The following is a 50,718-nucleotide window of genomic DNA, read 5'->3' on the forward strand; positions in this document are numbered from 1 at the left end:
AAAATATACAAAAATGATGCACATTTTCTGAGATCTTACTGAGTATTGCAGTTCTGAGGTCCATTCTTAAAGTCATTTTTCATTCCCAACCATATTCTGAAGGATATTACAGAAGGATTTCCACATATGTTGCTCATAGCTGGAATTCTGCTAGATTTTGCTTTACAAAATGAGTTGAAAACATTATAAAATTACAAAACTAATTAAATAGCATTTTTTAAATCTAAAAATGTAATGTACTCAAATTGCATAATATATGTGAAAACAATTCTAAGGATTAGTGTATATATAGTTAAATGCAAAAGTTTGGGCACCCCTGGTCAAATGATGTTTTTTTGGTCTTCTAAGTGAAAAGAAGTGAACACATCCTCTACAGAGAACACGCTTCTGCACATTTTAATGCACGGTTGCTGTTTATTTGCTGAATTTAACATGTTGAGAGGAATTGTGCATAATGTTCTCTTGATTAAACAATAAAACTATTAGATATTCAATTATAATTCTGTAAAATTATTTCTCTGGAGTGGGTCTTCATAATAAAATAAACATTTTCATTCTAACATTGTTCATAAGCATGCAAATAAGTTCTACATCTAATTTGCACCTCCAATTTTTTTTTTTTTGCAAAATTTCCATAACAATACACAATACAAAATATTTGTAAATATATCAGTAATCAACTGTCAAATATTTATTGTGATATTTATTTTTTTAATTTGCTTATTGACCTGTAGTGTCTCCATACACAACGGCATTAAGTAACTCAAGGCTTATGGCAGAGTAACTTAGTTGCTCTACAGTCATGAAGCATCTACAAGAAACTGCCTTGAAGGATAATTGCACATATATTCATATTCTAAGTAAACAAGTCAGCCTTAAGATAATCACAGCATGTGGTTTTAAACCCTGCTAGCAGGACTAAAATCTACACGTCAGAGTTGTCCGACATGGCACCATGAAAGCACTTACTGTCAGTTCTGCGAGACTTGGGAGTGAGGACAAACAATTGTGTAGGCTTTTGAGCGCAGGAGCCTCACTGAAGGGTACTGTTGTGTTTTTTTTTTCCGAGAGTGGCAAGTGTCAGCCCTTACGAGTGTTCAGAAAACAAAGAGGAAAATGGCCACCCTCTTGCGTCTGTGGGTTTATTTTGGAATAGGACTTCCTTCTGCCCAGAGGTCTTGGGGGTCACGCTTCAAGACACAGAGAGTGATTGATGATCTCCAGGTCCTGAGGTGCACTGTCACCTTCTGGCTGGGTGGTCTCTCCTAGGAGCAGTGTCAAGGGGCACTTGTGGGACATAATGTAAAAGGTCACGAACAGTCCTTTCTCCTACCTGTGATGTATTTGTCATCGGTGTTTATTCAAGTTGCTGTGCAAGTGGTGCAATTGACGCTAAACTGATGCCAACACTTACAAAATAGCGTCAGTTTAGAGTGTGAACCCGAAATTGGTGACATAGAACGCATACACTGCTACTGATTGCTCTAGCATAAGTCTCTGGGCCATTTGGCTCAGTAATGTGTCAATGGATAAGTCATATGTTGCGGCTAAGAATCTTACTGTGTGGTAAATGGGAGATCCACATGCTTACGGTGATTGCATTCCTGAGCATTCACTCTACAAAAAGAGACCTATAATATATATTAGTAAATTATAAACAGGCTAGTTTACATTTGTCTAATTAAGTTGTCTTGAAAAAATTGTTCTTTTTCTTATTTCTTATTTTTATTATTATCCTATGGACTGAAATGTGTGAAACTAGTCTTCCTGCAGCTTTCGAACTGGAACCACAAAACTTTTCATGATCATAGAGTCTATACCCGAATAGGTTGTGCTTCTGCTTGCTTGTGTTTTCTAACCAGTTCGACTTAGGATGTCCATACAGCATTCGTTCAAGCACTGTTTTTTTTTTTCCATAGCGATGAATAGGAGAGTGCTCATCAGCTTGAAACTTGAGTCATTGTACTCATATAATATATATGTGTTGCTTATACTGTTGTCATTTATTACACCACAGTCAGTATACACTCTGTAGCCAAATGTTTTTGTCAACATCATACAAGTATGCTAGCAAAACCTTAGTAATCATCATGGATAGCTTAGAAAAAACCTTGCAACACCTTGCAATTACCTGGGATGCCATTAGCAATGGCTTAACAACACTTTAGCAACCTCTAGGGAGACTAACGGCCCCCCAAAACCTTAGCAACCACCTGGGATACCATAGCAACAGCCTAAAAAAACTTTTGCAACCACCTTGGCTGCAATAGCAAAGACCTAGCAACGGCTTAGCAATCACCTGGGATACCATAGCATCTGCCTAACAAAACCTTTGTGACCACTTTGGCCACCGTGGCCAACGCCTAGCAACATCTTATCAATCACATGGGATACCATAGCAACAGCCTAGCAACCCCTTAGCAACCACCTAGAATACCATAGCAATGGCCAAACCATTACTATATAAACCCAATTAAGTCATCAAAAACATTCTACAGCTGCTTTAACTTTGAGGCTTTATTAGTTGGCTTTGTTAAGCCGACTTAAAGATTGTTCTCAAACATTCTCTCTCTAGTTCTTAGTAACATGTATTTAGTATTTAGTCTTAGTAAATATATGGCAAGTTTTAAATTTCTGTTTGTCCAAATTTGTGCATTAAACTGAATTGCTGAGCAGGTGTGAACCTTTCTCTGGTTAAGGACACCACAGTAATGCACATTGTCTCTGACAGAACTTTGGTTGTTTGACCTCCTGACTTCCTTTTGTACGCTTTTAATTGTTCTGGCCGACACAGTTTTGTTTCCCAAGACTTCCCTGGCACGACCACATACAGCAGCAAATGAGATCTAAGGGTCCAGGTTGCAGCAGTTGAAAGGGGGGTGGCTCTGCTTTGTAGCGCCTGACAGGTGACCACTATGCCTGGACAAAGGCTGGGCCATTGCCGGAGCCAGATCCCTTTTCTTTCGCTCATGTTCCCCTCTCTCCGCAATCTGTCAAAATTTAACATGCCATTGAAGGTCTCGGCAGCAGAAAACGGCTTTATAGGGACCAACCCAAGCAGAAGTAAGAGCGAACATACAGACCAGTACCAAGTCATGCAGCGCACCACAATCACTCAACGTTTCTGTGCGAAAAAGAGACAGAAAAGGTAAAAAAGGAGGAAAGACGATTATAATAAGATCTGAAATTAATCTGTACAAGAAGTTAAAATGTCTAAACAGCCCATGTGCATCACTAAGCTCTTTATGTAAATGCAAGATTTGGACAACACATATGAAACTGATATATTTTGATAATTTGTTGTTGCATTTATTGTTTTTCTCTCGCAGATGTTGGCGTTTCTGATGAGGACACACCTTCTGCAAAAGGCATGAGACCATTCTGTAACCATCTCCTTCAAAACTGCTGATTTAACAATGAACGTTTACTACTAATAATAATTGCTTGTTCAGTGAGTCAGTGAATGCAGGGTCAGAGCCAGGCAGTGGGGTGACAAGTACCCCCTAATGTGAAACATGACCTCTTACTTTTTTTTTGAATGCTCATTTTCATTGTTATTTGTTTAGAATCATATGCAAAAGTTTGGGCACTCCTGGTAAAATAACATTTTGCTGATTGAATGAAGTGAAAAATAAAAACACTTCTGCAATTTGAATAAACAGTTACTGTTTACATGCGGATATTAACATATTGGGGGGAAAATAAACAGAAAATGTGGACTGTGCAAATGTATTTGTTCAATTAAATAAATAGAAATTGTGCATTAATGAGCAAAAAATGCCAGTTTGTGTTTAGGTTTATTCTCTGTAGAAGATGTGTTAAGTTATTTTTACCTAGAGAACCAACAAAATTTCATCGGGTATTTGAGCATTAACACGACTGTAGGTGTTAATCTGGACATATTTTATATAGTGTAAATTTAATATTCACATTCACAAGAGAAAAAAAATAAATTCTACTCTTCACAGTTTCGTTCACACAGTCAAGGTTGTTGTTCCCAGCCATATTAATTAATTATTTTGTTGCTTTTTTAATTAAACATCCAATCAAATTCATAGCAAAGTCTAATGAAGCTGCCCTTCAAATATGCTAATTGAAAGGACCAGTAACACCTATCAGTCAAGCTTATAGACTGACTTGTCTGTGTTATATATGAGTGTGGTCAACATTTTCTAAGTTGTATTGACTCCACACACCCTGTTTCATCTGCAGGCTTTTATTTTATTGTTCTATTTTAAAATATTAGGTTATGAAAAGATACAAATATGTACTTTTCACCTGGAAAAACTTAAGGTAAGTAAAAGTGGAAAAACTATGTTTCAGTAAAACTAAAAATGTAGATTCAGAAACAAACAACTTGAAATGCAGCCGCTATAAACTATTTTTGTGTGAAAATGAGATATAAACACAGTGTACATGTGAGATGTGCATACTACCAATTACTATTGTTTGATTACAGACTGATCAAAAAAGAAAAAAGAAGATATTCAGAAAAGAAGATGTTCAGCATTAGTCACTGAGCAGTGCCACAGGCCTATTCCGAATGAAGAAACAAAAGAGCTGCTTTAGGCCTGTCTCCTGATATTTTCCAACTCAGCGAAAAGCCATTGTGCGAGTGAAAAAAAAGTTAAGTTAAAAGCTTAGCATGGTATGTGAAAACAACCGTTCACCAGTCGCGTAATACCAGCAAATACTTTTCACTGAACCCAACTGGAGCCACTATGGGCTTCGTGCATTCAGTACAAAGCCCTTCTCAACTGTACCAAGTTCAGGTCCTCATCGCTGTCCTCTTAACTAGAAACACATCACAAAACACCCCATACTTCAGACGAAATTTACATACAAATATAATTTGGTGGGACAAATATCAACTTTGTACTGAGACTCATGATCTGCGCATATTAACATAGGAAATTAACCCTACATATTTAAAGCTTGGTTATACAAACTGTGTTAATCACTGGCTGCACATTTATTTTAAGCAGTGCTCACATTAAATATGATTAAGACATGATCTTATCTTTAGTCACATTCAGTTGACACCTATAGTTTCAGAGTTTTAGAACAGAGCCAAACAAGGTACAGCCGAGTTGTAACCACACCATTAAGTCCACTGCTACATGGTTTAAGCTCAAGGATGTCTTCAAATTCTGAAATCGTTCAATTTTGCCCACAACAGGAATTGTACATTTCAAAAAAGCACTACGTTTTTTAGGCTTATTATACTGAGAAATGAAAACTGTGTTCAGTAATAATCTAGAATAACTCAGAATTACCCCAGCTTCTTTTTTGATTTCTCAAATTTTCAGTGTTATTTGACTACTAAGATATAAACAAAGTCATTCAGGGTGGTTTGATATGAAATGCTTCATTCTAGAGGAAGTTCATGAGTCAGATTTGTTTACATTGGTGGTGAACAAATCTGGTAGAACCAGATATCCAAGGTGTTTAACACCTCTAAAACTACTTCAAAGAAAACTGATATGAAATGGTTATGAATATGCTGCCTGATGTCTGAGGCATTTCTGTATAATAGTTTTGCTTTTGGCCTAAAACTTTTTATAACACACTCATGGTGAAGTGGTGCATGCAGGGTGTCGTAAAGGCAAAATAGTCTCCAAAGCTACTTGTTTTTCAGATTTACCACTATTTTCCCCATTACAAACATTACATTTAAAAACTCAGAAGGTAGGTTTAAGTTCACTGGTGGTTTTGGATAGCAAATAAAATAGTTATAGTATATAGTTATAGTAGGCATTACGACCCCTGGTTCCTATCACCACCACTGTAAAGAAATGTGAGTCAGCAAGTTTCTCTGCAATAAACCACTCTGAATCACTTTGTTTACATCTCAACAAGTGAAATTCCCTTTTAACATCTGCAGTAAAGTGACTTTCTAGTAGAGGTGCCTTAATTTATAGAACCATGGTTGACTCATGCAAGCCTGTTAATAGTCTGTGACTGTATCACCAGAAAATAAACATCTATACAGTTATGGATCATTTCTCAGCACTAGAATGCATCACTCATTTGGTAATATTTCATACAGGATTTATTTGGAAAAATATTAAGGTGATTTTCTTCATGAGGAACACGTATAAAACAATTCCCATAACACATTTAAATACATTACTGTAGGAAAACAGTCACAAAGACCCGAAGTGCCTTATATACAATATACAAATTTGCGAAAATGAGGAAAAGATTAAATTATATCAAACATAACTTCACAAAATAAAAAACACAAACAACTGAATCACAAATAACATTTAAATAAAAAAAAAAGAATACAGCTTTTCAAATATCTATCAGGATGTGATGGCGGCGTTTTTCCTCTGCCTACACAATGGATCAGAGAATTTAAACATAGACACTGCAGTCAGTGCATACTCATACACAGTAATCACTTAATGTGAATGTTAAATACATTATTTAAAAAGCAACCCTCCGTAGTGCAATGAGGTAAAAGAATAACTCTCCCTACAGGAAGTGCAACAAGTCCGTTTGGCACGTTCCTGGGAAACAAACTTTGAGAGCGCGAGCCAGTATGGCCCAACATCCTTTTTCTGCAGTCACTGTGCTTACTTCAGTTGAGAACCAGCTCATTCTGAATATCACCATCAACATAAGTCCCCACAGCAGCAGTCACATGAAGGAAACCTTCCCTCTGGTTTGAGCAGCATTTACTGGAGTAAAACCTCCCGTAGAGCAAGACGAGCACTGGTGGCGTTACACCTGCGAGAGAGAGAGAGAGAGATTCAGTTCTCTGATTTTTGGAAAGATGTGATCGGAATGCAAGAGGCTGACAGGTTACATAGAGATGAACTCACCTCAGTTGCGATAATACATTCATCCTTTTCTTCTGATATTACGAAGACAGACTGGTACTTTGTGTCTTTGCACACAGACTCTGAACAGTTCTCTGAAGTCTCACTGTAATTCAAAGATAAAACAACGTTAGGCACAGAATCAACAGCATAATGAACTCTAATAGGTTTCAGTGCATTTTTCTTCAACAAATCTCCAGCACTATTCACCTTTTTAAATGTTTCCTGTGCTTTTCTTCTGACTCCGGGTCAAGAGCTTCACATTTCGTTTCGCTTTTCTCAGAGTCTTCTTTCCCCAAGTCCTCCTGCTTTAGTTCGTGAACAAGATTATAATCCACTAATGAATAGCGAGACTTGTAGCCGTTCTTTTCCACAGCGGCTGCCTCGCTCTGGAAGTCCACTTTCTTGTTGGTGTTCTTCACCTGCGTGGTGCCTATAATGCTGACGGACAAGTCCTTCTCCCGGCTGCAGTTGGTGGTCAGGTTGTTCATGGTCTCGCTTTCATTATGGCTTTCCATTTGCTGGCTCCTCTGCTGCACTTTTAAGCGGATGTACACGACCAGGACAGCGCAGCCGAGGAGGAGCAAAAGCACCAGAATAATCCCAGCACAGACCGCCATCCAAGGAAACTCGTTATCATCCTCGTCATCGGAGTACCTTTTGTCGGGTCCTTCCACAGCGGGCTGTCCGTGAGGATGTTCGGGGAGCAGGAACTGGCAGTTACGTCCTCCGTATCCAGGAATACATGCACACACATAGCGGTGGTCCCTTTCGTGACAGGTGCCACCATTGTGGCATGGGTTATGCACGCACTTGTTGACTGGTGAGCTGCAGTTCTTGCCGGTGTATCCAGGTGGGCAGGTGCAGGTGTAGTCATTGAGACCATCCTGGCAAGTACCTCCATTCTGACATGGGTAGCTAGCGCACTCGTTGATATTGTCATCACAGTGTGTTCCTGTGAAACCCTCTGGACATTGGCAGAGATAGGAATCCACAAGATCTAGACACTGGGCACCTGGAGAAGAAGCGAAAGACATTGAGAAGATATTGAATAAACTGATTCAAACTTAAACTGGGAAAAATCACTTTGAATCCAAATGAGTTTCAATTTACCATTTGAGCAGGGGTTGGAGCTACAGTGGTCAATCTTCTTCTCACAGTTGAAGCCAGCATATCCCGTGGGACACTGACAGAAATATCCTCCGTCAGGATTGTCGGCACAGCGTCCACCATTGAAACAGGGCCCATCAGCACAAGTCATGGCACTTAGCTCGCAGTTTCTTCCATAGAAGCCAGGAGGACATGCACAGTTATATGTGTTCTCAAGATCCTGCAAGGCCAAAGGAATGATTAGAAAAAACCCTTTTGGAGAAATACGAACACCTTCCCATCCTCTCAGTATCCCACCACAGCTAAGTAACTTACAGTGCAGCTTCCTCCATTCCTGCAGGGGTTGTCGGAGCACTCATTGACCTCAATCTCACAGCTTGCTCCCGTGAAGCCAGGCCTGCAGGCGCAGGTGTAGCTGCCTTGGCCAGTGTTGGTGCAAGTGGCCCCATTAGCACATGGTTTGTGATGTGTGCAGTAATTCAGGTCTGAAACATGGAAACAAAATGTTAGTCCTTCCTCCTAAGTCCATGCTCTGCTAAAGATTTTTGAAAAAAGATACAGATGTCTGCAAACATTTGAACACTCACGGTGTTACATGATTACATGATTTGTTTATTGTGAAAACTAAATTAACGCACATCGTCTACAGAGTATTTGTCTGCAGAGCTCAGTGTTCAGTTTTAATTTAACATACTGGAAATACATACAACACAAAGAGGGCTATGATTTTAGCACAAACCACATTTTATGTTGCATTTTCTTCCCCAATATGTCAAACTCAGCAAGTAAACAGTATTAAAATGTGCAGATGTGTGTTCTCTTTTCACTTAGAAAATCAACAAAAGCATATCATTTGACCAGTGGTGCCCAAACTTTTGCACAAAGCTACTAGTGCATTAACCCACTAAAATCCCAGGCCTATACACACACAAGGCTTATTATACAGTAACTACATGGACTTCAATTTCAAAATGGTTGAGCTATTCTTAGGTTATATAAGTGCGCAATAAAACGTTGGGCCTGCTGGTGGGCCTTGGTCATTTAAGGGGTTAAAGCAACGCTGGAGATATTAGCAAACATTCACCTTGGTTGCAGAACAGACCACCCCAGCCCTCTTGGCAGTTGCACTGCCACGGTTGCTGGCAGGTTCCATGTAAACAGCCGGGATAGCGAATACAATCATCACAGTACTTTCCAGTGAAGCCAACTCTGCATCTGAAGCAAAGCACGAGATGGATTAGATTGCATCCTTGTGTGTGATGCAACAGGTTTGTGAAAGCACTTGAAATTCTACTTACTTGCATTCGCCAGGCTTGTCGCAAAAGCCATGCTCCTCATCACAGCCCGGGAGACAGATTGCTAAAGAGAGAGAGATCGATCTGGTTAATTATGACAACATTATTATTGTTCAGGCACAGTTGAGATTGAGTAATGTGGGCTAGCTGCTAGAAAGAATATGCCTCTGTCAGAACCCTGGGAAAGAGACCCCGCTTAACACAGTTGCACTCATACAAAAGATTGACAAACAAAAGCCTCTTTTCTCCTAACTGTGGGTCAGAAGTCCCTCTTTTTTTTCACTCTGTTCATACAGACCCCTCCCCATAATGTCCCAGAGTCGGTGGAGATAAGGGTGGACAGCTGGTGTACATGGTGCCAGTGCAGGACAGCTGCTCTATTGTCTTCCCTCACTCAGCAGCTGCCCGCTTCCAACAATACCTCAGCGCGCTAAGCCAATCAACGCCGAGCGCCTTGCCAAGTAGCCAATCAGGCATTACATTTAATCTATGGCACGCGTGCCATTATATGGCCCTTCCATTATTATCATTCTTACTACTCGAAAGCGTGTTCCAGCAAGCATTTCCCCACAGAGGTGAGTCAATCCCCCTGAGATGCCATCAGGATAAGATAAAAGGCACAAGGTCGTAGAAACTTCGGCTTACGTTCAGTGCAGTACTGCCCCTTCCAGCCCGAGTTGCAGATGATCTCCCCGCGCTCTCCGCAGGTGAAGTGGCCGAAGGCGTCGTCACGTGGGCGGCAGAAGACGGAGCAGCCCTCGCCGTAGTAATGCTCATCGCACACAAATCTGTACGAGTACTTCAGCTCCGTTCTCCCAGCCACTTGGAGGTCTTGGGACCACTCCTCTCCAACCGTGAGGTGCCGCTGGGTGGTCATGCGGCTGATCAAACGCTCTGGGTTTTCTTGAAAAAGTGAAAATAGCCTAGTTAGTTCACGAATTCACAAGTTATAGAGTTACAGTGAGGAGGGGGGTCTGTTTTCAGTGGTCTTCGAGTCTTACCGGTTGACAGATCCTCAGCGGAATCGGTGTGCAGGGCTTCAACAATGAGCGAGAACGTGCCCTGTAGGAACACACAGAAAAGGGGAAACCAATGAATAACCACTCTAAGCATTGCACTGTAACGTCAGTGGGGTCAGCACTGCAGCTCGACCCACCACTGCTTTGCATTGGACGGAAGCTAAGGCTGGGCTGAGGTGTGATGGCATTAGGATTCACGCTCTAGTTCCCCAGGTTCACACGTCCTCCCCGCAGTAAAATGAAAGCGTTCGGAATTTCACGCTGAGCTGACAATTATATACCGTCCCTGGGGATGTGAAGTTTCCCACCCAGCCAACATTTGTCAGAGGGGCCCAAATGAGTTTACCTTGCATGGGCGAATGAGCATAATGATGCTTAGCGAGTGGGTTTCAGCGTGTCAGCCATGCAGACTAAATAACCCGCGCACAGGATCGCGTTATTATGTCTAGTGTATTGCTGAGTTACTCACCGGCCACGTGAATCCGAAAGGGAAACGGATTGGGTTGGTGAAAGAGTCCGAGGCGCTCTCGGGAACTTGGAAGGAGTTGGATCCGAGCACGGGAGTAACAGCTCCGCCGTACGTGCACGGAGGCTCCGGGGATACGTTGGCTTGGTAATGTTTCAGGCAGACCCTGAAAAACGTTTTGCACTCGCACTGCTGGATCCCAGACGCCGCCGCTCCTTTGCAGCAGTTCGTGTTGCCTGTTATTCCTTTCTTGTTGAGAAACTCCTGCAGCTTTAACTCAAAGACTCCAGAACAAAAACCCTGCAAAAGGGGGACATCAAGGGTTACTAGTGATACTAAGAGCAATAAGCGTTATTTCAAGTAATCTATGAACATAATGAGCATTAGTTCAACTAATATTTAAACAACAAAGCGGCACGAGACACTTTCTTTACCTGGCTGAGCATGACACAAAGGATGGCAGCTATCATAAGTCGCCCCATGGTGGTGAAGATCTTCAGCACTGCGCTCGGGCTGCTCAAAAAGTCATGTAGACTCCAAAGAACCCCTTCGCTGCGTTCTCACTATCTTAGTTGCTGTTGTTGCTTTATCTTCTTCCTCGGGCCATGTAAGTCCTCTCTGGCTTGTAAAAACAATTAAACCGGAGATAAATCCCAAAATTCAGGCGATTACTTCCAACAAGTGGTCAATGCGTCCAGTTCGCTCGCGCTTTCCACGAGAAGGTAAGAGGGGGAAAAAAGAGAGGGCGACCCCGGCCAACAGGGTCGCTCCGGTGCTGTGTACTTTCCGTTGCGCAGGAGTTTGTAGGGATCCACAACTCTCTCTCTCTCTCTTTCTCGTTACAAACTCTGTTCCTCCAGCGATCCTGATTCCATGTGGACTGTGCGGGTGTCTAATGTCCCGGTCCGCCTGCTGCCCCGTTATATACAGAGTGCGCCTGCTAGGGTAATGAGATGCAAATGAGCTACTCCCCCAATCTGGCTCGAGTTGTCACAAAGGGACACTTTTTCACCACCACCACTCCCCCCCCCACCTTCCACCATCACCCCCTTCCACTCCACCCCCCCTCACCCTAAAAGATCGCCAAATGGTCACTGAGCTGTAAAATGTGCAACCCTTCCCCATTGCTAAAAAGGAGAGAGAGAGTGAGGGGGAGAAAAAAATGTCTCATTTACATATAAGAAAAAAAAAAAACAGGAGAATCCTACACATCCAGGGGTAAAGCCTGAACATTACATCACATGTCGTGCGCGCGGTGCTCGCACCTTTAGTTCAGAGATACCCACAGCTTAATTATTATCGCTTACTATAGTATCACATCTATAATGCTTTATTACTGGCGTGGAAACGTCACAGTGACTAACACATTCATTAACATACTTCATGTACGGTTTGTTTACATTTGGAGAGCTTCATATGCGTCATCTTTGAGGATCATTACGCATGTAAAATGCATCCAAAGGCTTCTCCACCTGTTGCTCTCTCCAGAGCGCAAACGAGTTAGAGTAAAAGTTTAAGAGTTTTAGCTGAAGAGAATATCTCCGAATCAGGTCCTAACTTTTTTTCATTCGCCCCAGATAAGATCTCAGGCGTTTCAGTGACGCGCACTTTCTGAAAGTTGATGTTTTCCTCGTTTCCCTGCCTGAGCTGGGCTGTAAAACCGAGCTGGTGTGTGTCGTTCGCGTGGCTGTCATTAAGGCACTTTGTTATTGTGTGAGGGAAGAATAAGTTTGTTCTTTGTGCTCTCAGCTGTATGGTAATTCGGGCAGCACCTGCTCCCCCTGCACAATGTAACGGGGAGAAAGAGCTCCCCTCGGCGCACGCTGCTGTCTCTACAGCACCGCCTCCGCCTCCGCCTCCGCCTCGCCCGCAGCACATCGCCCTTAGCTTCCCTGCTCAGTGCAGTCCTGAGTGCGTCACCCAGGCGCTCGGAGTGCGTCCTCAGAAGAGTCGACAAAAAAAAAAAGAAAACGCACACACACACACACACACACGCTTGTGGTTATGAAATGAATTGACATAGTAGGTTTCAGCCGGTGGGCTGTGTGCGCATGCCCAAGCCCGCGCGCGTGTGCTCATGTGTGAGGGTGGTCTTCGTTAGGGCGTTAATTGAAACGACTGGCCGGTTTAATTCCAGAGGAATGCGGCTACGTTTGAGCTGTTTTTTTTTTTTAACCGACCGCTCTGCTGGAGGGGCTCTGTTGTTTTCCTGAGCAGCACAGTTGGGTTTACATGGAGGTCAACATCACAGATACACACACACACACACACACACACACATATATATATATATATATATATATATATATATATATATATATATATATATATACATAGACATGAAAGAGAGAGAGTGAGTGAGAGAATGTTTTTAGATACAAACATACAAGAAGTGCACAAAGTATATATATATATATATATATATATATATATATATATATATATATATTATATATATATGTGTGTGTGTGTATACATAGATAGATAGATAGATAGATAGATAGATAGATAGATAGATAGTAAAGCGTTGCAGAATGTAGAACCAAAGTTTTTGAACCGTGCTATAAGAGGAATACCATCACCCATAACCTACATCAAACTACATTAATTCTGTACTTGAACAGATAAATAACTCCGCCCCCCGCCCAAAACTGCCTATAACTCCTCTAAAATGATAGCACACCACAGGTGTCAATCCGGAACAGCCCTCCACTGACCAAGCCTCCTCATCCTTCTTTCAAAATGACCATGCCTTTCATTCAGTGCGTGGCCGTACCTTCCAGCTGACCACTGCACCGCCCCGAGCCCTCTATCATCACACTCCACCGGACAATCCTTTATACTGACGTAGCACACATTTCGCGATTACTGCAGCAAAGCGGAGCTGAAAGGCAGAGTGAAATCTCCTGGATTTATGCCCACTCCGTTTATTCTTTTCAAACGTAATTTATGCCACGCGATTCTGTCTTGGTGAAATCAAGCAGAAAGCTCCCCTTTCTCGTCCTCCTCCTCCTTTCTGGAGGTGGACTATGGAGAGACTGTTTAACTTAAGTGTTTCTATAGGGGGCTGTTGTACTTTAACTCCTGCCCACCAGTAGCTGCGGCGAACAAAGACCGGGACTCGAGGTCTGACTATTCATCTTTTCTTCGCGCTTTAATTTTCATTGATTTTGAATACAAGGGGAGGGTGGGGGGTGGTGGTGGTGGTGGAGGGGGGGGGGTAGCCCTTGGGGATTCTCACTGAAGGGCACGACACGCCTTTAGACGCGGACGGCCCCCAAGCCAGCCATCTGCTCCCAACCAAATGGCGTTTTTTCACATCTCAACTGCATGTCTCCACTGCTTCTCTCCGCGGCGCGCTCTTCCTCCAAATTAGACTGGAAGCATGTTAAAGAATGGCCGGCCACTAGCCATATGGTTGGGGAAGCTGGAACCTAGATTGCTCGAGCCAGTGGCCCGTGGGAACACCAGCACTGTACAATAACGACAGTGTTGGGGCTTCGAGCTTGCGGCACTGTTGCTGGACCTGTTGCCTGTTGCCCGCACCTCAGTCCGGCCAAACGGAGCACAAAGCAGGCTGGAAAGCCGTTGCACTTGTCTGCTTAAATTAATGACATGCATCACAATGCGATCACACATTTATGTGCTGATAGGCTTCTGCTGTGCACTCTAAAAAAACATGGTGTGTGTTTATATTATATATATATATATATATATATATATATATATATATATATATATATATATATATTTATATATATAATATTCATAACACTCAAAGAACACCATTTGCATGTGTTGTACATGGTTCCTTGGTTGGTTCTGTAGAGTACCAACAAGTGGAACCATAAACAACACTAAAACTATGTACAACACATTCTGCGTCAATCTGCGTCAAAGAGCCATTTAAGCATGCAAATGGTTCTTTAAGTGTTCATGGTTCTATATGGAACCCTTCAAGAACCATCTTTTTTAAGAGTGCATGTTTACTTCCTCTCTCTCCAGATCGCCTGAGGCGCAGACAAATGGGGGTTTTCGTGGTTTTGGTCACTTTTTTTTACAATAAAACCAAAAGTCACAGCGCTGTGCACTTTACAGTTCAGCCCTCCGCGCTGATGTTTTGTGTGCGAGAGCGGACTTAAAAACAACGTGACGCAGCGGAGTCGCGCGCCATTACAATGACAAAAGCGCAGGCGCGTGGCTCAGGATCGTATGATTGATAAGAAGCAGCTCAGCATCACGGCTCATGGAAACATCTAAGACCAACTGAGAGCGAACTGCCATCTGTTTTTCTCCGTGCCGATTTTCTTTCCCCCTCCTCGCTCTGTATGAAAGCCTGGCTGCGAGATTAACACAGCCTCTAAGACTGAGTGAGCAGGTCTTTGTATCTCAAGTCAGATTACTCCGGCCAGCTGCTATGAGTGGGCATGAACTCTTCACAGTAGCCCGGCTATTGTAACGGAGAAAAGGTTTTGGGGGTCCCGTGCGTGCGTGAGGGGTTGAATTCTTCGGCTGAAGACAGTCGCGTGCCGATGTCCCTCAGAGAACATCTGCCCCTTTCCCCGGGGTGGTTTTGTTCATTTGAGAAAGTTCAGTTCAAAGAGAGGCAGGGAAAAAAAATCAATAGATCAGCAGAGCACGGGAGCGCGCAACGGCTCTCTAGGCTCTGACAGGCTCCGAAACACGGCTGTTACATGACGATTGCGCAGCGTATTCGGGCTACTTTCCTTAATTGAAGTGAAAAATGGTGTGAAAGCGCTGTTGAAAGACTTTTGTAAGCCTGAACAGACATTAAAAACCATGTACATTCATCAGGCTAGTGGTTTTGAGTCTGATTATGCAACAAATATATTGTAAATGAGTCTTAAAAACAAGCCAAACAAGTCTAATTCATGCTAAAAAAAAAAAAGCACCTTACAGATTCTGTGGCCAAGTGGCAAAAGGTGCTGTGGTCATCACTAAAAGTCAAGCACATATAGTAAAAAACAAATACATCTTTACACCAACATTCCGTGAATCCCATTCGGAGGGTATTTCCCAGCTATGACTGGTAGTTATCATAAGGGAGGATGCTGCAAAGTACTTGAAACCCTGCCAAAGCAACAGCCAGGAAGGTGCTTGAAATGTCATTAGGTGGCTGGATCAGTTCTGTAAGAAACAGTGGGGAAATAAGCCATGTTTTCATTGTTGGTCATCAGTTGCAACTCTAAAAATGAAGTGGAGAGTGAATATTAAAAGAATTAACATTAAGAATAATAAAAATTTCCAGGTCACACTTTATTTGGATGGTCTTCTATAGATTCTCTACAGAGACTTAAATCATTAACAAACTTTCTGGTGATGTTCAGTTGATTATCAACATTATGGTTAGGGTTAGGGTTAGGAGTAGATGTAGGTTTTACCTTGAGGTTAAGGTTAGGGTTAAGTTTAGGGTTAGGGTTAGATTTAATCAATTCTTTCACACTAATCTTGAAATTCAGTTGCATTTAATGGATATTTAGTTGAATGTTACTTAAAGGCCAACTGAGCACTTACAAAGCACCTACCGTGGACCATCCAAGTAACACTTAACTTCACAACCAGTTGAATTTAATGGCTATTTAGTTGAATGTTACTTAAAGATGTACTGAACATTTACAAAGAAGCTACAGTGGACCATCCAAATAACGTGTTACCGATTCCCTACATTTTTGGTCTAAAAAGGTGAGTAATAAGTAAAAGAGAACATATAAAGCTTTTGTATAGCTAAAACTTATAACATATAGAACTTATTAAATGTGATAATTTTAGTTTTAAGTTTCAAAATGGTCTGCTATTTGTAATTATTTGCAGAGCAGGCGTTTTTGGCAGTTTAATTAGCTTTTGGAATGTCTTGTTATTATGATGTTATATTATAGGTGTTATTTTATAAGGTAAACGTTTATTCCTGCTTCTCCATCTCTGGATGCCAGACTGATAAAAAAAGGGCATTCTCAGACTGGCTTCAGTCATGATGAGCAATTCCAGCATCAATGATAAACATAAATGATAACTTGTTGATCTGAACTGTCTCTGTCTGGCTGAGCGGCTCCTTTAACGCAGTTCTGACTGCTGATTGGTTTGGTTTCTCCGGAAGAAGGAAGCAGCTCTGTGAAGTGTGTGGCGTTGTAAACAGAGCGGTGTCCTGGCTGTGGGCTGTGTGAGCTGGTTAGTAGGCTGACTGGGCTTATTTTTACAGTTATACCCCCTTTCAAAGAACACTAAACCGTTGTTTGCTCTTTTGGACTCCGTGTTCGCGTTAGCATCAGCTTAGTACAAGTTACGGAGCTGAATTCAGCTTTTATTCCCCAGCTTCTTTTTGAATTTTCCCGTCCCACCTTAAATAGTGCAGCAGCTACATTCTGGCGAACTGCTGCACCATTTAAGGTGGGACGGGAAAATTCAAACAAGAATCCAACTTCAGCCTTGTGTAGAAGTTCCACCTGAAGTCTGGCATGTTCTCTACACTCCTAAAAACATGGTTCTTCAACGGTTGTTTAGTAAAGGGAATGATTCTGTTTAGAACCATAGTTCTTTTGTTCTATATAGCACCAAAAAGGGTTCTGCTGCTATTAGAAACTTAAAAAGATGGTTCTTCAAAGGTTCTTTAGCAAAGACAATAGTTTTATTTAGAACTATGGTACTATGGATCTGTAAAGCACCAAAAAGGGTTCTGCTATTCTTACAAGCTTAAAAAAATGCTTCTTCAAGGGTTCTTTAGCATTAAAAAAGGGTTCTGGTATTGTTACAAGCTTTGTAATAATGGAAGAACCCTTTTTAGTGCTGTATAGGACCATTTTCGTAAAGGAACCATGTAGAACTATATACAACACATTCTCTACCAATCTCAACAACCATTTCACTGTGCAAAAAAACATTTAAGCATGAAATAGTTCTGTATAGAACTCAAGGTTCTAAAAAAGAATCATTACCTTTACTAAAATACCCTTAAAACAACTCTTTTTTAAGTGTCTAGACAGACTGTTGTCATTACTGACAAAAACCTTCATCCAACCATTTGCTAATCCACCCAGTAGCTTTGATGAAGGCGTTCTAAGTAGTATGTTTTTCTGGGGTCTTGTCCAAAACTTCACTTCAGTTGAAGTTGTGTGTTCAGCTCAGTATACAAAAGTGGAAAACAGTTTCAGAAGTGAATCAATTAAAAAATTCACAATTTGGTTTGAATTTGTATGGATTTGTCTGATTTTGACACATTTTTCAATACAGCAAATAGTGCCTGAAAATCTGCTTTGTGTTAATATGTCAGTATATCCATTTTGAGTTTATTAGAGCATTCGACATTATAAAAGTACAATATTTTAAAAAATGCGCTAGCAACTAACAACTACACTCCTCAGCAAAAGGGGTTCTATGACTCATAATAGTGGAACGCTTTTTAGAGCTATATAGAACCATGTACAGCTGGCTTTCTATCATAGAGAAGAACCATTTATGCATTCAAATCTTTCACTGGGTGTTCATGATTCTGCATAGAACCATTTCCTATACCTAAGAACCTTTGAAGAACCATTTTTAAAGAGTGTAGGAGTGTTCCTTTTCTCCCTGCTTTTGTGTTTGAGGTACTAAAGATGCAGGGTTTTCAGAGAAGGGAGCGTCTGCCTTCATTGTGGGCATGCTTGTCTAATTTTATTTATACTTCATTCAGTATGATTAGTATTAGACTGGGCACGTCATTGGGTCCAGTCTGTTGAATGAGAGGCTCATATTGAATGATGCGATTCAATAGGCTGTGGTGTTACAACCCTAGAAGAACATAGAGTTTTATTCCGAAATGTTGCATATCCATTTGTAATGATTTTTGATAGAACAAGTTTTGAAAAGAGCAGCAGATATAGTGAGATATAGTGGAAAACATACTTTATTTCTCTAATAAATGTGGTATTAATTATAATATACCATTGATATTTCCTGTATGTGTTAAGCCTGCTCGTAACAACTTATTTCCAAAAAATAACATTCTTAAAAGTGGTCTATAATGCGTAATGGGACAAAACCCTTCATATATTAAAAAATATTTTTTTGATTTGCACACACTATGGAGTCATAATAAATCTGGAATTTTCTTTCTTCTTTCCATTCTAAAGAGCAAACAAGGAGCATCTCAGTCCAAGGAACTTCTCAAAGATTCCTTACGTACATAGACATGGGTGTGAAAGGCTTACAGTACTTCATGGAGGCTTGTTGTCCAGAGATCTGCTTACCTGTGGACTTTCGACAGATGGCTGCAGCTCATGCTAAAGCCCATCCTGACTCCACTGCTACAGTGGTAGTAGACGCAATGGCCTGTCTGAGGTACTGGTATCGATGCCATGCTTGGGTCCATGGAGGTCAGTGGAAGGAGTACATGCATTTTCTGGAGGAATTCGTGGGTGCATTCACAGCAGCCGGCTTAAGATTAGTATTTTTCTTCGATGGAACCATAGAGGAACAGAAGCGGGCAGAATGGGTGAAGAGACGTCTGAGAGTTAACCAGGACATAGCTAGAGTGTTTCGCTTCATTAAGAATCACCACCAGCAACCAGACAGGGAAATGTTTTGTCTCCCCTCAGGACTTGCCACCTTCTCCAGATTTGCCATCAAGTCCCTTGGTCAAGAAACATGGTGCTCTGTTCGTGAAGTGGACTATGAGATTGCGCAATATGCTCTTTCTAACAACTGTATGTGTATTCTTGGCCAAGATACAGATTTTGTTATCTATGACACTGTTCCATACCTGTCTATCGCAAAACTTAGATTAGACAACATGACCACAGTGCAGTTCTCTAGAGAAAAGCTGTGTCACATCCTAAAGCTTCAGAAGTCTGATCTTCCTCTCTTGGCCTGCATTCTTGGTAATGATGTCGTGCCAGAGCAGCGGCTGCAGTATGTCCGTAAAAATGCCCTGACCGCGTATGGGAGGAAACATCAGGGTGATAAAGTCCATGCTGTGGCGGATTTCATTAGTAAACTTCATCCTAATGGTGATGGAATACTTGGCCTCTCCTCGATGCATTTATCCAAAGCAGACTATGAGGTCGTGGAGAAAGGAATGCAGTCATATCTACTCCCAGGACAAATGTCCCCTTGGTTAGATTGCAGCCTTCCTCCTCCAGAGCCAGTATGTGTGATGGAGAACTATATGAGTGCAGACATATTACAGGTACTAAACAGTACATTGGCACTGTTTTATTTTAAAGTCATTGTTAAAACAGCACCGAGTTTGAATGATATGAATTTCTGTTGTTGCAGGCAGCAAAGGAGAGGCATGTGCGAGCCGAGTGCTTTATGATCTATAACGTGCTGCATGATGGAGTGGTGGACTGCAGCAATACGCTGGAAGATGAGGAAGAAGTAGAGCTACCACCACAGGCCATTTTATACCAACCTATTAGAGAGCATATCTACAGTATTATTCTGCCAGCACTGCCAGGTGGGGTCCCACTCATTTTAAATTAATCGTATTTAAAGGGGAATTCCACTGATTACTCATGTCCTGCATAGTTGAACTGTTAAGATGCAAACAAAGTCATTCAGAGTTGTTGGATGTCAGTGGCTCCGTTCTAGATGAACTTACAGTCTGAATTGTTCACAGTGGTGGTAATAGGAACCAGATGTCTGAAGAGTTTAACGTTTCACAAAATGGTTATGAATATGCTGCCTGATGCCTGGTTTACAGTAGTTTTTCTAATAAGATTTTGGCATAGTTTTTAATCTATTCATGGTGGACACAGCATTCTGTAACATTATCAACATTACATATAAAAACTCAGAAAACACGTGTAGGTTTCACGAATTGGAGTTAGAAAGTTTCTCAACAGTTGAGCATTTTCAATTGACCACTCTGGATGACTTTGTTTACATCTCATTGAATTATGCAGACATTTTGAAAATTTGGTCAAGCTGTGTTTTCAGTGTTAGTCATCTTTTACAGTTTCATACTCAAAATGTAGAGACTGTTCACATTTATACAGACATTTCTGAGAAATATAATAATAATAATAATAATAATAATAATAATAATGAATAAATAACGGTATTAGATTTAAGATCAATAAAATGGCAATCAGTAAAAGAGAACATTGGGACTCATTCACTAATATATATATAAGTTTTTTCTTAAATTTGTTCTTGAGAAAAGTCCTAAGAAAACGTCTACGTCAGATTCATGACGTGTTCTTAAACCACAGAATTCTTTGCACCTTTGTGCTCTGATTGTGTGTAGATTCTGTTTTTATCTAAGCACAAATACCAAATAAGAAAACACTGGTAAATGTCAGAATCTTCGTGAAAATGGCATAAGTGGGTTTTAAGAGGAATTTTTGATGAATGTGGTCCATTCTTCCTTTAGAAACAGAGAGGGTTTATGCCAACAGAGCTCATAAAATTAAATGAATCTATAGCTACTTTCTGAATCCAGTGTGATTTGCCATTTATTATATTTTAAAGACAAGACATTCCACAGATAATCAGTTCCTATTTCTTCTTAGGGGTGTTGTTTTTACTTTTGGAATTTCATATTATTTATGCTGTTATTTTCAAGAATCATTTCTCAATACTTGTTCTTTTCTTCTCTAGATTCTTATGATCATACTTTGTCTGTCAAGGAGTGGTTTGTTTTTCCAGGGAATCCACTAAAGGAGCCAATAAAACTGGCTCCCAAGCCCCTAAATCTACCAGGTATACAATTTAAGCACAACACTTTCATTCTGAAAAATCTAAATCAAAATTAAGTGAGATTGACCTTTGGGTTTCAGGTTGAATTAAATGTGATAACCGTTTAGTCTTTAAGTGTAAAATAAATTTTCAAAATTTAGAAGAAAAAAATGTGCAGAACTGTTAGGAGTGTTTGCAGATTTCATGGCTGCTCCACAGGCTGGCAGGCTGACTGTGGTGAGGGTTTCGCTACTCAGTGACATTTTTGTGGCAACGTATTACCTTTTTGTTTTTGAGGCGCTCTGCTGTTGCTTTTTCTTTGCAATTAAAAGTCAATACTGGACGGTTAACTATGTTCCCAGTAACAGTGCCATAAGAGATAGTGGGGTTTTATTTTTTATTCTTTTGGGGGTATTAGTTTGTTTTTCTGTCCTCAGTAATGCTCTGTTGACATGACTTGATCTTGTTTTTTTTTTCTTTTACATACATTACCTTTCAAAAGTTTAAAATCACTTGTCTCATTAATAATTGGTTTTATTAAAACATAACTTATACAGCAGTCTGAAATATTATAAACTAGACACCAGAAGCTACTTTTAAAATCATATATTTTGTTTAATATAAGAGGTAATAGAAATATTACACGATGGATACTATATATACTTTAATTATATATTTACAATAATTTATTGTCAATATTCTCATTATTATGTAGGTTTCATAGCAGTGGCTTTCCTCTTATCAGCTTTCTGTTGGCTTTAGTGTTTCACTTGAATGTTGTTAGTCAGCATGTGTAAAAGTAAACAATCTGATGGACTGTGTTGTAATAGGCAGTAGCGCAGATAAAAATGAAAAAAAAAGTCATTACGTTTAAGAGGTCAGTTTTCAAATCACTATATATACTTTCATCAGCAGAAAACAGCTGACCAGACATAATGCATCATAGTCATCTAAAGAATCTCATAACCTTTTAGGAATAATGTTGTTAAAACAAAAGTGTACAATACTTTGTAGTAAGATCATCAACTCTTAGATTAACACATATTTACATGTACATGCTTTTTTGATGTCTCAAATTTTAAAATGGGGGTGAGTGTGGTAAGCTAAAGACGTATTTTTAGCTAAAAAAAATTATAAGCAAATCTGAGCAAGATTAATCATTTAATTCAGCTTTGTTTTGCCTACCATTTGTGAACAATTCAGCTGTATGAGTGCAAATGTTACAACTTCGCCATAATAATTATTAAAAAGCAGAACAGCAAATATCAGCACAATAAAATAAAATATATATTTTATTTACAAAAAGTAAAAAAAATGGTTTTGATTGAGATAGTGAGTAATATGGATTGCGCTCATTGTTTAACTGTACTGTTAAAATGCTGTTAATACTGTTAAAGTACTGTTAAAACTAACCCCGCCATATGGAGGCTGTACTTTAGCTGGGCTGGATCTCACTGTGAGTTATTTATATGCTCTAAAGCAGTGCTTTATTACAGCCACTAATAGGGTGATTAAAATAATATGTATGAATTCTGTGACTTTTACACACAACTGAAAAACATTTACAAAAGAACACTCAATATAGAACTTTTATTCATGCTATGAAAACAGTCTGCATGGTCAGTCTTAAGGAATATCTGTCCAATTACAGTGAAAGTTTGCAGATGATGATGATGCTATGGGAATACAAGTAGGTGACCAGAAGCACATTCTACCTGAATGCATTTTCATACCAGCCAGGTCTCCCCTGCAGTAATTCCGTTATTCTGTTATGGTATTGGTCAATTAACAGAGAGAACTCCTGACCTGACGACTCTGTGGTTTGGGAATGACTCTGAGGTGAAAAGTGTTCGTGTGTCCACTTTCCTGGCTGTCTTTGACCTACAGGACTTCACTCAGGACTTGAGTCACTTAGACAGCCCTTTGGTAGCTGTGATTTGTCTTGTAACATACATTGCTGCTCAGGTGAGTTTAACATACAGCTCTTAGCTTTTCATGTTGGTCATTTGTTTATTGGTGTTTTTGTTATTTCTCAGTTGGGATTCCAATGTTGTAGCCTGTGGTAACTTTGCATGCACTGTTTAATGTCTGCAGCTTGAGTGGTTCTACAGCCTTGCTTGTTGTGTGTAGTTCTTATCAGGCACTGGGTGTGACCTATGCCTCAACTGAAATGTCTTTCTTTATGTATGGGTTTCTAATGATGGTTTTCAAACTGTTTGTTATGTACACCTTGATTTTTTTCACTTTTCACTGCTTGCAAACTGTAAAGGACTACTTGTTCTTATTTTAGGCTAAACACCTTTCCCTGGAAGACATAGATGCATATCTAAGTCAAGCTGTCTGTATCAGATATAAATCCTACTCAGAACTGCAGCAAACCAGGGTAAGTGGCACGAACATCTCTTTTGGAGCCACCCAGAGACATTACAACTTTCAGTTGTTCAGAAAATTGATCTGCATTTCTGTCGTCATCAGAAGCTTACAAATGTAATCCATAATCCATTTCAAAGGTGCCCTCCAGCTATGTTTACTTCCTGGTTTTTAACCAGAAATCTCCCCATAAACAGAAACTCAGCAGTTGTTTGAGTGTTGGTGAATGATTAAAGCACATTTATACCGTGTATTCTCAAGGACACTGCAGGCTGTTTTGCTCAGAGCTGCAACTCATGGTAAATACCTCGCTCCCCCTGCCAAACCAACGCTTCATGAAGTTGCAAAAAATTAAGGCCACCATTTTTTTTTTCTCCAGAAGAGCAAGTCGCCTTGAGCGATGGATTTGATTCTCTCACTGTTGAGAAAATAAGGCAAAAGAGAGACTTGGGGGGATAATTTTTGGTCGCCTTGCGACATTCCTCCTAAAAACTGCTCTAATTGTGGTCTGAACCTGAGAGCAATGCTCTGGTGACGGGCTCCGAGACGTCCCTGCCGGTGACCACAGGGCTATTTCAGCTCCCACCCTAATTTAAACCTACTATGCACGCTATTTCAGACGCAGCCTCCGAGGCAGCCCATGGTTTTGGAGTGCCCGGATTGAACGCTCTCCCCACAGCAGAGATAATGGACGATAGAGTGACAAATTAGAGCCTCATGGGAGATATGCAGGAAGCCACCTCTTGATTTACGTGTCACGTTTGCTTGGGCGCATGAACCAACTCCCCTTGGCCCACCTCTCCTTCCCTAACTCAAACGTCACCACTGTTTCTGAGCCTGGAGAAAAAAATTGTGTCCTTAACATAGAGAAATGTAGTTGAAGAACATACTTCTTGAATGTAATATTTCAATATATAAGGTTGTTTTTGTTTGTTGTTTTTTACATTTGTCCCAGGCGTTATGACATATCATATCGTTATTGTGACAAGCTTTTCTGAGCATGTTGTGAATATTGTCACTGATCATTCATGAATAGTCTTAAAACAGACTTTGCAAAGGCTCACAAGTGACATTGCTGTTTAGACTTTTGCTCTTTTATCTGGAGACTGTGAATTTGAATCCAAATGACGCTGGCAGTACAAGAGAGCATAAGTGGCTCTACTTAATTTGATGTATTATTCAAAAGCATAATGTTGAATCATAAAAACATAGAATTCATTAAATAGAATTTAAAATATATATGGCACTGTTGTGTTGCTCGCACCTTGTGTCCGTTCCAACTTATCAAACCCTAAAAAATTAATTTTTTTGACAAGTAATGTCAAAATGTCTTCAAATATTGTGATAAATTTGCCATATTTCTACCTCTAGTTTACATTCTGTAAGAATTTTAAGCTTGTATCTGCATGCATCTTGGAAATTAGAGGTAATCTTCCTTTTGCTCATGTAGAGGTGGGCGATATAGCAGAAATATGCGATACACAATATGTGTCGCAATATTTAGTTTTTCTGAGATTTATTACGTTGAAACAAACATAAAAGCCTCACTACAGCTATGTTTTACAAATGTTATCAATACCTATGATTTTTTTTTATTTTCAGTGTTTCACAAACTGCGCTACAGTAGATTCAGTTAATCAGGCCTAATGATGCTCTTTCTAATATTTCTAATAAAACATGCATTTATTCAATGTTCTTTAAAGAGAAGCCTAAATATTCCTCACTTTTTGAAACATAAGAATTTGATATACTATATAAATGTTGTTAAAGTTTTAAAACGTATCATTTATTTCCTAGTCCATGCAGTCTGTATACGGAAAAGAAGTTGCAAAAACAGCCCCACCCCCTGTGTCTACACCAGTTTAGCTCCGCCCACTGATGCTGAAGTTATAAGGAGCTTTTCAGTTCAGAATGCATAATAATAATGATATTCATCATTCATATATATATATATATATATATATATATATATATATATCTTAAAAGAGTCTTAAAAAGGCATGGTAATACAAACAGCCTGTATAGTTCTAAGAGATGATGAAAAGTTGGAAAATGGTCATTAAAAATGAATTATGACTGTTTTTGGTAAGCAAACCCACACAAACTCTTAACTATATCTCACTGAAAAAAATACAATACTAGGAAAATTAAGTACTCACTTAAATACTTAAGTACTGACAATATCCGCAGGATTCCCAGAGAAGCATATTGTGTCACAGTTTATCATAATTACAATAAAATATCATCATGCTGCCCATCCCTACATGTCAGCATTTGCACATGCTTGTATGATTGTGTCAGCAGGGCCCCCAAGTGAGATGGGGGAGTTTATATGGGTAGCAATCAGCAATAATTTGGCTGGTGAATGATTCTGTTCAGGGACTGTGTGTTTAGTGACCGCGGAGCAGCAGGTGTTGAATTGCCGAGCGGCTCAGGGAAGCGCGTGTACGCGCACAAGTGTGTATTTAAGGCGCGGTGGTGACAGCCTGCCGCTGGCCAGATGAAAGTGTGCGAAGCTCTCCTGCCTCCCATGTGCCGGAGGGAGGCAGGAGCACCTGTTGCACGCGCCATTGTTGTTGCTCCATCAGAAGCGGCACTGTCACATCTGCCTGAAAAGTGAAAAAGGGATCGCAGGGGAGGGGGTTTGAGGCTAGCTTTAAGAGCTGGACAGATGGCAGGAGAGTCTCCAGGGGCTGCTTCATACCCCCCTCTAATCTCTCTCCTCCTGTGCTGCTTTGTGACACTGAGGGAATGTGAATGCAAGCTAGCGCTAAAGATGCCTCTGCGTGGACACATGCACCAGTAACTACACAGTCTTAACAAGGCTGGAATCAAATGAGGCACTCCAGGAAATCTTTTATGTTTTTAGAGAACGCGAAATGAAGGTTCACAGGGTTTCAAGTTCTTCATACTTACGCGGTTCCACTTACATTTCACCTCTAGATTTTTACAGAGGTGAAATGGCACAGATGTGAGATAGAGGTGTCATCACACAGGTGGCCAGCACACAACTTTTAACTGTTGCCATTCATGTTAAACTGTGCCCCCAGGGCCTGCTGGACTCTTCCAGGCATCTGGCTGGGGCAGCTCTCATTGTTTATGGAGTCGAACGCTAGATGAACAGCTGCTGCTCTTGCTTGAAGAGGGAAGCACTGCTCTCTATCTCTTCGTCAAACAGCAGGCTACTGTTGGTAATCATTGCCTAGAAATTTGCTGGCGGTATTCCAAGCATTGAATGCGTCGGATTTGCTTCAGTCAAACTTGAATCAAAAGTAGCCAAACAGAGCACAAGTTCCGAAAAGTAAATAAATGATCACCACAAAGCTGTCTTGCTCTTTGAAAGAGAAAACGTAGCTCCCAGGTGCAAAGAGCTTAATATTTCAAACGATGACTCAGAGGCACGGGCCCTCGACTGCCTCTGCCGCTTTGGCTTTATCTCTGGGCCGCTTTTTGTTTGCTTTAGTTTAAGCTGTGTTTGAGAGCGGAGCAGGTGGTAGGCAAGTCTTTCGTTTTGGTGTCACAGAAGCTAATCAGTCCTTCTCTTATCTTCCCTGGCTGGGGGGGGAGGAAGCCAGGTGAGCAGCGGACGGTTGAGCGAGAACATCTGCCCCCTCCCCCTCCCCACACATCCCGTTATCTTGACTGGTATTTCAGATTATCTCCCAAGGGTTCTTCCTCTAGCCGTAATGGAGTTAAATAGAGAATAGATATTAGCAGTGTTATCAGGTGGTCACCGTGACTGTCTGGTTTGAAATTGTCGATGATTAAGGTTAAGTATCACATCATTTTCATGCATTGACACTTGTGTGCAAAAGTTTGTCACACTGCATGTTTTGTTGGTGAAAATACACAAGCACATCTTTACAGGGAGCAAACTTAAATATAGCAGTTTTCTGCAAATTTTAGTGCCCAATTTCTATGATTTGCTTAGTTTAGTATAGTGAAAAAAAAACGTAAAATGTGCCATATAAACTTTTCTATTATAATACTTTTATTTTATAGTGCAGAACTTCTGCACAGGCCACATTTTATGTAGTTTTCTCTAAATTAAACACAATAAAAAACAATAATTGTGCATTAAAATGTAATCTCTTTTAGATACGACTGTATGAGGTTCCTTAAAAAGTACTAAAACTTCTTTAATTGAATGAACTTAACCTCTTTAACTCTGTCATAACTTTCATATTTCATAAGCTACTTTCTAAAGGTGGGTGTAACTGTCTTCTTTCCAGTCAAAAAGATGGGTAATGTAATTTTAAAACTTCATAATAAAAGAAGCTGAACTCTTTTTCTACTGAAAGTTGCCCCATTTTTGCACAAGTCTGAGCTATAAACTGGATCTCAGATGGTGTCTCTTCAGTGATGTGCACTTTAAAAAAACTTTTTAGTCTAGGAGTCTAGGATTTTTGGCTTCCAGCAGTAAATTCTAAGCATATAGCAATATATTTATGATCATAAAACACATTTTCCGTAAATTTGAGGGGAGCTTTTACACTTTACGTTTATTTCATGCAGTTACTGAATAATTTGCCTAACGATTTGGGCATGTAAATTCAGATGGAAAAACCCAAAATATACCCACAAGCATAAGAGGTGTTAAGTGTTACATACTTATATTTTTCTCATGGTGTTAAATATGTAACAAGGTAGTGCTGCTAAATGTATTATCACTTATCAAATAGCAAATTTTACTGCCTATACAGATGATTACTTTGAATGTGAAATAGATGCCAAGAGTCAGTCTTTTTTGAGCTGGCTGCATCAATTCTGTTGCGGTAATGGTCTTAAAATGCATTACAACTTTAAAAAAAAAAAATTAAAAGTCTTAAAATCATATCAACTTATTTATTTTATCTATTTATCTCTGCCTGTCTATCTATTCAAGTAATCATTTTGTATAACCTCTCATACAGGTTCCTGAGGTGGACCCAAGGGCTGTCCAGCTTGGCTCACTGTTGCTACGTGGCCTGACTTATATCATTGCAGCCAACAGTGGCTGTGGTTTTCCTTTTCCAATGAGTGAGCTCATGCCTTGGAAAATCTTTGATGGTTTGCTCTTCCATTCCAAGTACCTGCAGGCTCATTCTGGTTGTTCTAAAGAGGAGCTTCTAGAGGGCAATGTGAGTAAACATCTCATGAGTGGTGGTGATTCCATAAAGCATGTTATTAAGTGTGCTAAATGAAAAATAATCTTGAAGCATTAATATTAATTAAAAAAATGCATGGTGTCCATCAGGAAAATGTTGAAAAATTATTATTATGTGTCGCCAAGTTGGTGCCAGCTCCTGACATCTATATGGACAGTGTTTTCCAGAATGTCCTTCATCTTTGTTCCTATCTGTTTCGTATTTCTTGACTGCTGGATCCTTTGTTGTAAATAATTGATCCAATTAAGCAAAAGCTGCCCACTGCTTCTACATCTTCCCATCAATGGTAAAGTTAGTTAGTTAAGGTTTCCTGTTGTCAAAACCTTAGTTGGCCTTATTGTTGAGCCTTGAGGAACATCACAGATAGTAATAATTGAGTACATGATGTTTAATGCAAAACTGACACTGAGATTGACAAATTGATTGTTGATTTATTATATAATTCATAACTTGTTCCAGTGTCAGGTTTTCCCATTCACATACAGTATGATATTTTTGTTCCAGCCTGCCTGGACTACACTCTTCCTCTCACTCCGAGAGCTGGTGCTAGGAGCCTGCAGGAGGCGCGGCTCCACCATCCCCAGCCAGCCTCGCAGAGTACAGCATGGTGAGAGAACAGTTGCACTTGTCCTACTTCACCTACAAACCATGGGACAGATTATTCCATCTCAGCCTGTGTAGCACAAAGAAAAAGCATAAAGTACCTTCTTGGGTTTAAAAGAAAATTGTTGGCTTTGTACAAATTAAATAGGGAACTGCAGAACGAACAGGGAGACAGTTTATTGCATGCCATCCAGTGATTCACTCCTGAGGTACAATGCAAAAATGAATGCTTGAAAAAAGACAGTGCAGTCTTCTGCTGCTTTGATCACTCTTATAATATGTCAATATTTAGAGAGCTTGTAATCGCTGTCCATGTTCTGAATAAAAGAATGGAATAATGTGAGAGTAGAGTATCCTGCTGAGGGTAGTTCAGTTCTGGTACCTCTTGCAGACATACCATATTCAGTAGGCTACATAATACAATCCATCTGGTCTATGGTATTGAAACAGTCTGCTGCCAGACAATTTTAGATACAGACCATGTTTTGTCATAACAAGAATAATTCTGGGTTGCTTTTTATAGGAGGTGATCTATATTAGGTAACATAACAAGACAACAAAATTATAACGTGGGGGCTGTTACAATCTCCTGGAGCCCCGTTTCTTTTCAGTTGGCATTCAGCGTGCTGTGGTCCCTTGGCAAGATTAAAAGAGGCCTTATGGTGAAATTGTCTCCATCTGTTTTTTTTCTATTGATGTTGAACAGCGAGTGAAGGGCATGTTGTGTCTCAGTGGCAAGTCTTCTGTTTAGTTCATGTTACAGCTACATCTTGTCTGCTGCATTTCATTATTTATTCATATTGTTTTCATGAGGGACTTTTAGTTTCACAAGTAAATGTTGGGTGATAATTAGTATAAGGAGCAGTCTAAATGAAGTAGAAACATGTTTGCAAACCATTCTTTTTGGATAAAAATACAAAGCAATATTACAAAAGTAACAACTGTCTATATTACTGTGAGATGGAAAGACTGTTCTTGATGGTAATTGTTCCTTTTTTTTCTTTGTTATGAAGGAGGGGTTACTTTGCATTTCAGATCCGGTATTCTGCAGATAGAAATGTGATATTCAAGTGTACGTATAAAACGTCTGTCTTTAATTTATGTCTGCATTTGAGCTGGTAATCACTGCCTCAGGCTTGTGGGGAGGTGGTGGTGAAGTTCGGGCTTCGGAGAATTGTATGGTTTATGTTTCCAGTGATTCGCAATTTCACTGCTCCATAGCAAATGCTTATTCTGAGGGACTGCACCCCATAATTAAAATCACATTTAAATGATACTGTAATTTCCTCAGGGAGGCCCATGGATGGCAAGCCTCACAGAGAGAGTGGACCCCAACCCTTTAGCACCTCAGAGCAGTACTATAGGCAGCAAACGAGAGGCCCTCCGCCCTGTATGCAAGGTACAGTGTAGCACTTTCATGCATACTAGGTAGATATACATACAGTGCTGTGCAAGTGCTGTCAAAACAGCTATGTAGTACAAGTTATTTATTTTTCAGCAGCAGGATAAAAAACGAAAATATACATTTCATGTATTTAGTGTGTCCACATTTTGCCTTTATTACAGCGTCCATTCTTTCTCGCTTTCAGTTTTTCAAAGAAATCTGCAAGGATATTTTTCCACACCTCCAAAGTTCAGTCTAGAAGTTGGTTGCATTGTCTGCTTCTCAAAATCCAAGTTTTCTTAAACACATTCCGTGATACTGAGGTCTAAACAGCAGTCATTGGCAATTTTTTAGCAAGTTTTAAGTGCTGTTTATCTGATGGTGACTGATCTGATGGTCTACCAGGTCTTGCACGTTTGTTAGGAATCTGTACGTTTTAATATTTTTTTAAACTCCAGTTATGGGACACTCCTTATTTTTCAGTTATTTTCATTTGACTTTCTCCTTCCCTATTGGAAGTACTTAATGGCCATTTTGACTGGATTTTAAATAAATGAAGGGTGGCCCCTGACTTTTGCATGTATTGTAAAGTGAAAGGATGCTTCTAAAATGAAGATTGGAATCTGAAACATATTTGATGGAAAGACCACCCAAGCCTGAATTAAAAAAGGAATTGGAGAACATAGAGTAAGAAACAGAAAGTATACAAACTCCAGTTTCCTTTTTTATAGGTTTCGTTCAGAGACCAAGATCAAGACATCCCAACAGAAGAAGGTATCACCTTGCTCCAAGGTGAGTTTGGGCACAGATCTTTCCAGTCAGCCTGTTTGATTAATTTCACGTGTTTAATATTTTAGCAATTTTAATCAATAATATGAAAGTATTATTTAAGTATCACTTGTTAAGTCATTCCTGACAATTTCCTATGTACTTACTGTGTTATAGATGGCCTCAGTATCAAAACCAAAGACCTGGTTTCAACTGACCCACAGGCATTCAAGATGAGATCTGAAACCCTGTTGAAGTATGGGACATTAACTGGCCTTTTAGACGTGTGTAGCACCATTGAACTTTGAATTGGCAGCTTGTTTTAGCCATTGTTATGTAAATGTGTGCATTCCCGCTGCATTATCTACTGTAGGCTTAAAGGAATACTTCAAATTTACATGACTTTCAAACAAAGTCAGTCAGCCATGTTTACTTTAGAACTGTAGCTCCAGCCAACATTGCTTACAAACGCTAGAAGTCAATAGTCACCCAAACCATTTATGTAAACACATCCCCAACTCTCTTAAAGTAAGCATGCCATAGGTGTTACTGTGCTGACACTACATACCTGCGCAGTGATGTTTTACAACACACCCCTGCGCTTCAGCCTCCTGGAGTCTTAAGGCAGAATAGTATTGGAAAGCAGGACGTTATGATGCAGATGATGATGTAGTTCCAGTTTTAGTTGAAGTGTGTAAATAAGGCCTGTCCATGCCATTGTGCTAAATCTTTTTTTCTTTTATTAACAAGTTTTACATAACTTACATTTGTGGAAACAGTTTGGGTGACTATTGACCACCAGTGATTATTAGCAACATTAGCCAAGCAGCTCTACTTCTAAAATAAAAAATCAAACTTAGACAATAAACCTGTCTTGGCTGAGCGAGTTCATTTGGGGTAAGTGGAAAATCGTGTGAATTTGATTTATCACCAGACTATTCCTTTAAGAATTTGACTTTGATGACAGTGCAGGACCTTATTGTTGCCTTTGGCAGTTATGCTGATACTCTTTCCCACTCTGTTGCTATGAGTGTAGGAAAGCCTGCACTGTGACAACTAGCACACACTTGCCAGAGATGCTCAGAAAAATATTATTAGGATTGAGTAATAAAAAGGCTTTGCAAGAAGAGCATCTGCCCTCTATGCTGTTCGTGTACACGTCAACAAGGGGGAAGAAATCAGCACAAAAACAAGAAGAACGAAAGTGCGTTCTAAGTCACCCATTGAAGTGGGCTTCACAAGCAGGGAGGGATACCCCACCTCCTTCTACTGTCTCCTCCTCTGTGATATCCTAAACTGCCCTCAGCAGTATGTTTTGTTGAGAGGTTATGGGCTTTTTTCCCCTATTGTGTAGATATGAATCAGTGACAGAAATGGAACCTTCCTGAAGTCCGTGCCAAACCCACCCTTGATGAATATTCAGCTCCAACCCTAATTAGTCTCAGATGATCTCTTATCTTTCAACCCTTGTGGTTTGGAGCAAAGCCAGTGACACACAAGTCCTACTATTATGTGTAGGCCTTTCCTACATGGAGGAGGCACCAGACAGATGGGAGGGGCTGGCTTCCAATTAGCCCAAACTGTTAGGTAGAAAAACATGAATGATAATGTGTGTCGTAGTGTGCATTATTGGGATTACTGAAGCTTGATGAGATGGTTTGATGGGGGTGTTGATTTCGCATTGCTAAGAGAGCCATATGATTTCGAATGTTGGAACATATGTGAATTTGTGATTTTGTGTTTTGATTTGCTCTTCATTTTCAAGGGTCATATCTTGGATCACTGTAAGTAGGTACTCTTCTGTAAATAATATTAGGCCCTTCAGTCACTATTCAGAATCATCTGCAGGGTTTCATTTGCAAACAGAATGGCAATAAATGACGCCTTCAAACCAATTCTCAGTGTTTTTATGATTGTATAGCTGATACCATCAGCATATCTTTTGGACACTGATGTTTATTCTCTCTAAGTTTGGGTTCATGTTTACATTTTATGTTCCGATTATACGGACAACATCATGGCAACATATGTACAAACTGTTACTTTGTCTGTTAAAGGGCCCATATCCTACAATGTTCTAGTGAAGTCCACTTATATCATCTGTGTGAGTTTATGCACCAAAAAACAACAAATAATTCATTTTTATATGACATTTCTAGCCGCTCTTTATCCTCTAGAATTAAACAGGCTGTTTTTGTTACTGTGCCTTTAGAACCGATACCTAATGAGCTCTGTGCTGCCCTGAATTTTGCCTCACTCCAAGCAATCCAAACACTTCTTATAACTCAAGTGTGAGTGAGGAGGGCTAAATTGCTGTAGGCTAAACTGGCAGATATATTTAAGTGTGTTGTCATGACATCACAAACCAGTGGATGTCATTTTTGCAGCTTAGTTTCCATATGTGAACTGTATGAACTGAAGAGTGGACAGTATGCGTTAAAACAGTGTTTAAATACCACTTCAAACTTAGATACCACTTCAATAAAAATGAAGAAAATTTATTTTTCTCTGATATGGGCCTTTAAATTACTTTTTGGAACAGATGTCTGTTTTATTGAATCTGAAGCATATTAAAAGTCTGACATCACACCACAATGTTAATGTGTTTTTGTCAAACTTGTCACCCAGGCTAGACAACAATCAAGGAATCTTAATTATTCATCTTTAATAGATCTTTATTACGATAAAGCTTTGCATACATGCAGAATTCCTTTACATGAACCAAAATGTCATTGTTAGCATGCAGTACAATACTAAATAGTTGAAAAGCTAATCTGGGCCATTCTTTCCTTTACCCATGAGGCCGTGAAACAGTGGCTCTGCTGGGATTCCTTAAACAGCCCAGAGAGGAAATAGGATATGGAGAAAGTTCCACAGCTCTTCCTCCCATCTACAGAAAATGAAGCCCTCACTGGAATGAAAAACAGAGCTATGCAAACACATGCCTTGACCTTGGCATGGATAAACCATGTAGGAATAGCAGGAAGTGGAGGCGATGGATTTATTCGTGGCAGAAAGAAGAACAGATTGTCGAGTCTTTGACACTATCATTGACGAGCCTTTTTGAACTCGTGAAATGTAGGTAGGCCTAATGTGAGTTCCAAGCGGAAAAAAGAACAATGGGACTCATGCTGCTAATAAAAATGATAATGGATGATAAAGACAGTGATATGAGCCTCCGGTCAGGGTTAAATATGTGTGGAAGAGATCTGAGAGATTGGCCTATATCATTTGAAAGTCGCACTTTCACCACAGATTTGTAGAGTGGGAGTTACATTTCACTGCTGTTGGAGAAACCTGGGGTCAGGTGTCTGGCTCCAAAACACCACAGCAGGGCTCACTGTTAGGGTGCATAACTTTCCCCTATGATCGTTATACTTTTTCTGTTTAATCGTTTCTCAATTGACTCCTGCTATATGCAGCTTGTGTGTCTTTTTGAAAACACAGGCAAAATTAGCAGTGCAACAACAGAATGTCCTTTTTATCAGTTTAATTATGGTGTACGTCTGTCAAAATTAGCAACTCAACACCACATTGTTCTTTTTATCTGTTTAATTATGGTTTGTTTGTGTGCGAGTGTGTGTGTGTATGTGTGTGCGCACTCTAATGGTAAATATAGACTGTGTGCCCACGGCGCTGTGGTCACAGCCTAGTGGGTTGAGACTGGAGTTGGCGTGAGGGGATCTGGTGCTGGTCCATCAGTGGTGAGAGGCAGTCATCACTGTAGCCGAAGTTGAGGTTCAGAGCGTTTGTTCTGCAGGCGCTGAGGGGCTGGGGTGGGGTGGGCTTTGCCACAGGAACCCAGGCTTTGGCACACTGTCATCTCTGTTTCCTTCATAGGGCAGGAGGGAGGGAACGGTAGGCCTGACGGAGCCACAAATGAAACGCTATGCAGAGTTTTGTGTTTTTTAGGGTCCACGTTTCTTTTTTTGTGTGGTATTATTTTTCATTGTACCCAGTTTTTCTCAAACTAGTACAGTCGCATGCAAAATGTTTGGGCAAATTAAATGTTTTGACGATTTTCTAAGTGAAAATAAGTGAACACATCCTCTACAGAGAACACACTACTGCACATTTTGATGCACAATTACTGTTTATTTGCATTTAAGATTTTGGGAAAAAATAAAACAAAAATATGATGGGCAAAAGTTATAGGACAATATAAATGTTAAACTAAAATATTGCTAGAAAATCAACAAAACTTCTCATTTGATGAAGAGTGTTCACACTTTTACATATGACTGTGTGTCTGTCCCTTATCCAATAAAAGTATAATGAATATAGGAGTTAAAGGACCATTCCAAACATCTAAAGTCTGTCAAATGAATGTCTTTTTGATTTTCTAAGTGAAAATAAATTGACACATCCTCTACATGGAACTTATGGATTTTTTCTGAAATTTTTAAAGCACCATTTCTGTTTATTTGAGTTTAACATATTTGAGAAAAAATAAAAATATGAAATTTGCCATAACTTGCACAAGCCATATTCTTGATTTTTTCCCCCTAATATGCTACACTCAACAAATAAGTAGTAAATGTGCATTAAAATGTGTTCACTTAACAAAACATGTCATTTAACCAGGGGTGTGCAAACTTTCGCATATGCTGGTTGTCTCTGAAATGCGAGAGAGTGGTCTGGCCTTCTTTTGGATGTTTGAATGAGGGAAAAATGAATGACTCCGAAAAATATAACATGTTTACATGTATCATAATGCAACTGAAATGCAGGTATGACTTACCTATTTATTTTTATTTTTAATTCAATATTTTATAGTGAATGTCTATTTTTCATTAGCTATGCTTATGACCCTGATCAAAAACAAGAATAGACGAAACCATTTAAAATCTGTAAATCTGTAAATCCAATTCATTAGTGGTAAAAACTGCAACACAAATATATTTAAACTGGAATGATGAAATTATGAACAGTTATAAACAGATTTCACTTGAACAGGATCCCAAATCTGATTATAGCAACGTGGTGTTAAGATATCCATGTACAACATGAGGATATAGAAGTGTTTACTTGATGATGATGATGGTGATGATGGTGGTAATGATGGTAATTATAGATAGTCTGATCTGTTTTCTATAATAACCCCCTTCCAGTAATAACCCTCTTCCAAAGACTTGGTTTTGGAAGCAAAACACAAAGTAATTTTATAGTTTAAAATTACTCTCTGTTACTGTCTCGGAAGAACGGTAATTGCTTCCTGACCCAAAAAGCCCTCATTTAAAATTAGCATCAGGTAGGGATGCGGTAGCAAGCATTGTTCTGATTTGGAGGCAGTTTATGCATATTGAGAGGGGTATTAGAGCTGCTTTACAAAACAGTGTGTTGAATATGCAGGCCTCTAAAAATAAAGAGCTGTTGTGAAGACATAGAGCCTCTGATATTTACGGTAGCAGCTATAAATAGAGGACTGTAAAAGTCAGGAACTGGGCCCAGTTCTGCCCCTGCCGTAATTGTATATGGACTCGCACCAATACTCAAAAACCGACAGAGGAAAAATAGACAAGTGCAGTGAAAAAAAGTAAACAAAAATAGCTTCAGTGTTATGTCCTCTGGCAGAAGCTCTATGTAAAAAAAACATACAACACAACACTCAATCACGGATGTTCTTTGTTTTGCCTTTGGAAGTTCACTGATGGGTGAGAACGGCCAGCTTCATCTGAAGGCCTTCTTCTGTTAAAGCCGCACTTTGTAGATTTTTTAGTGAAAATTGAAAGAAGTACCATCACTAAGCATTACTGAGTGTCCATGTTTTGCTACAAGTTGCCTTGTAAAGACTGAAAAAATAATGTAAAGGCCAGAAGCGTCAGGCCAGATTTCAAGTTTTTCTGACTATGTTATATGTCTTTATGTGTTAATGTCACACGCACATCCTCAAAAAGAAGGTCCGGCTTACTGTTTAGATCTCGAATGCAAAACCAGCATTACACTGATGGAGATATGATGACAATAGTAGTTAATTCACTGACACGTCAAGCTTTGACTGTGTTCTTTTTGAATTCTTGACAAAAACTATGCTACAACAATGGGATTTTTTTTTTGCCAATCCTGGCAACAGTTGCTACAAAAGAACAGCAGAGCTTGGACAGGTCAATTCCATTTGCACAATTCTCATTGTTCAAGCAGGGAACCATTTGTGAAATTGTGATTGACATTACTGAGCATCCATGCTTTGCTGCAAGTTGCCTTGTAAGGGCAACTTGGGGAAGGGGTCACGACCAATGTTCCGAAATATTCTTCCACACGTTGCGTGCAGTTACACATTTCCACCAGAGAGGTCTCCAAATGCCCAAAGCTCACGTAGTGTAGCTTTTAATCATGTTTTTTTTAAATGAATGCAGTTAATGAAGCATACACATTAAAAATTAGATCTGTTACGTAGATATTATGAGTAAAAGAAAAGATATTTCTCTTTTATTTCCACTGTGTGTGCCATGAGTGGCATTTGCACTGTCAGCCTCGGTCTAAAGTAGGGTATTGTGTTTGCCTGCGTATTTCAGGCTCAGCCTCAATTGTGTATGGGTGTGGATCTTGGAAGTGTATAAATAAGCCTTCTTGCTTTTGTCACTGTATTATTCAGAAATTTGATGGGATATTTTCAGGCTAACAGTTTGCATGTTGTTATTGCTCTGGATGATTGTATTGTTTTGTCTTTTCTAGCCTTCAGCATGGCATTATGCCTGTTGAGGGTCTTGATCCTGTTTAGAACTGTATGCCTTTGCGTACACAGTACTGTGCAAAAGTATTTGGCAGCCAGGAAAATGGTTTAAAACTATTTGTCTTGGCAGTAAGTGTGTTTTTGCCTGTAAACATTGGAATAAGTACAAATAAACATGAGTACAGTACAATGCAAAAAGATTTTGTTGGTTTTACAGAAAGTTATTGTTAGAGGAATACAGTTAGAAGAACACAGGTTTGGTTCCTGCTTCTTGCTGCTGTCCAGTCATTGCATGGATTTGTTAAATTCCATGAGTGAAGGTTTGGAAATGGTTAAGCTATTACACTGACAGACTGAAAATAACAATACACTGCTTATTTATTGATTTATTTGTTTATTTGTATTTCAAATGTGTTTTCTTAAACAAATAATCAAATACTGCCTAGAAAAACAGATCTTTGGACAGTACTGCACGCCTCATCTATGCTTACATTAATGTGTATTCGTAGATCTCTCAGTTCTTTCCTCTGTATGATCCAAGTGTAGTCATATGCAAGTTTGTACACCCCCAGCTGTTGGTTTTCTAAGTACATTTCTATTTATTTGCTTCTATTGCTATTCTATTTATGTGCCACAGGCTACATTTTATTTTATTGCTTATTTTGTCCAGTATAATAAATTCAGCAAATAAACAGTAATGGTGCATTAAAATGTGCAGTAGTGTGTTCTCTGTAGAGGATGTGTTTACTTATTTTCACTTAGAAAATCCTCAAAATAAAAAAAAATCTGTATCATTTGACCAGGGGTACCCAAACATTTGCATACGACTGAATGTCTGTTTTAATCCTACATATGCAAATTTAATCCTTGACCTATAACTTCGCTATACGACAACACCAGCACTAGAAAGGAAGATGAGTTCCCTTCTAAGTCTTCTCAGAGGGCTTCTTCCCTTTGTACCCTTGGCTTCCTCTTAAGAGTCTCTATACAAATTCCCAGATCTCTGTGAATTTACCTTGTGACATTGTCTGTTGTAGAAATACTCAGTATAACTGGATTAAATTCAACCTAATCCCAGCCGTTCTGTGACCTGTTGCTGTTTGTGAAGGTATGCTACCATCCAAACCCAAGCCCCACCTCCTGGAAGATGTCGCTGCTCCTTTGGGGGCCGTATATCAGTCAGAATGAGTGGAGCGATCCACCTCTTTCCCAGCCCGCTGCATGAAATACAGCCAATCCACCCAGCCTGGTTAAGCAGAGGCTGTGGAGAAATGCAAAGGACTGTTAGTAATTTGCCTTTAAAGAGATTTCGTGCAGCTATTCACTGGTGTGGGCTAATCTCTCTTTGTGATTCGTAACAATGTAGCTCCAAATGAGGAGGAAATGTCAGGTTATGTTTCAGAGCCTGCCTCCTCCCCACCCTCCATCTGTAGGAATGGCCCCTGCTCATTGGAACATATGCTGCCTGTTGCACACCCGCCATCTGTTCGCTCCAACTGATGAAGTGATCCTGTTGCCACGGAGATGATTGGGCCTTTCAGTGAACCAGCCTTGGAAACGTTTCCCGCAGGAGCGTCCCTTTTTCCCCCCTACACAGAGCGTTGTCCAATATCCAACGGTTGTGCAAGTAAAAGGAAGGCTGCCTCAGTTTATTGTTATTGACTCGTGTTATCTGCTTGGTCTCGGTTCTTCAGTTTCAGGTGGTTTGAAGCCTATAATTTGGTTGGATTGGTGAAGTTCAGTAGTTCCAGAGTCGTGTTTATTTTCTCCTCATATTTTCTCCTCAACATCTTCGTATGATGTAATATTACCAATTAAGCATCAGTTCCTTGCAGTTTTTCCCTAAGTTTATACGGAGAAGTGTTGAATATTATCTCTGTTAACGGATGGAGGGCTCCCAAGTGGCTACTGTACATGGCTCTGATGTTGATGGTGGTTGCTCATAACTGCCACAGCTTCACTGAACCCAGGCCACAAAGAGAGGAAGGAGCGAGCCCGAACAAAAGAGCCAAGAGAGAAGCCAACGACTGTGGAAACAGAATCTCAAAGGCTTTCCCTGCGACCTGAATGCCTCTTTTCAACTCTGATCTATCTAACCCTCGCTGTATTCAAAGCAGCAAGATAAAGATTGAAGGAGCCACCCTTCTTAACCGTTTTGGTGGACCTGTTAGCCATATGTCAGTCTCCCAGCATGAGATAATGTGTCAACATCAAAAGGTAGTGGCACAAACTACAGTGCTACTGTAGAATATACTGTACATAGCATATAGAGATTGTTGCACAAAAACAGTATCTTCATTTTTTTTTTTTTTTACTTTTTTGCATAATTTTAAAGCTCCAGTTACTCTATAATGAATTAGCCAATAGAAATGCTCCAAACTTACATAGAATAAGATCTTGTTCCATTAACTTCCATTACAAGTTAAGAATGTTTTTCTTTCTTCTAGAAAGTTACATTGGACCCCACAGCAGAAGGATCTTCACTGACAGTCACAGCTATACACTTAAAAAATGAATACAAACATTGGACATAAACAACTAAAGCAATTGAGTCAGGTTTGTCCAGTTAACGGCAGATGTGGTAAAATATGGTGAACATCCCATTCAACCTAAAGAGAAATCGTAGCGCACAACAGCACCTATAGTTAGAGTGTGATGTTAAATTCAAAGTATGTTTCATGTGTATGAATGTGACAGGTCACCCTGCTATGATATATTAACTGTTGTTTGTTGGTCATGTAATCAAGCTAATGTTAGCATGACTGTTATATAGTTTCCAACTTGCCTAGTTTCAATTAGTCAAGCTTATGAGTCTTTGTTATGTAGTAACTCTTAAAAATTATAATAATAATTGACATATTTTAACAAAAAAATCTATGCTACAAAAATGGGTTTTTTTGCCAACCTGGCAACAGTTGCTACGAAAAAACAGCAGAGCTTGGACAGGTCAGTTCCATTTGCACAATTCTCATTCTTTAAGCAGTGAACCATTTGTGAAATTGTGATTGACACGTGTCTCAGCCAATCACAGTCATCTCTAAACTTTCCTTTCTCCATCAGGTGCAACTTAGAACAAACCTGCAGTGAGAATGATGGTGGGAGTAAATTAGTAAGAATTATTTTGCTGGTGTCTAACAATAATTACTATTAGAAATGAGAAATGGTGAAATCGGTTAGCTGTCTCTTTAGCCTTTCTTATCTTAGCTGCCGACAGTTAGCTTGATAAATCAGTCAGGACTGTAAAGTGCTCACATTCGGGATTAAAACATTGTGTCTAAAGACAAACATTAAAGCACTCATACACATGCCATGGTTTGTATTGTTTTATTAAAGTGTGCTAAAACGCCTAGTGTAAAAGGCAGTGAGTCCTCAGCACACCCTGGCTCCTCAGCATCTAACGTTGCTCTGACTGGCTCCAGTTTAGCTTTACTATTAGCTCATCTGAAGGGGCAGTTCGTTTTATCAGGTGTGCTCCTGCTTGGTTGGAATGGTCTGCAGATAAGATCGCCAAGCACAGAATTCATCCTTCCATTGCAACTCATGCAAAGTCCCTCACAACCACACTACTTTTAGCAACACACATCAAACAAATAGAGGGAGTGGTCTCCGTCTTTGTGGTTTTCCTCCATTAAGTGAGCAGAACGGATCCCACGTCAAACAGTCAACATTTGCTTAACAACAGTGTATGACCTGTGCATCTGAGAAATTCTTTTAAAATTGTTTTTGTATATATACAGTACAATACATTTCAGACCAGGCCTAGGGTTCGACATCTGTGTCCCTCAGCTTTAGAAAACTCGTTGCATCTCCATGTGGATACACCAACGTCAGAGACCATACTAATCAACATGGTGGGATAGAGAGTCTGGTAAAAGTTTGAAGCAGCCTAATGTTAAAATAGAAATGGGTGGTGTCTTGCAATTGCGGACTGCAGTGTGGTAGGTTCACTTGTCTGACTTCTTTAATGACATAGAGCAGAGCAGTAAACACGGGCCGCCTGAGGAATGCTTTTGCTGACATAATGTGCGAAGTAATCACTGCACTTATGCAGCCGTCCACATCAGGAAGGCAGCCAGAGGCTGGAGGGGGGGGTGATGGAGGGAGCGTGTGGAAGTGGAAGTCAGATGTGAGGGGACATAGAGGGAAGGGTGTGCACTTCCTGCCTGCTTCACTCTCCAATGGTGATAGAATTCTCATTGAAGGCTTCTCACTTTAAGGTTGCTCTTTTGTTCGTGCTTCCATAAGTCCATGAATAAAGCATGTTAAGTGAATGGTGTCATCAGTTTCAACGTTTTGTTTTTATGTCTCAAACTGAGAAAAGTTACCACAATATTTCATAGGACACTCTCTTGGGTGTGCTTTGTGTATTGCATATGTTTATTGCAACTTAAAAATTGCAACTTATGAAAACTGATACTAGTTGCCTAAAAATACAATAGTGTACAAAGGTTTGTAATCACTTTTCTTATTATTAATTTGTTATTTCATATACATTCATATGCATAAGTTTGCATCAGTCAAATTACATGTTTTGTTAATTTTCCAAGTGTAAAATAATTTAGCACATCCTCTTCAGAGAACACACTTAAACATGTCATTTTCTTGCAAAGTTTTAGTGTACAATGTCTATTTATTTGGGACAAAATTAAAACAGAAAATACAAAAGATGCCATAATTTTCGTACAGGGGTGCTCGAACGTTTGCATATGACTGTACAATAATAACTTATACCGTGTGGTTATAAATATCATAAACTATTTGCCAAAAGGTCTATTTAGATGTTTTATTCAATAGTTCAAGAAAACTGTAAAGAAAAATGAATTAAATGATAAATAATATGCTTTAGTTATTCATTTACTTTTTTGTCATCAAGTTATCAGACATGAAATTTGATTTTCACTTTTGAAATATGTCTGGATATTAATATTTTCTGAATGCTAATTTTACTTTATAAAGCCAACTTACTGTTCTTCGTTTTATCATAGCAACACCCCAGCAACTACTTTGGATAACACAGCAACCATCTAGCAACACTTGTAGGAAACACCTGAAACGCTTCAGCTATTACCCAGTAACAGCCTAGCAACCACATAACAGTACCCTAGCAACAACCTAACATCTACCTACTGTTGCGTTCGCAACCAGCTGGAATAGCAGTGCAATGCAGCACCACAACAACTACCTGGAATACCATAGCAACCACATAGCAACACCATATCAATTACTTAGCAACACCATAGCAACCACCTACCAACAACTATCAGCAATACCATAGCAACCGCTTAGCAACAACCTAGCAATCACTCAAAATACCATAGAAACCAGCAAGCAACACCCTTGCAACCACCTGGAATATCAACTGCTGTTTAAGCAACCAAACAATGAAAATAACCATCTTAACTTAAAATAACCCCAAACAACCACATAAACACATCATAAACAAACCCTCTGTTTTCAACCACTCATTTTCAACTTTATTAGCTGGCTTTCTCAGGCTAACTTAAGGGTTGTTTACAAACTTTTCACTTCTAGTTATAACTGGATCAATCATTTTAGAAGCTTTTACAGCTCGTTCATCATTCTGGACACATCTAACGTTTCATCATTATTTATTTACAGCTTCGTAGTGTCTTACTAATTATTTGAAAGTTGAACAGGATCATCATAGAATCATTTTATGTGCTTCTCCGCAACTAAATTGGTTTTACAGTATTGAAAATGGTGATTTCAAACTTTTGAATGGTAGTTTAGATAAAGTATGTTAGTTTAACATGTAATAGTTTTTTTGATTGTATCCCTTCTGAAATTGAGATTGTATCCTTTTCTTTAAATGATTGTGTGCATTGTATGCAGTATGTATTGTATGTTGTATGTATTGTATGTTGTATGCATTGTGGGCAGCATGTAGTGGCTGCATTCTAATGTTCATCACTGGTACAACTCCTCTGTGTACATAAGCCTATGAGCACATGGGGTGACTGACTGCCCAACCTATGAGGAATTCAGACCAAGTTGTTAATGGAAAAGACTGGTTGGTGGAATTTGATGCCTCCACATCGCCGAGGAATTCACACCACGTTTCTTCATGTGTTGAGCATCAGTTCATAGAATGCTGGTGCACACGCAGCTCCAGGCTGTCTCCTCACTCTTGTTGTGGATTCCTCTGGACTTTGGATGACTGAAACAATAGCTGTGATCGACACCCACTGCCACAATGGTGTGCGGTCAGCAAAATGTGGAGGCGCTTTGTACCTGACACAAGTATGTTCAACGTTTTTGTTGTGTTATGGATCACATATTTGGTTTTTCAGAATAACAGTCACCAAAGTGAAGTCTGGCATTTCTTCCGAGGCAATAAAACAGCAGGAAAAATGAACTGTTTGTGAAAACCTGTCAGCATGAAACCACATTTCATAAATTGTAAGCTTTAAGTCTTCATATCTAATATCCTGTGTCTGCAGCCTGTTCCACAGCAAATGTGGTCACACTCAGGCCATTACATTATGCAAAATCTTTGATTTTGACAAATCAAGCGCAAATATGTGTCTTCATTTCAAGCCAATATGAGACAGTGGGGTTTTATTATGACTTTTTTTTCAGTTTGTTTTATGACTCAATTTTTATCCCTGTATTCCACATCTGTATTTACTCAGCAGGCATGAGGAATCTAGAAGTGTGCGGTAGCTTCGCTTTAATAATTCGGGGTTATGTTGTCTCATGTCGTAGGAAAAAATCCCACTCTCCTCTGCCTAGAAGTGATTTAAACTCTGCCAAAGCAGCAAACATGAGTCCCCAGACAAGCTACGAATTAAATTTAGCCGAGTTGTGATTTACTGGAGCCTGCGAGTCCAGTCACAGCTGAAAAGTCTCGTCTCAGAAAACAAAAGAAGGCCAGAGAGAAACCTCACATGTTGCATGCAGTGGTCAAACACATCGCCCCCCCCCATTCCCAACATCTACAACGCCCTACTAAGCAGCAAATCCAAACCAGTTTTATGTTCCCCCCACATTTGAGAGTTTGCTGCTGATGAATCAAATATATCTCAGAGTGAGGCTCTAAAAGCGACCAACGGGACAATAAAAGGCAATAAAAAGCAACAAGGAGGGCAAAATGGTGTTGAAACCCGGACAGCCTACTTATTATCGTCTCATTTCTGCAACACCCCTCTGATGTGCGCTCACATTTAGATCCTGGCAATCTGGGCACCGTCTCAAGACCTGGTCTTAAAAATAACACAAATAAAGCAGCACTGTTTAACGATTCAGTCAGTGTGGAAAACTGGTCTGTTAGGTTCTTTGCTAAAAGGGCAAATTCACATTGCCTTTCTTTTCACTCATTGATTCAGAGGCTGTAGATATAACTTGCTGAAGACAATATATTATAGTATCATGACAAAAAACTCCACAATATACTCTTCTGAGTATGTTGTGGATATTGTCGGTGCTTAAAGAACACTGAGCAACTGTATGTTTAATTATAAAGAGAGCATAATTAGGCCTAGTTTAGCACAGCATGTGAAACATTGAATAAAATCTCTAATAAAAAAAAGTAATTTTTCAGCTTCTCCACAAACACATTCATGTTTTAGTTGAGTTGGTAGTTTTATTCTGAGGCCAAGTCATTCTCCTGGCGACACTTTTTAATTAGCTTTACCAAATTAGATGCAGCTGAAAAGCCCCATATCCTACATTTTTCTTGCACTTCGTGCACTTTTTTGCTTGAAGTCCACTTATGCTTGTTTGGTTTTATGTCCCAAAAATAGTTGAAATTCATTTTCACATGACCCTTTTCCAACCTTAGAATTAAACAAGATGTTCTTTGTTACACTGTCAGAAATAAAGGTACTATGCAGGTACCTTTTTCATTCATCAAGGTACAAACAGTGTAAATGTTCCCTCCAAGGTACAACAGTGGTTTTAAGGTCTGATTGTGTACTTTAAATAAGTTTTTCCAGGTGAAAAGATCATATTTGTATATTTTCATAACCGAATGTTTTAAAACAGAACAATAAAATAAAAAGCCTGGAGGCGAGACGAGGTGTGTGGAGTCAGTACAACTTAGAAAATATCATTTCAATAGATTATGGTACAGTTATGTTCCCTGACTAAAGGTACTGAGATGTACCCTTGAGGGTACCACCCCACTCACAAGAGGAGCACTGCCCCAGTGACAGTTTCGTACCTTTTTTTGAGAGTGTACTATGCCTTTAAGACTGATTTATGTAAATGAGCTCTGTTCTGATTAGCTGCACTGTATGCATCATTCAAAAAGCAGTCTGTGTTGAAACACTCCTTATACCTTAAGTGGGGACAAACTGCTGTACACTGAATAGATGAAGATATGTAAATGGGTTGTTTTTGTGACATCACAAAAAGAGTGAATTCAAAATGAGCTGTTTTTGCAGCTCTTTTTTTATATGAACTGTGAAGTGAATGGTACATTTTGAAACTTTAACACAGTTTATATACTACATCAATCTCTTTTTTTAAGTGAGAACAATTCGTTTTTTCAAGATATAGGCCCTTTAACTGGATGAAAAAACTTTTTTTGATGTTGCCGTGACCTGACATAATTATACTTAAAGTAATAACACAGAAAGTTTATGGAAATTTTGCCCGGAATTTGAAACATGACCTCTTCTTTACTGCTCCGAATCACCAATTACCCATGATAACATAGGGAGACTGATAAAACTCGGATGCTTTCATCTGCGGAAGATTTATGCCCTTCTGAATAGGAGCTGCCGGCCGGTTCCAAGTCGTTAGCTCTTGTTATGCTTTTCTCTCGTATGATTTGGACACGCACTCGTTGCACGCTGTTCTGGCCCGTGAGGAACATCTGGAACCTGCTGGCAGGTCCAGCAAGCCCTGTGATCATTTAGCACATCTTAAGCAGCTCTGTGGAAGAGCTGTGAGACAGGCCCTCTGTGGCATATGGCTTTGTAGTTAACTCAGGAGTCACCCCCTCCTGAGCCAAGCAACAGCCACGCAGGCAGAGTCCAATAACTGCAAATTACGTGTGTGTTTTAAAGGCCGTTCCACTGCACGGGTTCCCCCCTCCCCAGCCCCGGCAGGCTGTACCCACTTTCCCACCCTCTGCATGCCCCTGTACCTCCGCCCCTCCTGTGTCCCATGACCTTCCGTGGAAACTTCGATTCCTTCCACCCCTCCACTCGGCGGCGGGTGGCTGTGAAGGCGCTAATTCCCCACAGATGGCACCTGGAGAAGCCGTGCACTTCCTCTGATCTTATGTCAATCACATGCGTGAAGGCCACGGTTAACCCCTTGAACCTTAGGTTTACTGGATTCAAATAAGTACATTTTTTACTAATTTTAACATGAATAAGCTAAAGTCACTGTCGGAATAAAACCTCAAATCTCTGAACTTTAGGAAAAGATACGGTCTGGTCCATAAATATCTGGACGTCGACAAAGCTATTGTCATTTCAGCTGTCTACCACAGCATATTGGAGCTGAAATGAAGTAATGAATATGAAATCAAATGCTTTCACCTTTAATTTGAGGGTATTTGCATCCAAATTGGGTAAACAGTGTAGGAATCACAACCATTTTCATATCTAGCCCCCCATTTTTAGGAGCTCAAAAGTAATTGGACAGTTGGCTGCTCAGCTATTCCGTTGCCAGGTGTGTGTTTTTCCCTCATTGTTTTATTTAAAAGTGAGCCGATAAAAAGGCCAGTTGAGTTGATTTCAAGTGTGGCATTTGCATGTGGAATCTATTGCTGTTAACCCTCAATGTGAAGTCCAAAGAGCTGCCAGTAAAACAAGCCATCATTAGGCTTAAAAATAAAAACAAACCCTTTACAAAGATAGCAGAAACATAAGGCATTGCCAGATCAACTACTGATATATTCTTAAAAAGAAAGAATGCACCAGTGAGCTCAGAAGCACAAAAAGGCCCAGAAGACCATGGAAAACATCTGTGGTGGATGACAGAAGAATTCTTTCCCTGGTGAAGAAAACCCCCTTGGCCAGATCAAGAAAACGCTCCAGGAGGTAGACGTATCTGTGTAGAAGTCAACAAGCAGTGTAAATACAGATGGTTTACCATAAGATGTAAACCATCCGTAAGCCTCAAAAACAAGAAGACCAGATTAGATGTGGCCTGTACAGTTCTGAAACAACATCTTATGAACAGATGAGACAGACCAACTATTACCAGAAAGATGGGGAGATAAGAGTATGGAGAAGGGAAGGAAGTACTCATGATTCAAAGCATACCGCCCCATCTGTCAAGCATGATGGAGGTAGTGTCATGGTGTGGGCATGTATGGTTCCCAGTGGAACTGGTTCAGTTATGTTTATTGATGATGTGACTGCTGACAAAAGCAGCAGGATGGATTCTGTACAGGGCTATAGTGTCTACTCAGATTCAGCCAAATGCTTCAAAACTCATTGGACAGTGCTTCACAGTGCAGATGGATAATGACCCAAAGCATACTGCCAAACATCCCAGATTTTTAAGGCCAACAAGTGGAATTTTCTGTAATGACCAAGTCAGTCACCTGACCTCACTTGTCCAATGGAGAAACTCAGTGTCTAGTCAGGTCTAAGGGATCCAGACCTCACTTACTCATTGACTGCAAAGGATTTGTAATCAAGTATTTAAAATGACAATTCAATTTAATTTATTGATTGTTACTTCGTCCAGTTACTTTTGAGTCTCTGAAAGAGGGGTGGTGATGATGCACATTGAGCCCATATTCATAATTTAATTTCAACTCCAATATACAGTGGTACACAGCTGACCTCCAAAATGTTTATGGACGACTAAATATAGTCACTGTCAGAATAAAACTTCAAGTTGCTGAAATGGTAACAGGAATATAACACAATTAAGTATTACATTATTATATCTAAAGTAAGTAAAACAAACAACAAAACTGTCTTCATTTATTTTTTATTTAGATTAACCCTCTTTTGCACGATGTTGCCTCAGGGCAACAAACTCATTTTCCTCACTTTACAATAACATTATACATATTTATAGACATCGATGGGGTTAACAATAAAGGGCTGAGTTTGAGAAGTCAATAAAAAGCACATACTTGTTTAAATTATCTCTCACTGGGCACATTTAAACCTCCTTTTTAACATTCAATATTTTTTTTTAATGAGAATTTGCAGAAATATGTTTGTTGCCTAGAAGCAAAATTGTGTGACAGTGGAATGGATTTAGCCAGTCACAAGCCAGGTCTTACCACTTCAGTACTCCATATAATTTCTTCCCATTGTCTCACAATGTTGCTTCAAGGCAACACACTCCAAAAGGACCCCTGCACACATTATTAATAATAATCAAGTCTGAAAAAATAAATCAAGGACCATTTATTGCAAGAAAATTGAATTTAAAATTTATTTTAAATTGCTTTCCTAATGTGTGCAGTAGAGGGTTAATAGAATGTACATGTTTTAGTCAATTAAATTCAATGTATTACTTTTTCAGTGCTTATATTTCAGTTATGAACCTTAAGACTTATTATCCAGCAGCCACTATGAATTGCTCACTGTACTACTATGCAACCGATGAAAGTTATGTTGTTATTAGTATGAGGAGCTGACATATGGGCCCACAAGCAGGCCCTTAGGGTTTAAGTCGGTTAATGCTGAGGATGAAGGGGGTTATGTTCCATGTCTGTTTCTACATGACCGGCACAGCCGGTCTCTGGGGCAGATACAGCAGGAAAGGTCCCTCGCTCAGGTAACACTCTCCCGGCTCCCTCGCGATAAATCAAGAGGAAGTCCCGGCTGTTATTCCAGAGAGAAGGGGGCTTGCTTTGATCCTGCGCTCCGAAGCAATAAATAGCTTTGATGCCACGTTAGCATTGTCCATGTTTCACATAGCCGGGCTCTATGGCTCTGGACTCAATGGAGGTGTTGCCTTGATCTCACACAGACTGGCGAGAGGTGAGAACGTGAAGTGTGAGCGTAGGGATCAGTCGATAGCTGCTTGTCTATCTGTCCACAGTCATGCTAATTTCACTCAATCATTTTTTGGCACTGGAGCTCGTTCTTAGCAAAAATCAAAGGCAAACACCTCTCGTACTACGGCTGCAGAAAGCAGGCAGCCATCTGTGAAGGCCTTACTTCAAAAAACAAGTAACACTTCCACACTTACTCTTCGCATTACATGTTGGTGAGTGCTTATTTTAGTTATTTCCTGGCACTCTTTCCACACAAGAAAGGTCATACGATTCATTAAAGCTGCCTTGTCTCTAAGAATGTCAAGATTTTCCCAAATAATTGCATGTTTTTGTGTTGCTGGTTTAAGTACAAAGTATACAGGTTGCCAAATGGTTCTTGGCTTGTTCTGGTTCTAGGAAGAACCTGTAATTGGTATAGAACATTTACATTATGTGAAGGTT

General features: G+C 39.8%; 2 protein-coding genes across 3 annotated transcripts; one reads left to right on the forward strand and one right to left on the reverse strand.

The window, feature by feature from the left end:
* Positions 1-6,078: 6,078 nt before the first annotated feature.
* On the reverse strand, positions 6,079-11,638 carry dld (deltaD). The gene is made up of 11 exons (XM_036573749.1): positions 11,152-11,638; positions 10,721-11,017; positions 10,234-10,294; positions 9,878-10,135; positions 9,236-9,296; positions 9,022-9,152; positions 8,253-8,422; positions 7,941-8,157; positions 7,038-7,842; positions 6,831-6,933; positions 6,079-6,735 (listed from the first exon to the last, which is right to left on the reverse strand). The coding sequence occupies exons 1-11, from the start codon at positions 11,197-11,199 to the stop codon at positions 6,730-6,732; spliced, it is 2,157 nt and encodes a 718-aa protein (XP_036429642.1). The 5' UTR covers positions 11,200-11,638; the 3' UTR covers positions 6,079-6,729.
* Positions 11,639-16,842: 5,204 nt separating this feature from the next.
* On the forward strand, positions 16,843-34,219 carry fam120b (family with sequence similarity 120B). 2 transcript variants are annotated; one of them, XM_036573750.1, is made up of 11 exons: positions 16,843-16,903; positions 18,841-19,895; positions 19,985-20,165; positions 21,311-21,412; positions 23,181-23,353; positions 23,679-23,771; positions 28,672-28,878; positions 29,410-29,512; positions 30,800-30,907; positions 31,624-31,684; positions 31,838-34,219. In XM_036573750.1, the coding sequence occupies exons 2-11, from the start codon at positions 18,900-18,902 to the stop codon at positions 31,875-31,877; spliced, it is 2,064 nt and encodes a 687-aa protein (XP_036429643.1). In that variant the 5' UTR covers positions 16,843-16,903; positions 18,841-18,899; the 3' UTR covers positions 31,878-34,219. The 2 variants fall into 2 exon arrangements, with proteins under 2 accessions (XP_036429643.1, XP_036429644.1); XM_036573751.1 differs by lacking the exon at positions 30,800-30,907.
* Positions 34,220-50,718: the final 16,499 nt, after the last annotated feature.

This window comes from Colossoma macropomum, unplaced genomic scaffold (assembly GCF_904425465.1).
Source record: "Colossoma macropomum unplaced genomic scaffold, Colossoma_macropomum, whole genome shotgun sequence".
NCBI lineage: Eukaryota > Metazoa > Chordata > Actinopteri > Characiformes > Serrasalmidae > Colossoma > Colossoma macropomum.

Coding starts and splice junctions, on each gene's coding strand:
- fam120b (XM_036573750.1), top strand. CDS start 18,900: ATGGGTGTGAAAGGCTTACAGTACTTCATGGAGGCTTGTTGTCCAGAG. Junction 21,413..23,180: donor CAAGCCCCTAAATCTACCAG/GTATACAATTTA, acceptor GTCAATTAACAG/AGAGAACTCCTGACCTGACG. Junction 23,354..23,678: donor TAACATACATTGCTGCTCAG/GTGAGTTTAACA, acceptor TTCTTATTTTAG/GCTAAACACCTTTCCCTGGA.
- dld (XM_036573749.1), bottom strand. CDS start 11,199: ATGGGGCGACTTATGATAGCTGCCATCCTTTGTGTCATGCTCAGCCAG. Junction 10,136..10,233: donor CGCTGAGGATCTGTCAACCG/GTAAGACTCGAA, acceptor CACTTTTTCAAG/AAAACCCAGAGCGTTTGATC. Junction 6,934..7,037: donor CACAGGAAACATTTAAAAAG/GTGAATAGTGCT, acceptor TTTGAATTACAG/TGAGACTTCAGAGAACTGTT.